General features: G+C 36.7%; 1 protein-coding gene across 1 annotated transcript; it reads right to left on the bottom strand.

Annotated features, from left to right (window-relative positions):
• Positions 1 to 4,718: 4,718 nt before the first annotated feature.
• Positions 4,719 to 22,618, bottom strand: LOC117325672 (amine oxidase [flavin-containing] A-like). Its single transcript, XM_033882085.1, has 12 exons — positions 22,411 to 22,618; positions 20,925 to 21,015; positions 20,312 to 20,441; positions 15,708 to 15,828; positions 14,950 to 15,107; positions 14,171 to 14,260; positions 11,682 to 11,769; positions 10,306 to 10,406; positions 7,227 to 7,427; positions 6,946 to 7,133; positions 6,082 to 6,169; positions 4,719 to 5,222 (listed from the first exon to the last, which is right to left on the bottom strand). The coding sequence occupies exons 1-12, from the start codon at positions 22,526 to 22,528 to the stop codon at positions 4,989 to 4,991; spliced, it is 1,608 nt and encodes a 535-aa protein (XP_033737976.1). The 5' UTR covers positions 22,529 to 22,618; the 3' UTR covers positions 4,719 to 4,988.
• Positions 22,619 to 60,948: the final 38,330 nt, after the last annotated feature.

Raw genomic sequence — 60,948 nt, 5'->3', positions numbered from 1 at the left:
ATCTAAAGAAAGGCCATGGAATATAGTCATTGATTGGGACACACCCTTTGGCCAATCTGTAGAGCTGTAAATCGGTTATATATTATAAACACGAATTTCGATGCAGTTTGATAAGTACAATGTAGTAGTGACAGTACAAGGGACTACGTAGATGCGTCAAATTCATTGATAGAGTCTGGCTTTTTTTTCCCTGTCCAAATAATCAAAAATGTGAAATCATTTAGTACATAAAGATTATTTGCGAATATGAATTTTGTTTGGGATTCCCTAGTTTAAGAAATGATGGGGAATTACGACGTTTTCCTGATAGCGACTAGTATTATTCTAAATTACCTCCAACAGCTGAAATGACAAAGAATGGTTACAGTCAATCCAACGAGTGAAACAGCACATCTAATTTTTGACATGTCCAGCACCCTGTGGTGAACAGTGTGTACCTAAAATATCAATGAACGTAATAAGGAATGAGAACTTGGTGAAAAAGGAATGAAGCAGAGAACCAAAACCATGTAATTTATATCAATAAATGTGTTGGCGAGACGTGCTATTAAGCTAAGTATATATTTTCTCGTACTTAATTTCTGGCGAATTAAACAGATTAATGCAATGATCGATTGGCACCTCCACAGTAATTGTAGTAGAAAACAATATACAGAATCTGTAATTAGTACAATCAAAAAATATACAGAATCTGTAATTAGTACAATCAAAAAATAGTTGAATATGTTTAACATGAAAAACACTTGTCATGTTTCCACTAAAATATGTACGTATGCAGTGTTTGTATGTTAATTGAATGTACATACATTTGTATAGGGACTAATCATAAGGGCAAAGTTTGTTAGATGATCACAGTGACATCTGGTGGAGTTGGCATCAAAGAATACAACCACACAACCTTTTGTGGACCATTTCCCTCCGTCTCTGGAAGTAACGTCCAAACAAAATGTGTATTGCTATTTTCGAATATGTTTCATTTACGTTTGTTATTTTATTAAAAACATTTTTGGAATAACATGCTTCCGCATATATGATTCTCTAATTTAAGGCTTCAAGATGAGTGGGAATTATAAGTTTCAATGCATTACAATATATAGAATTTTTGTTCCTTTAAAACTCAGTAAATAACTATAGTCTTGATTCGATTCCCTCTTGAATCCTTGTACGCAGGGATGCTTCATGATTGTGTATTAATTGAAACTGTGTTTGCGACATGCTATAAATTACTATTGGAAAGCGAGAAAGTATTCTTAGTTAACAATTGTTGATGCAAAACCGGAAACAGGAAGGACTTAAAGTATTCTGTTGGAACTGAATACGAAGCCAACTTTCAGCTGTGTTTATTCGATAACAAAATATGCAAAGATCGATATCGTTTTTTACTTTTTTAACAGCCCATAGCGTAAGTACTGAATGTTTACACTGATCAATGAAAAAAGAAGAAAAGAAGAACAAAATTAAATTTCATCCTTGTTTTGTGAGTTAGTACCCCAGTCGTAAGAGATCGAATGTGGTTTCATTTGATATTTGATATACGAGCAACACAGAGCCTAGACTTGTGACTATCATTTGATCGCATTACTTACGTCATTATGGTCGAAATAAAGTTCCAAGTGAAAGTCCAAGTTAGTCTGGGGACCAGATTCCATTGATATGAATACAATGCCACTTACTAACCTTTGTCCTTCGACACGGATTTTTTAAGAAGTAGAGATTAGTCACAATATTTGTTTATTATGGTATTACTTAAAAAAAATTCATAACAAACTTGTATATACATGCTCCCTTTATGTATTAAATGTCCTTTATGTTTTTTTAGATGTTTTAATACATTTAAATGTAAAGTGATGAATCTTGAAATCGCAAAAATAAATAAATGAACGAAATAAAATAAAAAGATTGATCGATATCATGCTAACGTGTCGGTCTCTTCTACATCAACAGGTCTGACCTTAGACAACGTCGTGTAATAAGTGGCTACGAAGGGGGTCATACTTGTATCTGAAATATCCAAGATATTGATATAGCTTTACTCAGTTCTTGCTAATGTATAAAACATGATTTCGCATTCGATTAAAACATATCTGAAAAAACTGACTGTTCTTTATTATGTGTAAAACATCAAATGTTTGACAATTGGATACACAATTTAGCACTTGTCTTGCCTGCAAATTTCGGTAGTTGGCATTTATTCAAAATACAACAGAGAAAAGAACGTGTAAACACGTGACCATGCCTTAAATATGTGACATAACATATATCTTAAACTCACCATTTGATTGGTTATTATTTCTTTGTGCCATGCAAATGAGGCAGCGGTTTAAGTCTACATTTCATTTGTAGCGGAACTGAGTGGGAAATAAACGGTTTCCGCAGGTGATTTCCTAAATTCTAAAACTGAAACAAATGTAAACAAATGTCGTGTTTCATTTTTTCTGTTATATGAGGCATTTTATGCTTAGGCGTTTCCTCCCTATAACTTATCTCGTAGTTTAATGTTGTTACCAACTGCTCCGTCTAGGACTCAGCACTAAAGAAAAGGTAAAATAAATATCGCTATGCCGACTTCAATCGAATAGTTCAGGTGACATGAGCGGATTAACTAATTTTGTTGGCAAAGAAAGCAAGCAGCGTACATCTGGCAAAGAAATAATGAACGTACACCTGGCAAAGAAAGCAAGCAGCGTACACCTGGCAAAGAAAGCAAGCAGCGTACACCTGGCAAAGAAAGCAAGCAGCGTACATCTGGCAAAGAAATAATGAACGTACACCTGGCAAAGAAAGCAAGCAGCGTACACCTGGCAAAGAAAGCAAGCAGCGTACACCTGGCAAAGAAAGAATGAAGCGTACACCTGGCAAAGAAAGCAAGCAGCGTACATCTGGCAAAGAAATAATGAACGTACACCTGGCAAAGAAAGCAAGCAGCGTACACCTGGCAAAGAAAGCAAGCAGCGTACACCTGGCAAAGAAAGAATGAAGCGTACACCTGGCAAAGAAAGCAAGCAGCGTACACCTGGCAAAGAAAGAATGAAGCGTACACCTGGCAAAGAAAGCAAGCAGCGTACATCTGGCAAAGAAATAATGAACGTACACCTGGCAAAGAAAGCAATCAGCGTACACCTAGCAAAGAAATAATGAAGCGTACACCTGGCAAAGAAAGCAAGCAGCGTACACCTGGCAAAGAAAGCAAGCAGCGTACATCTGGCAAAGAAATAATGAACGTACACCTGGCAAAGAAAGCAAGCAGCGTACACCTGGCAAAGAAAGCAAGCAGCGTACACCTGGCAAAGAAAGAATGAAGCGTACACCTGGCAAAGAAAGCAAGCAGCGTATACCTGGCAAAGAAAGCAAGCAGCGTACACCTGGCAAAGCAAGCATGCAGCGTACACCTGGCAAAGAAAGCAAGCAGCGTACACCTGGCAAAGAAAGCATGCAGCGTACACCTGGCAAAGAAAGCAAGCAGCGTACACCTGGCAAAGAAAGCAAACAGCGTACACCTGGTAAAGAAAGCAGCGTACACCTTCCCGGAATACCTTTTCTGTTATCTACCTTTTGTACATTGTTATAAGTGTGTTCCGAATAAAAAGCAGAACGTGAGCAGTCATTGATGGAGTTTTGTGGTCTATGTATCCTTTCTGAGAATTTGGCTGATATATTACACGTGTGACGAGGATAGTTGAAAACGGACTTCACGTGTTCACAGATGCTTGGTGAATGTTTTGCACTTCCATTTGTTGTGTAGGTATGCTGTGTTAACATCGAACATAGGTATTTATTTTTGCATTTTTTTTTACATGAGAATGGATGAATCAATATTCGTTTCATTGTTATTACTCAGGTGGCAATAAAACAATTTTACGATCATAGGATTTCTTTTATCAATGTACCACTTAAACGTCCCCAGTATTGTATTGTAATCAATGTGGCACTAAAACGTCCCCAGTATTGTATTGTTATCAATGTGCCACTTAAACGTCCCCTGTATTGTATTGTTATCAATGTGGCACTAAAACGTCCCCAGTATTGTATTGTTATCAATGTGGCACTAAACCGTCCCCAGTATTGTATTGTTATCAATGTACCACTTAAACGTCCCCAGTATTGTACTGTTGTTAATGTACCACTAAAACGTCCCCAGTATTGTATTGTTATTAATGTACCACTAAAACGTCCCCAGTATTGTATTGTTATCAATGTGGCACTAAACGTCCCCAGTATTGTATTGTTATTAACGTGTCACTTAAACGTCCCAAGTATTGTATTGTTATCAATGTACCACTTAAACGTCCCAGGCATTGTATTGTTATTAATGTACCACTAAAACGTCCCCGGTGTTGTATTGTTATTAATGTACCACTAAAACGTCCCCAGTATTGTATTGTTATTAATGTGTCACTTAAACGTCCCCAGTATTGTATTGTTATCAATGTACCACTAAAACGTCCCCAGTATTGTATTGTTATCAATGTACCACTTAAACGTCCCCAGTATTGTATTGTTATTAATGTACCACTTAAACGTCCCCAGTTTGTATTGTTATCAATGTACCACTTAAACGTCCCCAGCATTGTATTGTTATTATTGTACCACTTAAACATCCTCAGTATTGTATTGTTATCAATGTGACACTAAAAACCATGTACATTTGCCTACCAATTTTTAACATACAAAAATCGTAATACTCGCGTAAGGTTCAAGACAAAAGAAACATGCATACCGGAGACTCTAACATGTTTATTTTCAATATTTTTGTTTCGTAGATACAAATCTCATGTTTACATCGTACAACAATAGGTAACAATCACATGTTTACATCGTACAACAATAGGAAACAGTTTGGATTGACTAGAATCATGACACAACCATCACCATTTTAAACGACTCTTACATTTATCAGACCAATATGCACCAGTAACAATGTATCACAACACACTGCAAATATCAAATAATGAACTGAAACGCTCAACAATTTGGCATTTGTAGCTTTTCTATAGCCGTATATGACATATATCAGATAACCGTCTGCTTATATCCAATGGGGAATCAAGTTTCTGTCTGGCTAAAAACATTCCCATAGTGCCCACTGTTATACCAATAACACCAAACGTAACACAGACCCAGACACTATATCCGCCGGAACAGGAAGGTATATGCTTCGTAGATAGATTTGCGTGTTCCGGAAAATCAATGTTCATCAGTTCTGGTCTGAGTTGAGACAGCACCTTTTGGAATAAATGAAAACCTTCTACAGTAAACTTAATCAAATACAATACATTTTTACTGCCACAATCTTAAAAACCATCAGATAAAATAGATAATGAATTAAGATAAGAACCTGAGGATTCCAATATCCGTGATTTTAATGCATTAATTTAGGGATTAGAACAATGATATATTTTTCAAGATTTTATTTCATCAAGATTACTTAACATGACCAATGCTTATGTTGAAGTTTCATCTAAATGAAGTAAAAGATACAAATTAGTTCACATTAGATAAAACACAATTTATTTAATTACAAAAGATTACACAGGACTTTGTTGCCCAAATATCTTCATTGATTCTATGTAAGACTGATTTTTTTCTCTATTTTGACCACTGTTCTTCTTCCTTATCGGTCTCAATACTAATCATGTACAGGAAGGGAACACTATGGACCTACAAAGGAGATCTGAGATAGGTACACCAAAACTTTCCGATCAATAGTGATAAAAATCTTCCAACTCCAACGAGGGGAACTGACATATCAAGTTTGAGAAATATGATTCGAGTATTTCTCAAGAAAAAAGTGATACGAATCTTCAACTGTAACGGTTCCAGTGTTCTCAATAAATAGCGATAACAAACTTCAACTGTCAAAATTCCCGATGGCCGCATGTCGGCCATTTTGCTTTCTTAAGCACACTTAAAATGGTTAGGCACAACCAGGGACAAGGAAACCTACAAAATATATAATCAAGATATCTTCCAGTAATTACTAAGAAATAGCGATAACAAGGCTCGTTTACGGGCTGACGACCACGCACGGATGGCGATTTCAATAGCTCGCATTACCATACAGATCTCAATATAGCTGCTCACCTCCGCCCCTGCTCTTAGTCCGGATTGTACCGCTCCATTCATTAGGCCACACCAGACAGTTCCAGTCTCCGTCCCAGCGAAATGTACACTGACAATAAATTCAATCTTTTATTCACAAGTAATCTTGCTTTTAAGCGTTTATTCAATTGAAACATGCCAAAGTATGTGGGCTATATATCTCATAATGTGAACCGCATTAACACCAATATAGTGATGTGTTTGAACGGTCTCAAAAACTTCACCAATGACAATAATTGCATTCATGGTAAAATTCGTATAATGGTTTTGGAAATTGATGAGATATTGGAATTGCAAGCGCTTTGCTACTCTAACAAGACACATATGTGATAAAAGACACATATATGCACTAACAGCATTGCACCTGATAGCGTTAATACATGTTTGACATGCTTACAGTAATATTAGGATTACACTGTTATCATTTTAAAACAAAAACAAATAACAAAAAACAATCGCCATATTTACAAAGTCACTAGAGGAAAACATGAAAATAGACTGCAACGTCTGATGTTTGTTTGACATATGACACTTAAAATTGTCATTCAATGGTACACGGACATTCTCCTCCTTCACGGATAACGACACATGTACTAAAGATGATCAAAGCTCTGGTGTTTTTACATTATATCCTTGATAGTATTTTGAAATAAAAACTCAACATGTAAAAATAAACATATGAATCAAATCAAATGTCTCGACGTAACAATTCAAAAATTTTGGACTGTAACTCTAAATGTCGACCAACTAACAGCAGATTTCGACTTAACAACTCGACATCATGAGAAAGTAAACCATATAGATAACTATAAGAAACAGAAGATGCTATTACTAAGGATGACATACCTTTCAAAAGGTTCTCTAAGCGTTTGACATAGATGTCTTGTAGTTCCAGGAACAATGCTTTTCAAAAAACATCCTCCATTATACTTCTCTGTGCTCCAGTCTACGAACGTGCTGTCAATATATTCATGTACATCTGGACCAATCGCGTCTTCGAGGACAGACAATATCGCCTCGTTCTGGCGACGGCACTGTAAACAAGACATAATTAAGATATCACCAAAAACAAATGATACTCATTAATTTTTTTATGGACATAATTGATATTCAGGCCTAAAGCATACCTCCTGTTCTTGTGTCCACTGATGAGGGAGTTGCATCTCGTGTACGTGAAATGGTCCCTTTGTACTCGACACAAATCCCACGATGGCAGGGTTGTTCCGGGATGAGGTACCATCGTAAGCTATACCCACAGGGCCATCCGCCGGATCTTCTAGAACCACCTGTAAACCATGGCTTTCCGACCCCTTGTTATTCCAGAACCTCTACAACACATACCAATTTCCAATTAAATGATAATTTATCTTTATGCAGATGTTTTTTTTTTATTAGTGATTGACACTGGAATTATATAGTATATATAACAAATACGTGTCGCTTTAAAAGTCCGCAAGAGAGTGTGTCTACGACGCTGACAATCAATACGCTTATTGGACAGCTTTACATTTAAGCATTGATGTCATTTTGTTTTAGTTTCATCGGGGTATGAAACAATTTTGTTTGCAAACTGTATGAATCCGCGTAGCGGATTCTTACAGAAGTTTGCAAACAAAGGGCCTGTTTCCAGTAATGTTAATTCTCCATAGGAGCCTGCCCCCGTATAATTTCTTATCTACCTCAACTACAGTTTTTTTCTTTTCCGAAGAATAATTTTACACCTTTCCGACACCCAGATTTCATAATGTCAGTGAAAATGTATTTTTATAAAGTTGTCATTTTGAGCATCAAAGACATAAGGTCGTAAATAAAAGAAGGTTATCTCGAAATTGTAATTCGCAACATAGTATAAATTTCTTTTGATAAATATTGACAAAACATCGTATTTATTCATAAAACATAAAACAAAAAAATTCTCGGATGAAAATGCACTTGCAGAGACACAATTATGAAGAAAAATGCCATAAAATTGCAATATTCTCCCGTTATATAGTTTTGGATGCAAATTTCCATCACAAAATCGGATAGAGCTTTACTTGTTTCATATGTGTACCAAACATCAGCTAATTCCATGTGGTGGAACGTTCTCATATCGCCGCCTGAATGTGGTTGTAAATTGAAAGAAAAGGGGAAATGAGTAACAACCTTGTCTGAAACACTATTATATAGCTTATTATATACAAAATTTTATATTGAATATCAGAGCGGATATTTTCATGACAGTTTTATGATATCTAACGACTAAATAAACATTATCGATATAAAGATTTACACTGAGGACACCCTCATACATGAATACTGTTCTATCTCAAGTTGACCTCTTTTGAATTTTCTGATCGTGTGGCCTTGTACATTTATCCGTATCTTCTTGTCTTTGTCTATACTTTTACGGAATCATTGACTCGACGCTAGCTATTCTTGTCTCACTTTCCTTGTTCTATTGTCCCATCTCGTTGTGGGTCTGTCAGGGTTGGGACCCTGACTTGTCTCACTTTCTTTGTGCCTGCCGACCACGCCACATCGAATAGATAGATTATCCACATGAAATACTTTATTTTGTTCTAAGTAATCAATCAATTCTGCGCTTCTTGGAGGTATTGAATGTGATTTATTATATTGTCTTGTTATTTTGTGTAATTACATGTTGATGATTTTTCCTCTCATCAATAGCATATTACGTACTGTTTAATAGGATAAAAATTGGTTTGCATCCAACGCCCATAAAAGGGTGTATTCTCTAAAAAAACACAGTTTTTGTGTCTAAAATGTTATCATCGAAAATGGCATTTTTGAGATTGTTTCTTCCATAAAACAGCCAAATGGCGCGATGGAAACATGATTTTTTGTCATGAATGTATTCTTTACGGTGACCATCATTTGATTAGATTTTCATTAATATTTTACATAACATGCACATTTTATCAACACTTAGACAGCTTCTGAAAGGTACAACTTTGAGGAGCCATAAAAAACAAACCAAGTGACCTAAATCTTTATACTTTATAGATTTGTGACCACAACGGCATGGGCAATGCACCACCAACAGGAAATTTGAATCAGAGAAGGGGCCATTTTGGAAACAGGCCCTTTGTTTCATACCCCGATGAAATTAAAAAATAATTGACATCAACGCTTATAATTAATTTTTGAAAATGATTTTCTAATTTAAAACATGTTTTATGTACAATTTTACTGGTTTTAAATGGGATTCTTTTTCTCAAATCAATACGCAACGTCAATTGTCGTATTGTGACGTCACATTTTTCGCGCCATTCTCGGAATTTCTTTCATGGAAGAATGAAAAGCATTTTTCGACCAATCACATTTGAGTATTTACCATGAAAACAAAGAAAAATTAATTATATGTCTGTAATAACTCGCTGTATTATATTATTCGAATAAAATGTTATTCTGTACATTGAAACATTTGAATAATATCACAAACACAAACACATATACATCGTCGTCTTGGATAATACATGTATCTCCTTCAAACTTATATACTTATAACCGTGATTTCACATCAATAAAAGTGAACTGATTATACCACGTAAATGTACACAATGTACAAAGCTGTAGTGCATGGGAAGGGCACGGGAAGTTTTTTTGCATCGAAGATTTCTAAAGGCAACAATTACGTTAGGAATAATCAATAAATATGTTTACAAGATATTATGCTGAAATATAACGATGTTTAGGTTGTGGAAAAGGAATACAATTAATGAATGCCGATTATTTCTATTCCACCATACACCCATCATTAATTATACCGACTAGATCAAACAGTGTTGATGTGTACTACCTCTATGTCGACCACTACGTTCCTATACGCTGATGTGGCAGATCTAATTCAAGTATGTAGATTAGGCTGTTACACGATCAAAGATATTTGGCTGTGAAGTGATACTTGTTTTCTATGTCTTTAATAATACACGCGCTGTCGATGTTATATTTTCTGAATACTATTGGTTAGATACCAGGCATGTCTTTTGAAACTATTATATATGGTACATGCACTCGACATAGAAATCCAGCCCACGACTTCTAGCAAACATTTTATTCTTAAATCTGCATAATTTTGTATGACACGGAAGTCTTTTTGAAGAGTAATTTCAAAGACAAAACGGATGAGTAATTATTAACCAATCAAAAATGGCGTTTCGTCAGCTTGTCATAACAGGAAACTATCAACAGAGAAACTCCTACCTCATCATAGCTGTAGACAAACTTGACGATGTGGGCGAGGGGAATGTTCCGGAGGACATCCATTTTACTGGAAGGTAAAGCTGGCGTAAAGTGGATGTCCGCTGTAATAAAATCACCATATGGAATACTTATCGTGATATTCGTAAATACATGTGATTTGAAGTAATGAGCTGAGAGCATTTTTTTCACACCAAAACCAATGGTTTAGGTTCCAAAATTCATCATGTTACTCTTTTCTATGCATAGAATATCAATAAAACATGTGTGAGTGTTTTTCTGATATAAGTTACATGTTTATTTGTTCGGTAAAATGTCTTCTCTTGAGGTTACATCGTATGTATTCATATTTCCTAGATAGTCAACATTGAGTACGTGTATAATTAACATTGAGTACGTGTATAAATAACATTGAGTACGTGTATAATTGACATTGAGTACGTGTATAATAACATTGAGTACGTGCGTAATTAACATTGAGTACGTGTATAATTGACATTGAGTACGTGTATAATTGACATTGAGTACGTGTATAATTGACATTGAGTACGTGTATAATTGACATTGAGTACGTGTGTGATTAACATTGAGTACGTGTATAATTGACATTGAGTACGTGTATAATTGACATTGAGTACGTGTATAATTGACATTGAGTACGTGTATAATTGACATTGAGTACGTGTATAATTAACATTGAGTACGTGTATAATTCACATTGAGTACGTGTATAATTCACATTGAGTACGTGTATAATTCACATTGAGTACGTGTATAATTCACATTGAGTACGTGTATAATTAACATTGAGTACGTGTATAATTAACATTGAGTACGTGTATAATTGACATTGAGAACGTGTATAATTAACATTGAGTACGTGTTAATTAACATTGAGTACGTGCGTAATTAACATTGAGTACGTGTATAATTAACATTGAGTACGTGTATAATTGACATTGAGTACGTGTATAATTGACATTGAGTACGTGTATAATTAACATTGAGTACGTGTATAATTAACATTGAGTACGTGTATAATTGACATTGAGTACGTGTATAATTGACATTGAGCACGTGTATAATTGACATTGAGTACGTGTATAATTGACATTGAGAACGTGTATAATTGACATTGAGTACGTGTATAATTGACATTGAGTACGTGTATAATTGACATTGAGTACGTGTATAATTGATAGCGTATTTGTTCATGATGCGATCTGCTCAGTGGCAAAACAACCTTTAACGCAATAATTCCTTAAACAACTAAAGAAGACATTGCTAGGAATATGTGTCACTTATTGTCGTTCATATCACGATTTTACTGAAAACTACACATCTCGCATCAATAAAACAATTTGTAGGAAATGACGTACCTAGGAGATGGGGAGGTACAGCAACAATTACCCTGCTGCAGTGGTACTGTGTCTTGTCCAAAGTCAGCACAGATACAATATCGTCTGTCTGTAAAGGATACCACAATCTCTATGTCTGTCATCACTAAATCCCTATGCCATCAAAGTCAGAACGGCAAGATAGTTGAAACATATTTCAAAATTACTACATGTAAAAAAGGAATACGTCACATGTAACTTCCTTTTATCGGCGTTTTAGAGAGACCTATGGTCCCAACACCCCTACTTAATTGCGAATCACAATAATCTTCAGTTTAGCTGGCTCAGACATTTATATCGTCCGACAGCCTATGGAACAAATATATGGTTCCAGAGGATTTAACAAGAACTTCATATATATTATCTAGTAACTGTGCACGCTGTTCACTCATCGAGAAAACCAACTGGCTTCATTTCTGGTATCAACTTAAGAAATCCAACAATTTAACACATTTTATAATGACTTCAGATAATTCTGTAACGCTCAATAACTACATGCACATGCACTAATTCAAACAGTTTTACCATGCTAAAATCCTTAATGAATCCTTAGTGAATCAGGAACACCACCTTAGTGAATCAAGAACACCACCTTAGTGAATCAAGAACACCACCTTAGTGAATCAAGAACCAAATATGTGGATATAGTCAAATTATTTAAGCATGAATTAAGAAGAAAATTTTATTTAAAAAAATACCAAAGGCTGTCTTTGTTACACACTTTTCTATAAAATAAGTTTGTTATCATAACTTTACTGAAAAATGTGTGTAGATATAAAAAGAAATAAAATAATCAAGCACAATGATGAGAACAAAATGAGATGATATCAGCAAAAGCATCACACGAAATCAAGAAAAAAAAAGAAAAAAAACATAGATACTAAACTTTCTACGTAAGTATGTGTAGACATAATTGAATGTATGCGTTAAATGTCAGTGAGTATGTACTCGTGGAGTGACTGCCTGGTGTATTATCTTTGTTTATCTTTGTACTTTTTCTTACATGTCTATCTAAGTATGTCCCTGTCCTTCGTGAGCGTATGTAATTTTTTTTCATCTGCATGTCAGTGAAGTACGCAGTGTTTCTGTTTTTGTATGTGATGATTGTTTTAGCTGTCAGTCTGTGTATATCTAGTTGTTTGTATGATTGTATTGACGAATGTGTGTGTACTTATGAAAGGACATGTATAGTTGTGTGTGTATCCACTTTCCGTATCTGTCTGAATTTTTTCCGTACCATGTGTATGTGTGAGGGAGTGTGAGGATATGCTTTTGAAAGGACGAAGGTGTGTATGTAAGATTGTACGTAAGTATACATTGTACAAGTATGAACAGGTATTTATGAAAATTTATGAAAATATATAATATAGGAACAGATGCCGTGTTGTTGCTGGCTGATAGGTTGCATTGACCGGATCTGAGTGTTACTAGTATTGCAGATGGAAGCCATTTGATTTTATTTAAGAAGGGTTTATCTGAAAATAGTTACTGACGAATTAATGTGACTGGTTAGCTAGATTATCAATAAAGACAATAGTTACCTGTCTGATGTGTGTGGCTAGTTAGGGTATCAATAAAGACAATAGTTACCTGGCTGATATGTTTGACTAGTTAGGGTATCAATAAAGACAATAGTTACCTGTCTGATATGTTTGACTAGTTAGGGTATCAATAAAGACAATAGTTACCTGTCTGATGTGTGTAACTAGCTAGATTATCAATAAAGACAATAGTTACCTGTCTGATGTGTGTGACTAGTTAGGGTATCAATAAAGACAATAGTTACCTGTCTGATGTGTGTGGCTATTTAGGGTATCAATAAAGACAATAGTTACCTGTCTGATGTGTGTGACTAGTTAGGGTATCAATAAAGACAATAGTTACCTGTCTGATATGTTTGACTAGTTAGGGTATCAATAAAGACAATAGTTACCTGTCTGATGTGTGTGGCTAGTTAGGGTATCAATAAAGACAATAGTTACCTGTCTGATGTGTGTAACTAGTTAGGGTATCAATAAAGACAATAGTTACCTGTCTGATATGTTTGACTAGTTAGGGTATCAATAAAGACAATAGTTACCTGTCTGATGTGTGTGACTAGTTAGGGTATCAATAAAGACAATAGTTACCTGGCTGATATGTTTGACTAGTTAGGGTATCAATAAAGACAATAGTTACCTGTGTGATGTGTGTGACTAGTTAGGGTATCAGTAAAGACAATAGTTACCTGTCTGATGTGTGTGACTAGTTAGGGTGTCAATAAAGACAATAGTTACCTGTCTGATGTGTGTAACTAGCTAGATTATCAATAAAGACAATAGTTACCTGTCTGATGTGTGTGACTAGTTAGGGTATCAATAAAGACAATAGTTACCTGGCTGATATGTTTGACTAGTTAGGGTATCAATAAAGACAATAGTTACCTTACTGATGTGTTGACTAGTTAATTTATTCATAAAGACAATAGTTACCTGGCTTATGTGTGTAACTGGTTGATTTTTCGTTACTCCATTCCTACCTATAGCCTGAGCTAAACGGTGACATAGCTGCTGAGCGCCTCCCTGAAATAGAATCGGAAAACAAGTTAGTTCATTCCAAACTTCAAATTAATGAACTTCAAAGGCAAAGCTATTTTCACAATGGTTGATGACGTTAATTGATGTCTGAGAACAACGTACAATATACCAAGTAAAATTATTAAAACATTTTTTTTCTGGCATTGAAATATGGAGCTTCCAGCATCGTGCGAAATGTGTTCGTGTCAATTCTCCTCCAGGAGTCCCCTTACACTACCGGTGTGTCTAATGGATAGTGTTGAACAAGGTCCCGGCCAACAAGAGTCATTGATATAAGTTTACATCATATATTGCAACGGCAAACTTATTACAAGAACAGATTATCCTGATTAAAGTTAAATGTCAAATGAAAATATGAAATCATGTGGCAACTCCACAGTATAAATGTACGATACAAACGGTTTATTTACGCCAAATGTTGGTATCCAATACAAATATGGGAAGTTATATCATTGATAGAAAATACACACGTCAACGCTTCAAACAAGTAATATCAATGCCGATACTGTTTCCATGGTGATTATAAAGGAACAAATATTGTTTCGAAGAACATAAAACGATAAAACGATAGTTCATTTAACATTGTTACTGTATCTTGCAGCGCTGTTTTGTTGCGTTTCGGGTTTTTTCGTTAAGATTATGGGAACAAAGCCATGGTGTGACAGCCATTTTACCTTGATTCTTGCCTCCTGACCGGAACATAGCTCCGGATGTAGGAATGTTTCAAATCCACCCGCAGACGACACATTCATCAGGAAATACAACAGGGACATTTCAGATGGTTTCAGTCCGAACATTGACTTACACGCTGCCTCCACTGTACAACGGGCATCTGACAATTAAAATAGAAAATATTGTTTGTTAGTAGTAAATGTAACCAAAACTACACCGATGGGCCTACACATCGTACTGTATATAATCACCATTGTACACCCTCCTATCACATAGGTAGCTCAAGTTAAACATGTATAAGGACGTCGGTTTCTCCAGTGATTTGGAGACGAGATAAGCACGTTATTGTGGAGGCGCTTCGTGCGTGATGTGTGATGTTTTCTTTCTGGTTGTCAACCCCATCAGGAAATATTTTCCTTTTTTTGTCATCTTTCTTTCCGATGACCTCAGGTGACGTTAGAAGAAACCAAGAAGGACAAAGCGAGCACACGGAAGATAGAGTACTGAAAAACGTGGACGGGGTTACTAAGTGATATTACCATCCGACATCTTTGCCTCGAAAATTGAACTAAAAATATAATCATCGAGAGCAGCTACATATTTTATTAGTGAAGCAGAAAACATACAATTGGTAATTAATGTCGCACACAGGGGCACAGAAAATGCTGGTAACAATATGGGTTTATATTTATATATATAGTTATTCATGTCCAGAAATCTGGTTGTTGTGGTAACAGAAATATCACCGCCATACACATACCTTCTGTCCACAGTCTACTGTTACAGTAGTCTTCAAATATAATCCCGTCACATTCGAGCGCCCGCACTGAGCTCTTCATTTGGCTACCAAGTCTGTCGAAGTACTTCTTTCGTTTGCGTAGCTATGAATTACACAACAAAGCATTAAATTGATAGAAAAGGTACCAGTGGTATAAAGAACATGTATATACCCAGTGAGAGTGTAGGTAACGTGTATGTACCCTGTGAGACTGTAGGTAACGTGTATATACCCAGTGAGAGTGTAGGTAACAGATACGTACCTTGTGAGACTGTAGGTAACAGATACGTACCTTGTGAGACTGTAGGTAACAGATACGTACCTTGTAAGACTGTAGGTAACAGATATGTACCCTGTGAGACTGTAGGTAACAGATACGTATCTCGTTAGAGTGTAGGTAACAGATACGTACCTTGTTAGAGTGTAGGTAACAGATACATACCTCGTTAGAGTGTAGGTAACAGATACGTACCTTGTGAGAGTGTAGGTAACAGATACGTACCCTGTGAGACTGTAGGTAACAGATACGTACCCTGTGAGACTGTAGGTAACAGATACGTACCTTGTGAGAGTGTAGGTAACAGATACGTACCCTGTGAGACTGTAGGTAACAGATACGTACCTCGTTAGAGTGTAGGTAACAGATACGTACCTTGTGAGAGTGTAGGTAACAGATACGTACCTTGTGAGACTGTAGGTAACAGATACGTACCTCGTTAGAGTGTAGGTAACAGATACGTACCTTGTGAGAGTGTAGGTAACAGATACGTACCTCGTTAGAGTGTAGGTAACAGATACGTACCTCGTTAGAGTGTAGGTAACAGATACGTACCTTGTGAGAGTGTAGGTAACAGATACGTACCTTGTGAGAGTGTAGGTAACAGATACGTACCTCGTTAGAGTGTAGGTAACAGATACGTACCTTGTGAGAGTGTAGGTAACAGATACATACCTCTTTAGAGTGTAGGTAACAGATACGTACCTTGTTAGAGTGTAGGTAACAGATACGTACCCTGTGAGACTGTATGTAACAGATACGTACCTTGTGAGAGTGTAGGTAACAGATACGTACCTCGTTAGAGTGTAGGTAACAGATACGTACCTCGTTAGAGTGTGGGTAACATATACGTACCTTGTGAGAGTGTAGGTAACAGATACGTACCCTGTGAGACTGTAGGTAACAGATACGTACCTTGTGAGACTGTAGGTAACAGATACGTACCTTGTGAGAGTGTAGGTAACAGATACGTACCTCGTTAGAGTGTGGGTAACAGATACGTACCTTGTGAGAGTGTAGGTAACAGATACGTACCCTGTGAGACTGTAGGTAACGGATACGTACCCTGTGAGACTGTAGGTAACAGATACGTACCTCGTTAGAGTGTGGGTAACAGATACGTACCTCGTTAGAGTGTGGGTAACAGATACGTACCTTGTGAGACTGTAGGTAACAGATACGTACCTTGTGAGAGTGTAGGTAACAGATATGTACCCTGTGAGACTGTAGGTAACAGATACGTACCTTGTGAGAGTGTAGGTAACAGATACGTACCTTGTGAGAGTGTAGGTAACAGATACGTACCTCGTTAGAGTGTAGGTAACAGATACGTACCTCGTTAGAGTGTAGGTAACAGATACGTACCTCGTTAGAGTGTAGGTAACAGATACGTACCTTGTGAGAGTGTAGGTAACAGATACGTACCTTGTTAGAGTGTAGGTAACAGATACGTACCCTGTGAGACTGTATGTAACAGATACGTACCTTGTGAGACAGTAGGTAACGTGTATGTACCTTGTGAGACTGTAGGTAACAGATACGTACCCTGTGAGACTGTAGGTAACAGGTACGTACCTTGTGAGACTGTAGGTAACAGATACATACCTCGTTAGAGTGTAGGTAACAGATACGTACCCTGTGAGACTGTAGGTAACAGATACGTACCTCGTTAGAGTGTAGGTAACAGATACGTACCTTGTGAGAGTGTAGGTAACAGATACGTACCTCATTAGAGTGTAGGTAACAGATACGTACCTTGTGAGAGTGTAGGTAACAGATACGTACCTCGTTAGAGTGTAGGTAACAGATACCTACCTTGTGAGAGTGTAGGTAACAGATACGTACCTTGTTAGAGTGTAGGTAACAGATACGTACCCTGTGAGACTGTATGTAACAGATACGTACCTTGTAAGAGTGTAGGTAACAGATACGTACCTTGTGAGACTGTAGGTAACAGATACGTACCCTGTGAGACTGTAGGTAACAGATACGTACCTTGTAAGAGTGTAGGTAACAGATACGTACCTTGTGAGAGTGTAGGTAACAGATACGTACCCTGTGAGACTGTAGGTAACAGATACGTACCCTGTGAGAGTGTAGGTAACAGATACGTACCTCGTTAGAGTGTAGGTAACAGATACGTACCTTGTGAGAGTGTAGGTAACAGATACGAACCTTGTTAGAGTGTAGGTAACAGATACGTACCCTGTGAGACTGTATGTAACAGATATGTACCCTGTGAGACTGTAGGTAACAGATACGTACCTTGTAAGAGTGTAGGTAACAGATACGTACCCTGTGAGACTGTAGGTAACAGGTACGTACCTTGTGAGACTGTAGGTAACAGATACGTACCTTGTGAGACTGTAGGTAACAGATACGTACCTTGTGAGAGTGTAGGTAACGTGTATGTACCCTGTGAGACTGTAGGTAACAGATACGTACCTTGTGAGACTGTAGGTAACGTGTATGTACCCTGTGAGACTGTAGGTAACGTGTGTGTACCCTGTGAGAGTGTAGGTAACGTGTATGTACCCTGTGAGACTGTAGGTAACAGATACGTACCTCGTTAGAGTGTAGGTAACAGATACGTACCTTGTGAGAGTGTAGGTAACAGATACGTACCTTGTGAGAGTGTAGGTAACAGATACGTACCCTGTGAGACTGTAGGTAACAGATACGTACCATGTGAGACTGTAGGTAACGTGTATGTACCTTGTGAGACAGTAGGTAACAGATACGTACCCTGTGAAAGTGTAGGTAACAGATACGTACCCTGTGAGACTGAAGGTGACAGATACGTACCTTGTTAGAGTGTAGGTAACAGATACGTACCTTGTGAGACTGTAGGTAACAGATACGTACCTTGTGAGACTGTAGGTAACAGATACGTACCTTGTGAGAGTGTAGGTAACAGATACGTACCTTGTTAGAGTGTAGGTAACAGATACGTACACTGTGAGAGTGTAGGTAACAGATACGTACCCTGTGAGACTGTAGGTAACAGATACGTACCTTGTGAGACTGTAGGTAACAGATACGTACCCTGTGAGACTGTAGGTAACAGATACGTACCTTGTGAGAGTGTAGGTAACAGATACGTACCTCGTTAGAGTGTAGGTAACAGATACGTACCTCGTTAGAGTGTGGGTAACAGATACGTACCTCGTTAGAGTGTGGGTAAGAGATACGTACCTCGTTAGAGTGTAGGTAACAGATACGTACCTCGTTAGAGTGTAGGTAACAGATACGTACCTCGTTAGAGTGTGGGTAACAGATACGTACCTCGTTAGAGTGTAGGTAAGAGATACGTACCTTGTGAGACTGTAGGTAACAGATACGTACCTTGTGAGACTGTAGGTAACAGATACGTACCATTTGAGACTGTAAGTACCAGATACGTACCCTGTGAGACTGTAGGAAACAGATACGTACCTTGTTAGAGTGTAGGTAACAGATACGTACCTTGTGAGAGTGTAGGTAACAGATACGTACCTTGTTAGAGTGTAGGTAACAGATATGTACCCTGTGAGACTGTAGGTAACAGATACGTACCTTGTGAGAGTGTAGGTAACATATGTACCTTGTGAGACTGTAGGTACCAGATACGTACCCTGTGAGACTGTAGGTAACAGATATGTACCCTGTGAGACTGTAGGTACCAGATACGTACCCTGTGAGACTGTAGGTAACAGATACGTACCCTGTGAGAGTGTAGGTAACGTGTATGTACCCTGTGAGAGTGTAGGTAACGTGTATGTACCCTGTGAGACTGTAGGTAACGTGTGTGTACCCTGTGAGAGTGTAGGTAACGTGTATGTACCCTGTGAGACAGTAGGTAACGTGTATGTACCCTGTGAGACTGTAGGTAACAGATACGTACCCTGTGAGACTGTAGGTAACAGATACGTACCTTGTGAGAGTGTAGGTAACAGATACGTACCTCGTTAGAGTGTAGGTAACAGATACGTACCTTGTGAGACTGTAGGTAACAGATACGTACCCTGTGAGACTGTAGGTAACAGATACGTACCTTGTGAGAGTGTAGGTAACAGATACGTACGATGTGAGACTGTAGGTAACAGATACGTACCTTGTGAGACTGTGGGTAACAGATACGTACCCTGTGAGACTGTAGGTAACGGATACGTACCCTGTGAGACTGTAGGTAACAGATACGTACCCTGTGAGACTGTAGGTAACAGATACGTACCTTGTGAGAGTGTAGGTAACAGATACGTACGATGTGAGACTGTAGGTAACAGATACGTACCCTGTGAGACTGTAGGTTCCTATAACAGATACGTACCCGGAGATAGAGTATGTACATATCCCATGACGGTATCAAACGTAGTGGTGCTGCTTTAACCGTCTGTTGACGGAGACTAAATGTGTCTATGTCAAACTTTTCCAGAAGATACTGCAGATGAGGATAGGGTCTAACAAACATAACAAAAGTACTAAAAACGTTATTTAATATCAAGTCAGATATATACAAAACATAGTAATATCAAAATCATTCTCTGAATGATGTTCTTAATGGGATCTACATATGAGATGACAGAAGCAAAGATTGGCAATTTTGAATGCCAGAAACAATTTACTCAGGAAGCCATACACGATGTTTTTGTTGTTAAGTTTCGGAAAACAATGAAGATAACTTACGTTTGCAGCTCATTACGCTGGTAAACAAGAGACACCTTTGTACTATTGTAGTTTCATTAAAACCGGCCACGTTCGTAACTTGATGTGCACAAGACAAAGTAAATTACGGACGGACGGAAGGATTTACATACATTTACTTATATTCTCTGCGGGCGTATAATGTACCTATTTGACAATAACAATAAGTAATAGGTACATGGAGATTCAGCTATGTAAAGGCAAATATATAAAAAGTATAGTATTAATTGATAATTCACCTTCCAACCCATTCTCCGCCGACATCCCAGAAATCAAAATTACCGTCGGACCCCTGTAATTGTTTCGTCAATGTTCTTCCGCCGATACGATCTGTGAAGTGAAAGACAGATATAGTTTTGAATAGGAAAAAAAGTCAAGGCACAATAGCTTATCTCACACAATCTCGCCTAGACTTAGAAACAGAGGAACCTTGATAGCTTTCGGACATGTGTTGCGATTTTTTTTTTGTGTCGCCTTGACGTTTAACCTAAATGTTACGGTTATTGTAACGGCATGATAAATTGTCATTTCATATAAAAAGGGATAAGCTTAAATATTCTAAGTTTTATCTTAGTATTATGATCCCATAGTGAGATTCACTTTGAAACTTTGTAACATTGAAGTATATCAACATGCAGCAGACAACTGTGGGCCCAAAAGTCTCCACCTACAGGAGTAATAGACTTTCCGCGTATACAGCATTGCGTCTCCTTCACCAACAATACTCGACAGAAAATGTGATAAAAAATCGGCCAGGCCGGTCAAAAGAGGAAATATGTAGTTTTCGTCCAACATATCTGTAACATACACATATTTCCCCTCGGGGCCAGACTCGTCGTTTATACAAAATTTGTTTCCCTTCACCCAAGGATGTGTCACACCAAATTTGGATCAAATTCCTCCATGCCTACATAAGAAGAGTTTGAAAGAATTTGCTATACTTCCCCTATCGATCCCCACTTCTCATGCCCCTGGCCATGCAGACCCAACGTTTCCACAAATGATTCAGGCCAATTTTGTCAAAATCCGTTCAGTCGTTTATGACTAGTAGCGATTTTAAAGAAAAGTTGACGGTCGAGAGACGGACGCCACGCTACGGAATAAGCTCATCGGTCCCTATCCTTCGGACCAGGTGAGCTAAATTTTGATACAAATGATGCCGGCAAGTGAACGAAAATAAATGAGTTACAAATATTGAAAACATAAAATAATTCTGAGAACTAATAATGAAAATTAAATTTTTAAAAATGCCAGGAAAAACTGACAGCTAAATGGATAGACTACAAGACAAACATAGAAAGAAAGAAAGAAAGAAAGAAAGAAAGACGATATCAAGAGGTTGTTTAACCGGAGGGCGAAATCTAACATTTGGTTAACTCCCTTTACAAATCGATATATATATATATATACAATTGTGTATATGAATATATAGGAAATTATAACACATTTTTAATATAGAAGCTGCTGCCATTAAGCACGATAAGAAATATTAAGTACGTGAAAACATTAAAATCATAACACAAAAACATGAATTTTTGAAAATAACGTTTATTTCATTTTAACAGTTTCAGAAATAGTTTAATAGAAATTGATATTTTACCTCTTTGTAACACGTTATATGAAGCGTGACACCCCTATACACTATAGATGGAGTGCTTCGGTGCGTACGTGACTACCTAAGCATACCTAATGGCGGTGACACATTCTAAAGTAAAAGCTACCTACCTTTGGCCTCTAAAACCACCACACTTAAAGTACTGTCTTTCTCTAGGAGGAGGTTAGCGGCGGTCAACCCTGACAGTCCTGCACCAACCACCACTACGTCACACCTGACCGACGTCATCCCCGACCCCCGGGCTCAAATGCAGAAAACTGACCGTATTCGAGAGTCTGCAGACACAGCACACACACGTGTATGCGTAGCGATCGATACAGCTTTGTGGTTCTAATAAACCCTTACACAATCTGTACGTGACGGGACTCAGCTACACAGAGGAACGCCAAACTAATTTATTTTAAATCTGCTGACCTCTGCGTTAGGTGACTAAATGTTTTACATTGAGGAAAGCCACTAAGTTTGTTTTACAGAGAAACGTCAACTAATCACCGTTTACATATATACTAAACGTTGTCATCTGGTTCCTCCGTTATATAATTTGACAGGTAATGAAAAGCGCGTTACATTTATACGTATGTTACCTTATCCAGACTCAGGGGGAGTTAACAGGTAAAGATTTACGTGACAACTGACCAGAAGAATATCTACAATCTATTTATATATAATGTATTTGTGTCTCATTCTTAGTTACCCAGCCCGACTCACAGTGAACCCAAAGTAAAGCTACCCGTATTCTATGCTATTAAAGTTATTATCAGATCAGATATAACGATATTGTTTCATTACACAACAGCGAATATGATTTTCTTTTCTCTATTTTGTTCCATTTTTAATTATTATAGCAAAATAATATTTACCAATATTTGGATGTTGAAATTTGACCTAGTATTTTTAAACACTATGAGAATATATCTGAATATCGGGGTAGGTTATGTGTAACACACTCTGGGGTCACTGTGGTCCAATAATCGTTGTAAGAAGACTTGCTCACGACTTCTTTTATAGTATTGTCTTTCACCTACTTAATAATATAAAATAGGTAGAAATTAAAAAAAAAAAATTAAACCGACACAAGTGTTGAATACGACGCATTAAAACTGTCTCATTAATGACGACGTATCTCAAAGGTCTCATTCATGATTTACACAAGACACAACTTTCGAATATTTACTGGAGATACAAGAGTTGAATACGGCGTATTTAAGGTTCCAAGTAATGTTTTACTGGAGATGTAAGTGTTGAATACTGTGTATTTAAGGTTCCACGTAATGTTTTACTGGAGGTGTAAGTGTTGAATACTGCGTATTTAAGGTTCCAAGTAATGTTTTACTGGAGGTGTTAGTGTTGAATACTGCGTATTTAAGGTTCCAAGTAATGTTTTACTGGAGGTGTAAGTGTTGAATAAGGCGTATTTTAGGTTCCAAGTAATGTTTTACTGGAGGTGTAAGTGTTGAATACTGCGTATTTAAGGTTCCAAGTAATGTTTTACTGGAGGTGTTAGTGTTGAATACTGCGTATTTAAGGTTCCAAGTAATGTTTTACTGGAGATGTAAGTGTTGAATACGGCGTATTTAAGGTTCCAAGTAATGTTTTACTGGAGATGTAAGTGTTGAATACGGCGTATTTAAGGTTCCAAGTAATGTTTTACTGGAGATGTAAGTGTTGAATACTGCGTATTTAAGGTTCCAAGTAATGTTTTAATGGAGGTGTAAGTGTTGAATACTGCGTATTTAAGGTTCCAAGTAATGTTTTACTGGAGATGTAAGTGTTGAATACTGCGTATTTAAGGTTCCAAGTAATGTTTTACTGGAGATGTAAGTGTTGAATACTGCGTATTTAAGGTTCCAAGTAATGTTTTACTGGAGGTGTAAGTGTTGAATACTGCGTATTTAAGGTTCCAAGTAATGTTTTAATGGAGGTGTAAGTGTTGAATACTGCGTATTTAAGGTTCCAAGTAATGTTTTACTGGAGGTGTAAGTGTTGAATACTGCGTATTTAAGGTTCCAAGTAATGTTTTACTGGAGGTGTAAGTGTTGAATACTGCGTATTTAAGGTTCCAAGTAATGTTTTACTGGAGATGTAAGTGTTGAATACTGCGTATTTAAGGTTCCAAGTAATGTTTTACTGGAGATGTAAGTGTTGAATACTGCGTATTTAAGGTTCCAAGTAATGTTTTACTGGAGGTGTAAGTGTTGAATACTGCGTATTTAAGGTTCCAAGTAATGTTTTAATGGAGGTGTAAGTGTTGAATACTGCGTATTTAAGGTTCCAAGTAATATTTTACTGGTGGTGTAAGTGTTGAATACTGCGTATTTTAGGTTCCAAGTAATGTTTTACTGGAGGTGTAAGTGTTGAATACTGCGTATTTAAGGTTCCAAGTAATGTTTTACTGGAGATGTAAGTGTTGAATACGGCGTATTTAAGGTTCCAAGTAATGTTTTACTGGAGGTGTAAGTGTTGAATAAGGCGTATTTTAGGTTCCAAGTAATGTTTTACTGGAGATGTAAGTGTTGAATACGGCGTATTTAAGGTTCCAAGTAATGTTTTACTGGAGGTGTAAGTGTTGAATAAGGCGTATTTTAGGTTCCAAGTAATGTTTTACTGGAGATGTAAGTGTTGAATACTGCGTATTTAAGGTTCCAAGTAATGTTTTACTGGAGGTGTAAGTGTTGAATACTGCGTATTTAAGGTTCCAAGTAATGTTTTACTGGAGATGTAATTACTGCGCAATTAATGGTCTCGGAATAATGATTTACTGGAGAATTTCATATATTATAGTATATAGACTAACCCGCTAAATTAGACCGACAACGGACGACAATAACATCTTTTGAACTACACATTTTGATTTGTCATCTTAACTGAAACCACCGACAAAGGAAACTGAAATAAATGTCGATACATGTGGATACTATTTTTTGTGTTTGTTGTGTCAAAGGTGTCATATATGAAATCTAGTATACATTAAATAACTACATGTACCAGTCAATATATCACTAGTGTTACTCCTTATGTTATAATGTCATCACGACAGCCTCGTTCTGATTAATAAATAGTGGTTGTCCTCAATCATATTGTTGAATTGTCCAATATGACATGGTGTCAGAATTGAGGATTTAGGATGCCTATGGAGGAAACAAGAAAATATACATTACCCGGGCACTCTCAGGAGGAGACAAGGATATCTACAGTACCCGGACACTCTCAGGAGGAGACAAGGATATCTACAGTACCCGGGCACTCTCAGGAGGAGACAAGGAAATCTACAGTACCCGGGCACTCTCAGGAGGAGACAAGGATATCTACAGTACCCGGGCACTCTCAGGAGGAGACAAGGAAATCTACAGTACCCGGGCACTCTCAGGAGGAGACAAGGATATCTACAGTACCCGGACACTCTCAGGAGGAGACAAGGAAATCTACAGTACCCGGACACTCTCAGGAGGAGACAAGGAAATATACAGTACCCGGACACTCTCAGGAGGAGACAAGGAAGTATACAGTACCCGGACACTCTCAGGAGGAGACAAGGATATCTACAGTACCCGGACACTCTCAGGAGGAGACAAGGAAATCTGCAGTACCCGGACACTCTCAGGAGGAGACAAGAATTCTACAGTACCCAAACACTCTCAGGAGGAGACAAGGAAATATACAGTACCCGAACACTCTCAGGAGGAGACAAGAATTCTACAGTACCCGGACACTCTGAGGAGGAGACAAGGAATTCTACAGTACCCGGAAACTCTCAGGAGGAGACAAGGAAATCTACAGTACCCTGACACTCTCAGGAGGAGACAAGGAAATCTACAGTACCCAGATACTCTCAGGAGGTTACAAGGAAATCTACAGTACCCTGACACTCTCAGGAGGAGACAAGGAAATCTACAGTACCCGGACACTCTCAGGAGGAGACAAGGAAATCTACAGTACCCGGACACTCTCAGGAGGAGACAAGGAAATCTACAATATCCGGACACTCTCAGGAGGAGACAAGAAATCTACAGTACCCAGACACTCTCAGGAGGAGACACGGAAATCTACAATATCCGGACACTCTCAGGAGGAGACAAGAAATCTACAGTACCCGGACACTCTCAGGAGGAGACAAGGAAATCTACAGTACCCGGACACTCTCAGGAGGAGACAAGAATTCTACAGTACCCGGACACTCTCAGGAGGAGACAAGAATTCTACAGTACCCGGACACTCTCAGGAGGAGACAAGAATTCTACAGTACCCGGACACTCTCAGGAGGAGACAAGGAAATATACATTACCCGGACACTCTAAGGAGGAGACAAGGAATTCTACAGTACCCGGACACTCTCAGGAGGAGACAAGGAAATCTACAGTACCCGGACACTCTCAGGAGGAGACAAGGAAATCTACAGTACCCGGACAGGAGGAGACAAGGAAATCTACAGTACCCGGACACTCTCAGGAGGAGACAAGGAAATCTACAATATCCGGACACTCTCAGGAGGAGACAAGAAATCTACAGTACCCGGACTCTCAGGAGGAGACAAGAAATCTACAGTACCCGGACACTCTCAGGAGGAGACAAGGAAATCTACAGTACCCGGACACTCTCAGGAAGAGACAAGGAAATCTACAGTACCTGGACACTCTCAAGATTCTACAGTACCCGAACACTCTCAGAAGGAGACAAGAATTCTACAGTACCCGAACACTCTCAGGAGGAGACAAGAATTCTACAGTACCCGGACACTCTCAGGAGGAGACAAGGAAATCTACAGTACCCGAACACTCTCAGGCGGAGACAAGGAAATCTACAGTACCCGAACACTCTCAGGAGGAGACAAGAATTCTGCAGTACCCGGACACTCTCAGGAGGAGACAAGGAAATCTACAGTACCCGGACACTCTCAGGAGGAGACAAGAATTCTACAGTACCCGGACACTCTCAGGCGGAGACAAGGAAATCTACAGTACCCGGACACGCTCAGGAGGAAACAAGGAAATCTACAGTACCCGAGCACCCTCAGGAGAAGACAAGGAAATATACAGTACCCGGACACTCTCAGGAGAAGACAATGACATCTACAGTACCCGAACACTCTCAGGAGGAGACAAGGAAATCTACAATACCCGGACACTCTCAGGAGGAGACAAGGAAATCTACAATATCCGGACACTCTCAGGAGGAGACAAGGAAATCTACAGTACCCGGACACTCTCAGGAGGAGACAAGAATTCTACAGTACCCGAACACTCTCAGGAGGAGACCAGGAAATCTACAGAACCTGGACACTCTCAGGAGGCGACAATGAAATCTACAGTACCCGTACTCTGACAAGAATTCTACAGTACCCGGGCACTCTCAGGAGGAGACAAGAAAATATACAGTACCCGGATACTCTCAGGAGGAGACAAGGAAATCTACAGTAACCTGACACTCTCAGGAGGAGACAAGAAAATATACAGTACCCGGATACTCTCAGGAGGAGACAAGGAAATCTACAGTACCCTGACACTCTCAGGAGGAGACAAAGAAATCTACAGTTCCCGGACACTCTCAGGAGGAGACAAGAAAATATACAGGACCCGGACACTCTCAGGAGGAGACAAGGAAATCTACAGTACCCTGACACTCTCAGGAGGAGACAAGAAATCTACAGTACCCGGACACTCTCAGGAGGAGACAAGGAAATTTACAGTACCCGGACACTCTCAGGGGGAGACAAGGAAATATACAGTACCCGGACACTCTCAGGAGGAGACAAGGAAATATACAGTACCCGGACACTCTCAGGAGGAGACAAGGAAATATACAGTACCCGGACACTCTCAGGAGGAGACAAGGAAATATACAGTACCCGGACACTCTAAGGAGGAGACAAGGAAATATACAGTACCTGGACACTCTCAGGAGGAGACAAGGAAATATACAGTACCCGGACACTCTCAGGAGGAGACAAGGAAATATACAGTACCCGGACACTCTCAGGAGGAGACAAGGGAAATCTACAGTACCCGAACACTCTCAGGAGGAGACAAGGAAATATACAGTACCCGGACACTCTCAGGAGGAGACAAGGAAATATACAGTACCCGGACACTCTCAGGAGGAGACAAGGAAATCTACAGTACCCGGACACTCTAAGGAGGAGACAAGGAAATATACAGTACCTGGACAATCTCAGGAGGAGACAAGGAAATATACAGTACCCGGACACTCTCAGGAGGAGACAAGGAAATATACAGTACCCGGACACTCTCAGGAGGAGACAAGGGAAATCTACAGTATCTGGGCACGTTTAGAAGGAGACAGAAAGAAACTTACGGTGTTGTTCGAGAAATTCAAATCGTATCTGGAGCCTAAATCGAAGAAAGTATTCGTCCGCTACAACAATGTCGAATTAAGACGGGATCAAAGACCACCAACAGTTTGTCACAGCACCGAAGATGCTTGACTGTTATGAAGGAGTCAATGACCTAACGAGGGATCGTATTGTCTTTGAAGCGAGGCATGATAAGGTGAGAGGAAAAGTGATTTATCAAGGTCCTGGTCTTACACTTGAAATGACATTAGAAATTGCGCGATTACATTAAATATCACTAGCCAAATTTTATGTCAGAAGAAGACTCTCTAGTCTACACTTCAAAGGCACATTATGTCTCGAGGTAACGATAGAAAAATCCGACCTCACATGGGAATTAAAAGTCACGTGTTCAATCCAAAGACTAGGCTGCACACGCCAGAATTATTAGATATTGTTCTCGATGTGTAAATCACGATGAACGTGACAATTATCCAGCTATAGGTCACTACAAAACAGCTCTCAGTAAAGTAGACTGTCCGTTAAGATCATACTTAGGAATTGAATCAAACCCGTAGGAATGACCAGTCTACCTTGTCATTATATTGAAGTGAACTCTAGCTTGATATCGCATTACCGAATGTACTGGGAGGTGAAGCAAATAAACACATGGACTTGGTGAGGGGAGTCAACATGATTGAATCTCCAGTGGCACCAGATATGTAAATCAAGTATGCGGATCTGTTTTAAGAAATTGGATATCCACTAAATAAACATATGATCAAGATTGATCCATCAGTTACTCGTATAGTATACGCCAAGAAATATACCACTTTTTCTGCTTGACAAGGTCAAGGAGGAATTGAAGCTTATGGAGGAAATCGGTGTTATTGTCAAGGAAACCGAACTTACAGAATGGGTGAAAATATGGTTGTTGTGACTAAACAAACAGAAAAGTTGTAACTGCATGGACACATGGATACACATCTTGATGCCATACCAAGTCAATATTTACCATTGAAGACTATAAAGGAAGTAGTTGTGGACATGCTCGATGCAGAATTTTCTCAAAACTGTACGCGACATCTGGGATTCGGCAGGTGATGTAAAATGAATAGAGCTCATTCAATACTCCTTTGGGGAGGTGTAGATTCACACTATTAACACGTAAAATCGGCGCCGGAGGTGTCCCAAGAGAGTATGACACAGATGTATGTGGACATTGATAGAGCTGAAGTCAAAATGGATGACAATTAGGTTTTGGGTACAGACCAGAAAGAGCATGACCATATCCTAAACCTTTGTCTGGAAAAGTGCGAATTTCAGAAAGAGGAAGTTAGCTATGTCGGACACGTACAAAGACGGTCTAAAACTGCTCCCCGAAAAGATGCGTGCAGTCAAAGCGATGGAACAGCCTCAGGACAAGCCGCCATTACTAACATTTCTAGGATTCATTCTGCATTTGGCCAAATTTCTGTCTAACGTGTCGGATATAAGAGCACCATTATGGAAGTAAATACAAAAAGATGTTCAATGTAAATAGTCTAAGGAACAAGAAGAGAACTTTCAGAAACGTTAGCTCATGACTACCAAATCATCGATTTTCAGATTCTTTGATCAGAAGTTACTGTTAATACTATAGGTAGATGCTGGCTCTAAGGGGCTAGGCGCAGTAATCTTTCCAGAGGAAAAGTCAATAGTATACGCGTTATGATCTCTTACGCCGTCTCAACAAAACTATGCACATATAGAAAAGGAAGCTTTAGCAGTCGTATATACATGTAACAAATTTCCAGTATGTTTATAGCCGTTAAATCAGTGTTGAAAGCGGCAATAAACCATTGCAAGCTATCTTCGTAAAGCGGCTTCATCAAGCACCATTGCTATTACTTAGGCTGTTACCTACCAATCAGAAGTATGGTTAAGATTTCCACTACAAACGTTGAAAACGTCTGACCATCTACTCTGATTGAAGGCAAACCGTGAGAACGGGAACTTCAGAGATGAAATCGAATGAATTGATAATGTGTTTTTAAAAGAACAAAAACTCATTTACCCAAAACACTAAGACTAGCGACGACGGATATCATTCATGATTCACACTCATATCAAGTGCAATGACAGAGCCCGAGAAGTCTTATGTTGGGCAGGAATGTCCTACACAGAACGTGAAAAAAGGTATTAAGTTGTTCAGTGTGTGCTGATGTTCAACTAAACAAATCAAACAAATCAATGTTACATGTAGATCTACATGAACTATTAAGTATAAAAATGGCAGGAGACATTGTTGAGCTCAACTCAAAACATTATCTACTACCTGTAGATCACTACTCAAAACATTATCTACTACCTGTAGATCACTACTACTCAAAACATTATCTACTACCTGTAGATCACTACTACTCAAAACATTATCTACTACCTGTAGATCACTACTACTCAAAACATTATCTACTACCTGTAGATCACTACCCAAAATATTATCTACTACCTGTAGATCACTACCCAAAATACTATCTACTACCTGTAGATCACTACTCAAAACATTATCTACTACCTGTAGATCACTACTCAAAACATTATCTACTACCTGTAGATCACTACTCAAAACATTATCTACTACCTGTAGATCACTACTAAAAACATTATCTACTACCTGTAGATCACTACTCAAAACATTATCTACTACCTGTAGATCACTACTACTCAAAACATTATCTACTACCTGTAGATCACTACTCAAAACAGTATCTACTACCTGTAGATCACTACCCAAAACATTATCTACTACCTGTAGATCACTACTACTCAAAATACTATCTACTACCTGTAGATCACTACTCAAATCATTATCTACTACCTGTAGATCACTACTACTCAAAATAGTATCTACTACCTGTAGATCACTACTACTCAAAACATTATCTACTACCTGTAGATCACTACCCAAAATACTATCTACTACCTGTAGATCACTACTCAAAACATTATCTGCTACCTGTAGATCACTACCCAAAATATTATCTACTACCTGTAGATCACTACTACTCAAAACATTATCTACTACCTGTAGATCACTATTACTCAAAACATTATCTACTACCTGTAGATCACTACTCAAAACATTATCTACTACCTGTAGATCACTACTAAAAACATTATCTACTACCTGTAGATCACTACTCAAAACATTATCTACTACCTGTAGATCACTACTACTCAAAACATTATCTACTACCTGTAGATCACTACTCAAAACAGTATCTACTACCTGTAGATCACTACCCAAAACATTATCTACTACCTGTAGATCACTACTACTCAAAATACTATCTACTACCTGTAGATCACTACTCAAATCATTATCTACTACCTGTAGATCACTACTACTCAAAACATTATCTACTACCTGTAGATCACTACTCAAAACAGTATCTACTACCTGTAGATCACTACTCAAATCATTATCTACTACCTGTAGATCACTACTACTCAAAACATTATCTACTACCTGTAGATCACTAATACTCAAATCATTACCTACTACCTGTAGATCACTACTCAAAACATTATCTACTACCTGTAGATCACTACTCAAAACATTATCCACTACCTGTAGATCACTACTCAAAACATTATCTACTACCTGTAGATCACTACTCAAAACATCTACTACCTGTAGATCACTACTCAAAACATTATCTACTACCTGTAGATCACTACTACTCAAAACATTATCTACTACCTGTAGATCACTACTACTCAAAACATTATCTACTACCTGTAGATCACTACCCAAAATACTATCTACTACCTGTAGATCATAGCCCAAAACATTATCTACTACCTGTAGATCACTACTACTCAAATCATTATCTACTACCTGTAGATCACTACTACTCAAATCATTATCTACTACCTGTAGATCACTACTACTCAAAACATTATCTACTACCTGTAGATCACTACTCAAATCATTATCTACTACCTGTAGATCACTACTCAAAACATTATCTACTACCTGTAGATCACTACCCAAAATATTATCTACTACCTGTAGATCACTACCCAAAATATTATCTACTACCTGTAGATCACTACTACTCAAAACATTATCTACTACCTGTAGATCACTACTACTCAAAATACTATCTACTACCTGTAGATCACAGCCCAAAATACTATCTACTACCTGTAGATCACTACTACTCAAAACATTATCTACTACCTGTAGATCACTACTACTCAAAACATTATCTACTACCTGTAGATCACTACCCAAAATACTATCTACTACCTGTAGATCACTACCCAAAATATTATCTACTACCTGTAGATCACTACTACTCAAAACATTATCTACTACCTGTAGATCACTACTACTCAAAACATTATCTACTACCTGTAGATCACTACTCAAAACATTATCTACTACCTGTAGATCACTACTAAAAACATTATCTACAACCTGTAGATCACTACTCAAAACATCATCTACTACCTGTAGATCACTACTACTCAAAACATTATCTACTACCTGTAGATCACTACTCAAAACAGTATCTACTACCTGTAGATCACTACCCAAAACATTATCTACTACCTGTAGATCACTACTACTCAAAATACTATCTACTACCTGTAGATCACTACTCAAATCATTATCTACTACCTGTAGATCACTACTACTCAAAACATTATCTACTACCTGTAGATCACTACTCAAAACAGTATCTACTACCTGTAGATCACTACTCCAATCATTATCTACTACCTGTAGATCACTACTACTCAAAACATTATCTACTACCTGTAGATCACTACTCAAAACATTATCTACTACCTGTAGATCACTACTCAAAACATTATCTACTACCTGTAGATCACTACTCAAAACAGTATCTACTACCTGTAGATCACTACCCAAAACATTATCTACTACCTGTAGATCACTACTACTCAAAATACTATCTACTACCTGTAGATCACTACTCAAATCATTATCTACTACCTGTAGATCACTACTACTCAAAACATTATCTACTACCTGTAGATCACTACTCAAAACAGTATCTACTACCTGTAGATCACTACTCAAATTATTATCTACTACCTGTAGATCACTACTACTCAAAACATTATCTACTACCTGTAGATCACTACTCAAAACATTATCTACTACCTGTAGATCACTACTCAAAACATTATCTACTACCTGTAGATCACTACTCAAAACATTATCTACTACCTGTAGATCACTACTACTCAAAACATTATCTACTACCTGTAGATCACTACTACTCAAAACATTATCTACTACCTGTAGATCACTACCCAAAATACTATCTACTACCTGTAGATCATAGCCCAAAACATTATCTACTACCTGTAGATCACTACTACTCAAATCATTATCTACTACCTGTAGATCACTACTACTCAAATCATTATCTACTACCTGTAGATCACTACTACTCAAAACATTATCTACTACCTGTAGATCACTACTACTCAAAACATTATCTACTACCTGTAGATCACTACTCAAAACATTATCTACTACCTGTAGATCACTACTACTCAAAACATTATCTACTACCTGTAGATCACTACCCAAAATATTATCTACTACCTGTAGATCACTACCCAAAATATTATCTACTACCTGTAGATCACTACTACTCAAAACATTATCTACTACCTGTAGATCACTACTACTCAAAATACTATCTACTACCTGTAGATCACAGCCCAAATTACTATCTACTACCTGTAGATCACTACTACTCAAAATACTATCTACTACCTGTAGATCACAGCCCAAAATACTATCTACTACCTGTAGATCACTACTACTCAAAACATTATCTACTACCTGTAGATCACTACTACTCAAAACATTATCTACTACCTGTAGATCACTACCCAAAATACTATCTACTACCTGTAGATCACTACCCAAAATATTATCTACTACCTGTAGATCACTACTACTCAAAACATTATCTACTACCTGTAGATCACTACTACTCAAAACATTATCTACTACCTGTAGATCACTACTCAAAACATTATCTACTACCTGTAGATCACTACTAAAAACATTATCTACAACCTGTAGATCACTACTCAAAACATCATCTACTACCTGTAGATCACTACTACTCAAAACATTATCTACTACCTGTAGATCACTACTCAAAACAGTATCTACTACCTGTAGATCACTACCCAAAACATTATCTACTACCTGTAGATCACTACTACTCAAAATACTATCTACTACCTGTAGATCACTACTCAAATCATTATCTACTACCTGTAGATCACTACTACTCAAAACATTATCTACTACCTGTAGATCACTACTCAAAACAGTATCTACTACCTGTAGATCACTACTCCAATCATTATCTACTACCTGTAGATCACTACTACTCAAAACATTATCTACTACCTGTAGATCACTACTCAAAACATTATCTACTACCTGTAGATCACTACTCAAAACATTATCTACTACCTGTAGATCACTACTCAAAACAGTATCTACTACCTGTAGATCACTACCCAAAACATTATCTACTACCTGTAGATCACTACTACTCAAAATACTATCTACTACCTGTAGATCACTACTCAAATCATTATCTACTACCTGTAGATCACTACTACTCAAAACATTATCTACTACCTGTAGATCACTACTCAAAACAGTATCTACTACCTGTAGATCACTACTCAAATCATTATCTACTACCTGTAGATCACTACTACTCAAAACATTATCTACTACCTGTAGATCACTACTCAAAACATTATCTACTACCTGTAGATCACTACTCAAAACATTATCTACTACCTGTAGATCACTACTCAAAACATTATCTACTACCTGTAGATCACTACTACTCAAAACATTATCTACTACCTGTAGATCACTACTACTCAAAACATTATCTACTACCTGTAGATCACTACCCAAAATACTATCTACTACCTGTAGATCATAGCCCAAAACATTATCTACTACCTGTAGATCACTACTACTCAAATCATTATCTACTACCTGTAGATCACTACTACTCAAATCATTATCTACTACCTGTAGATCACTACTACTCAAAACATTATCTACTACCTGTAGATCACTACTACTCAAAACATTATCTACTACCTGTAGATCACTACTCAAAACATTATCTACTACCTGTAGATCACTACTAATCAAAACATTATCTACTACCTGTAGATCACTACCCAAAATATTATCTACTACCTGTAGATCACTACCCAAAATATTATCTACTACCTGTAGATCACTACTACTCAAAACATTATCTACTACCTGTAGATCACTACTACTCAAAATACTATCTACTACCTGTAGATCACAGCCCAAATTACTATCTACTACCTGTAGATCACTACTACTCAAAACATTATCTACTACCTGTAGATCACTACTACTCAAAACATTATCTACTACCTGTAGATCACTACCCAAAATACTATCTACTACCTGTAGATCACTACTCAAAACATTATCTACTACCTGTAGAACACTACTACTCAAAACATTATCTACTACCTGTAGATCACTACTCAAAACATTATCTATTACCTGTAGATCAATACTCAAAACATTATCTACTACCTGTAGATCACTACCCAAAATATTATCTACTACCTGTAGATCACTGCTACTCAAAACATTATCTACTACCTGTAGATCACTACTACTCAAAATACTATCTACTACCTGTAGATCACAGCCCCCACCCACACCTAAAACAAAGCCTAGTCAAGAACAAGACAACTTCCAAAAAGACATGTATAAAAACTTTGAGATTATCCTAAAAAAACTTGATAGACTTGAAATGATTGAACAAAAAATTGACAAAATGGAATCGAGGATGGCAGAAAGTGAAAGAAAAGCAAAAGATCTTGAATGGTCAGTTAAATTTGTCTCGGATAAGATCGACGAGTTTGAGAAGAATAACACAAATACCCAGAATGTCCTACGTAATTTCACAAAGGAACAAGGGAGACAATCAGAAAACATCAGCGAGTGCAAGGGGACCATCGTTAAATTGACTGAAAACATAACCAATATTACAAAGGAAAACAAGGAACTGAAAGAAAGTGTGACTGAGCTAAAGTGGAGGTCAATGAAAAATAACTTAGTGTTCAGCGGCCTTGCTGAAAACCCGAGCGAAAATACAGAACTGTTACTACGAAAGTTCATCCAAATAGAACTTGGCATAGATTACCATATCGAATTTGGAAATGTTCATCGCTTCGGCAGAGTCGTTGAGGGGAAGAAAAGACCAGTAGTAGCCCGATTTCTTTTCAATAAAGACCGTGAAAATGTGCTAGGGTGTGCGCGAAGGTTAAAGGGAACAGCATTCTACATCAACGAGCAATTTCCGTCGGAAATACATCAACGTAGGAGAAAACTCGGACCAACCATCAAAGAGCTCCGCAGCAAAGGCAAAATTGTGAGGTTAGTGAGAGAAAAACTTATAGTTGACGGTAGACTTTATGATGGACCTGTCATCATCCAGAACAATGGTAGTAGGTCTCCTGCACCAACTATGCCGCAATCTACAAATAGTCCCTCTTTCAGTGCAGTGACACGCGAGAGAGCACCAACCGCACCACACAATGCCTCATCGAACATCAACTCGCGAAACGGTAATCATTCCCAAAGAGAAACCGGAAGGAACTCTCAAGGACATCATACTCGCGACCAATCGCGCAACGCCGCTCCATCCGGTTACCGTTACTAGGGACGCGCACCAAGAGGTCGCAATATAAGTCACCATGACAACCCCGGTGTTGCGAGTACTGACCTGAAAATAACATGTCTCAATGTTTGTGGTATCAAAAGCAAACTGCTTTTACCTGAATTTAGTGATCTTATTATATGCCATGATATACTTATTTTTGTTGAATCCAAAACAGATGATATCGATATACTTGATATACCAAAAGATTACTCTGATCATGTGAAAAATAGATCAAAAGTTAAGAAAAAATCCGGGGGCATTGTAATCATATACAGAACCAAGCTTAGTCAATTTCTAAAATTTTGTACAACAGACTCTGAATATGTCCAGTGGGTTATACTGTCTGCACATTTAATAAATAACGCAGGTGATTTGTTATTAGGGTACACGTATGTGCCTCCCGAAAACTCTAAATATTCTTCTTCTGAGGCGTTTACTGAAATTGAGAATGAACTAATTAACCTTCAAAAGAGTAGTTATAATGTAATGTTAATTGGTGATTTCAACGCCAAAACAGCACAGTGTGTAGATTACAATGTACCCGATGATAACCTAACAAATACTGTTGATTTTAATAATAATGATGCGTTATATAATTATTTGTATGACTTTGAAATGTTACCGGTATTTAATGTCCCATTACTAAGATGTAGCCAATGCAAATCTCGACCTAATAATTACGGGTCTAAGCTTCTTGACGTTTGTAAAAATAACAATTTATATATAGCCAATGGCAGAGTTGGTAAGGACAAACTTCTGGGCAAGACAACATGTGGCGGAATTAGTGTGGTTGACTATTTAATTGTATCATCAGGAATATTTCCTTGTTTACATGACTTTGAAATTATTGATTTCGATGGAACCTTCTCCGACATGCATTGTAGAATCGTCTTTACCCTTCAAGGTTGGTTGAAAAATATTGAAGACGTATGTCTAACATGTTCAGACCAAGGTCAAGGTCAATATATCAGATGGAAGAACGGGAAGAAAAACGAATTTATTCATAAAGTACACAATTGTTCTCCTGATCAACTAAATTCTATAAATGATAAACTCAATGTTTTGTCGGAAAAGGTTTCTGTAAGTAAATCTGAAGTGAATGACCAAATATCTAATCTATTTAAAACGGCAGCTACAGACATTTTTGGATACAAAAAGAATCACATCGGTAAACAAAATATAAATAATGCCTCTAATAACAAACCATGGTTTACAGCTGAGTGTCTCACCAAAAGGCGGGCCTTCCATGATGCGAAAAATATATACACAACTCACAAAACTGATATCAATAGACGAAATATGAATAAAAACTCTAGGGAATATAAAAAAATCATAAGGAACTGTTATAACGTATATAAATTTAACACTGAAAATCAAATACGTAATATGTCAAAATCTAATCCCAAAGAAATTTGGGACATCTTAGATTCATTCAATAAAAGTAATAATAGAAATGGCGATGTCGATATATCTTTGGATGAGCTCCATGAATATTTCAAAAACTTAAACAGCTCTGAGGATGAAGAGGATGAAGTTATCATTCCAGATACAACTGAAAATGAATTTGATTTTATACTAAATAGTGAAATAACTGAACATGAAATCAGACAGGTTATTGTTAACCTCCCTAGTAATAAGGCACCTGGTTATGATAATATAATTAATGAGTACATAAAACATACAGAGTCCACATTTCTACCTATATATGTTAAACTTTTTAATATTATTTTAAACTCAGGATGTGTACCAGAAGCGTGGACTATTGGAGTCGTTAAACCTATATACAAAAAGAAGGGTGACCCTAAAAATCTCGATAACTATAGAGGAATTACTCTAGTCTCTTGTCTCGGTAAAGTATTTACTGCTATTTTGAATTCAAGATTAAACAAATTTTCGGAAGAAATCGATCTAATTTCAAATGTCCAAGCTGGCTTTAGAAAAGGTTACTCTACAACTGAAAACATATTTATCCTGCACGCTTTGATATCTATATACCCTTCCAAAAATAAAAAAAAAACTATTTTGCTCATTTATTGATTTTAGAAAAGCGTTCGATACTGTTTGGAGGGTAGGATTATGGAAGAAATTGTTAAAAAGCAATATCACGGGGAAAATTTTTAAGGTTATAATTAGTCTCTATGATAACACTAAATCTTGTGTAAAAACTAGCAATGGTATGACCGATTTCTTCACATGTCATGTCGGGGTAAAACAAGGGGAAAATCTCTCCCCATTTTTTTATGCATAATAATGTTGACCAACTTCACTATATCGATACTCTCTTCCAAGAACGCATTGGCATATTCGTTAAATTATTTATTCTGCTATATGCAGATGACACAGTTGTCATTTCTGAAACAGCAGAAGGTCTTCAAAAAGCTTTTCAAGAATTCGAAATATATTGTAACATTTGGAAACTTAAGGTTAATCTTAATAAAACAAAAGTTGTAATTTTTGAAAAAAGAAAAAGCAATGTACAAAATGTTCGTTTTACCCTTTTTGGTGAAGTACTAGATACCCAGGACAGTTATTCTTTTCTAGGACTGCTGTTTAATTGTAATGGCAGTTTCTGTAAGGCTAGGAAAAAACTGGTCGAGCAGGCTCAAAAGGCAACATATGCATTATACAGAAAAATTAGAAATATTATATTGCCAATAGATCTTCAGTTGAAATTGTTTGATGCTTTAATCTCCCCCATACTTTTATACTCGTCAGAGATTTGGGGGTTTGAAAATGCTAAGGTGTGTGAGAAGTTGCATGTACAATTCTGTAAAAAAGTTTTAAATGTTCGTAGTTCCATAGAAAATATAATGGTATATGGTGAAACGGGTAGATATCCCTTAAATGTTGAAATTAAGTCTAGATTGATAATGTTCTGGTATAAATTAATTACAGGTGGAAATAAATTATCAAGTTTAATGTACAAGCTTATGCTGAATTTACATGTAAATGTTTTTTTTTGGTTTCAAATGGATTTCTTATATCAAGGATATACTTAATAGTACAGGGCTAAGGTACGTTTGTTTACATCAAAATAGCTGCACTATGAATAAAAATTACCTCAAATTACGGTTAAAAACTATCCTGCACGATCAATTTATACAACAGTGGTATACTGATATTGATAAATCTTCCCGTGGTAAAACATATGCAGTATTTAAAAATCAGTTCCAGATTGAAAAATATTTAACCGTGCTTAAACAAAAAGATAGAACAACAGTATGTAAATTCAGAACTAGTAATATATTTCTTCCGGTAGAGACAGGGCGATGGACCGGAACGTCTCGTCAAAATAGGATATGTCCGCTATGTTTTACTGGGGTTGGATGCGGGTACCATTACTTATTTTTATGTTCTAGTATATATGTAAATCAAATTCGTAGAAAGTACATACCTAATTATTATACATGTAACCCATCTATTCATAAAATGAAAGGATTATTATCATTATGCAATATTAGAGTATTATCAAATCTATCTATGTTCATCCAATTACTAGAAAAACGTCTAAAAAATAATATATGAATTTTCAACATCAAATTCTAAAATTTATATAGTGTATGAAGTATTGTAAAAATATTGAAATGATATTTTTAAAACATAATGTTATATAATAAGTACTACTGTATGGTTAAATATACCATCCTGTATTGAACGAACGTTTCATGCAGTGTACACTACAAACTTTGTCTCAATGTATGTTTCACTACTCTGTACAGAATATTATATTTTGTATTATGATGTTGTAATTGTTGTTGACCTCTTGTCGCACACAATAGTGTGCCTGAGTGCTAATAAAAGATCTCTCTCTATCTCTCTCCCAAAATATTATCTACTACCTGTAGATCACTACTCAAAATACTATCTACTACCTGTAGATCACTACTCAAAATAGTCAGAGGTGCAGATAATGGAAAATCTCTCGGCCAAGAATGCGATCACACTGTTGCATTGTCTGATCTCATGATATAGAGTTCCAGACGAATGGACCAAATTTGCATGTGCAGAATTCAAGGACTTAGCCAGAATATACGGATTTGTTGGCACAACCAGTAGAGATCAGCAGACATTCCAAAAAACGACAGGGAAATGTTACTCATATTTTGATCAGAAAGCTCGTACAAAAAGCCTTCAATGCTTCACTCCAGGTGACACAGTTATGATGCAAGAGAACAATCGAGTCTTAACATAAAATTCCGCGATCTTATGGACTCACACAATTAAAAAAGCCAATCAGCTACTGTTTTACATTAACCAAGTCCCTGAAGGATATGTATTTCTTCGGTTTGCAGCTGTTTTTCTACGTAAATGATATCAGAAATGAGTATTTTCTTTATGAGTAAATAAAGATCAGGGTCTTGAAATTTTGAAAATCAAAAATATATACTCTTACTTATAATAAAATGTAGGATTCCAGGGTATAAAAAGAATACCCCAGGTTGGGGTTCCCCTGTGCAATGTTAATGTCAGGGTTACTGTCTTTCGACTAGCCGTGTGCTCCTATTTACCATCAAACCTATCAATTGTTTTTATAACGATTAAAATATGACATTTACCATTTTGAGAATTTGATCTGTCCGATGGTGAAAAAATCTGTAAAATTATGGCAAACTATGAACGATTTTGTGGGTAACCCCCACCTGGGGAATTCCCGCCTTTTTCCACCTGTAGTCCTACGCCATTCTCTTTTTAGTAGGGATGTATATGTTTGTTCTTCAAACCTTATAACACTATTCTCTATTCTCGCTTATAGGAAGTACCTACTCCATATGTTTACCAACCAGACCAATCCCTGCATACCTCAGAAACACACTTTCCTTAGGGACTTGGTTCACAAGAAACTGCAGTTGATTGGCTACAGCTGATTGGCTGAATAAGTTGTGTGATCACATGTTGTCTGTTTGTGACGAGTCGTCCTGATACAGCCACCCAGTTATCGTTACCCAAATGGAATATTTCGACCACCATTCTGTTTGATTTTTAATGTTCAAATTATGCATTTCTACATAAATACATTTATATTATTTAGATATGTATTCAATGTACGTTAAACACAAACTAATATTAGTCAGTAATATGGGATTTGCCACCCGAAATTGTCACTGATACCCGCTGCTTCGGCCGAGATTTGCGGGACGAAATGAACCTACTGCGTAGAAAAACAAAAACATTCACTAAATAGCACGCGCTGCCATCACATCGAATTAACTCGTGGTGTTATTTTGTTAAACCTTTTAGTGATATCATTTATTCATTTATTTAATTTTACCATCTGTATACCACCTAAACTGTTTTCTTATTGATTATAATAGTTCCTCGGCGAATTAATTATCGACCGAGGGGACGTTTTTACAACATAACTACATAACGATATTTTTCGTTGTTTATACTCACTATATTTGTGTAAGTGTTTCATGTTCTATGTCGTTATGGGATCGTTTGTAATTTTCTTGTGTCTTGATAAAGGGGCAGATTGCCTCGAAAATTCGACAATTTACTTGTCTGTTCTGTCGTTATTACATCTTGACAAATTATATATATATATATTATGACATAAACAACAAAGCAATATCTTTTTCATTAAATCACACTAACTTTCTAGTTTGCTAGTTTCAATATTAAACTGAATATTTACCGAATGGCCTATCTGTGTCAGCCATTCTTTGTCGTCTGCGTCCAGCACAACAATGACGTCAAAATATGCTAAGTTGCTACAGACCCGTGTACGTTCGCTGTTCCGTCTTAAACGCAAACGCTACGGAAGTGCTACGGAAATGGTACGGTAATGCTACGGGAGTGCTACGGAAATGGTACGGTAATGCTACGGTAATGGTACGGAAATGGTACGGTAATGCTACGGAAGTGCTACGGTAATGCTACGGTAATGCTACGGAAATGCTACGGTAGACGCTCACAAATAATCGACCGTTTCTGAATAAATTATCTGGTTCTTATAAAAAGCGGATCCTAGACGAAGCGAACACGTAGAAACGACAGTGCAATGGTGTTTGATGGAGTGAATGTTGTATCGGAAAGTGGAAGAACGTTTTATCAAATTGTACTACACTGTACAATTTTTAGAAACCGGAAATATTAAGGTCATATAAGGATCTTTCAAATTTAGGAAAATTTATTATTCTCGGCAACAAAAGACGATAGCATTTAATTTTAAAATAAAATCACTCTCTACACTAGCGCTGCGGTCACGTATGCGTTGTCTCTGTGTGTCCGAACTTTATTGTTGTGTTTTTATGTATTTATCTATATTTTCACTGCATTTGTACTGATAAACCGTAAGGTTTAAGAAATCAACTAATTGAATTGAAAAACTTGTATCAAAGTGTTAATTTAGGTACAGGTAAACAGATCAAGATTTCTGAACACAGATTGACCAGGCTATGAATAGACCCCCTATAGGGCTAATTGTAAAAAGGAGAAACTGACCAGGTGTGGTTATGACTTACACACCTGAGCCCGATGACTCCTAATCAAGTGTATATCCATGGCCATCAGGTGAAGTTGATGGTGGTGGGGAGGGGGATTAGTACCCATGGCAACAAGTTAGGGGGACAATTAAGTCAAGTACATGTACATGTCTGGCAAGTCTATATATAACAATCACTGGTACATATTACTGGTGTGTAAGCATTGACGATTTGTTTAAAAGTCTGATGTCGGATCAGAGGAAGCTCTGGCTGGGGAGGGATAAAAACTAAAAAACAAAACAAGACATCAATAATTATATACTTAAGAATATACAATGTACGTGTGCAATCAGATACGTGTATATCACACGTCTGCAATGGAGCGGACTCTGGGTGTTTACGTGATAATGGATAACACTCTGAAAATCTTTTTAATGGACTTGTGTTGTGATCTAACCTTCAGTTGAGTGACAATCAGTTAACCTTTGCACCCAAGGAGAAGTGAGGAGTGCACGATAATTAGTTCACAGCTGTTTTTTTTTTTTTTTTTTAACTTATTGTCACAAAGGACATAACCAGGGAATACATTGTTTCAATATATAAAGACTTCAGTGTAGAGTGAAGAATCTACCTTTGAAATTAATTTTGATGTTGTTTGCGATCATTTTAATCATTTACATGCTTCTATTACAACACATCTGTTTGTGTCAGAGGCCTAATAATGGCTGACTCAGTTGTACATGTGCTTCATGTAAATATTTTGTCGGACAAAATATTAATATTTTAAATTTTTATTGAATGTTAATTCAATAAAGTTTTGGCTTTTACATTGTTATTCGAAACTTGAAAGTGTCTTTTACAGTACATGTCATCTATCTGATTTATACATTGTACAACAAAAATGTATGTTCTGTCGACAGATCTTAAGACATGTACAAATAAATGTACATGTCCAGACTACATGTACATTACATTGAAGCCAAACATCTAGGAAAGGCCTGTTGCCAATGGCCAACTGGGCGCAATATGCAACCCTACAGCCTTGAGGACATGCATCCTATCACACCTTACCTGTAAGATGCTGATCAGTCTAGCTCTTTGGTGTCTGGCACATGGTATACCTGGCCAGGTGACCTGTCCCCAATTAACCCCCCGGGGTCCAATTATGGCTCATTCTCACTGAGCAAACATATGGAAATTTACCTGTATTATCAGGCCAACATGTCAAATTTTACACCTGAGTGAGTTTAAACTATAGCAGTAGCCTGTTCTTACTTTCATGAGAGAAAATAAGATAATGTCAAGTTGAATATGACTTATAAAATGATGACTCAAATGATTCACCCTCTCTTTTACATTTTTTTTTCAAAACTTTCCTTTTTGCCGATGATGGTAAATTTTGTAAAGCAGCACGTGATATTTAAGACTCCTATCCGATATTGACAGAGTCTACGACTAGTGTTAAACTTTAAAATGTACGTTTTATATAAAAAAAATATTATATAACGTTTAGCAACAAAAGATATACAACTGAGTATCCCGACAGCTTGGATGAGGAATCTCTAAAGAAAGAAACACATGCTAAAGACTGGGGTGTATGGGTCACTCCGAATCTTAACTTTTTAATTCATGTTAGATAAGTGGTTGGTAAGGTCATGCCAATCTACATATTTGGATTTTCAAAATGTTATTCGCTCTCTGTACATTAGTGCAGTCAGTTAGATTACTGCTCTGAAATATGGTCACCATATCAAGAAACACTCGTACACCAGATTGAAGTTGTACAGGTTCTTTTTTATTTTATTATTTTTTTATTTCTATGTTTTAAATCAAAATTAAACGATAATAGTCTATATTACATGTAAATTTGTACACAATTCAACTTATCTAGTCTGGTATGAAGGCATTAATACATATACTTTTATTCAAATCTGTACATAGCCTGCTTGATCGAACTTTTACAGGATAATTTAACTTTTTAGCTCCACATCTTTTTTTGACTAGGTCGAGTAGCTCAACCTTGCTTTATCCCTGTAAATGCTGGATTATTGTAAGAAATTGTAATGTTCTTAAAAGAGTCCTAATTAATTTTAACTACTTTCGTCATGTTTCCGACAGTTTTTTAACGTTTCACTTGAAAGATTTATGTCGGAAGAAGATTTTGTTTTCAGAATTAGGTCTATTTTTTACTGTTCATAACAAGACTTACTTGATTGTCTGGATGATTTCTATTTAGGACATCAGTTCTATTTCACATGTGTATGCACTTTATATACCGTATTTGCTCTTACTATGTAATTAATTTACTCTTGTTATACTTTATCAGAGACATATATATATATATCACGCATGTAATACATAATACGTCTCTGATTTTATCAATTTGTTATCAATTCTATGATTAGACCTTTGGGTTTTAAAATTGAAATAAATAATGAAGAACTCCATAGATCACGATGGCATTCTCATTAAAGTTGGACGTTTTATGAATCAGTCTATAGCCTTACCTGTAGGCTTAATTATCTCTTATTGTTCTACCTTTCACACCTATATCACTTGGTCCACAAAATACCTTACCTTTAGTTTACCTGTATACCACATGCTGTGTTGTTTGTATCATTGCTGACAATTAAGTCTAACTACCCTAGTTTACCTGTGTGATACTGTCTGGACCATTTGTACCCTATACATGTAGCCTGACCAGTGCATATGATATGTAACTGTTTTAAAGGTTAGACCATAGCACAGTAAAGGTAATATTGTTTATTTAACACGATCTTCATCTTGGGTTCCATCGTAATGCGTCGACTACTACTAGGATCCGCCATTTTTTATTACACTAAGATCGATGGACCATGTGACTTGACTTGTTTTTTGTTATTTTTTCTATACAAAGATACAGACAGATTTATAGCCGTATCTATGTAATTCTCACCTCCTTATAAAATTATTTGCTGTCGCTACATTTCTTTTTTGACGTTCGGTAAGTATATTTAACTAAATTTCGTTTCGATAAAAAATACATTCCGCAAAATTCTCTACCGAACGGTTATGAGACGGTCTGTGAGTGAAAATAGGTAAACGCAAATGCTACGGTAATGCTACGGTGAGTGGACGAAACGGTACGGAAATGGTACGGAAATGGTACGTTAATGCTACGGAAGTGCTACGGAAATGGTACGGTTATGCTACGGTAATGCTACGGAAATCCTACGGTAATGCTACGGAAACGCTACGCTTAAATCGGAACTGCGAACGTACACGGGTCTGTAAATTTGAAAGTGCCCGCCCCGAAGTACCCCAGTGTGTTGTTTATTCTGTCATGTGATATATTATGAAACAGCACTGTATTTTAGGTACGGTTCTGAGGATTCCGGATGGTTAATCTCCGGAAGGCCTCGTACGTTTATATTACCCATGTTATCGGTTATTCCAGTCGTTGGTGTTGTCTGATAATAAGGTCATACAGAAACGATAACTCACTCCTGTAATACTTTACAACTCAATTTCAAAACAAATATACTTAAATGTGATTCTGCAGGTAGATATTATAATTATCTATAAATAGTGAGTACAACGCATGAAATGCCAATTAATTTTTAATTTGATAAAAGTTATAAAATTCGCACTGTAATTTTTTTGTTTGTTGCTATTAAATGGACTTAAAATTGTCGAAGTAAGTCTTTCTTGGTACTGTATTTCGGTATAATTACAATGCAGTCTCATGTTCGTAGGGAGAAATGACAATTTGTTTACAATTAGTCTGAAATTTTCCTTCGCCCTCGGGAAATATGACTTGCCTTTGGTAAATAACTCCATACAAGTAGGGTATAAATATTAATGATGCGATACGTAACACGTGTTGTAAATAACGAATAAACATGCAATGCTACTAATGATAAAGTCAGTCGTTCCCTGGAGGTAAACACATTATATATTAGCAACATGAGACTACTGTGTAGCATTCTTATAAACAAGTTTTGTTTTGGTGATCAAGGTTCCATTGATTAATTGGTAGCATATTATTTTCAATTCCAACAAATGATATATGCAAATATTGATGAAATGTTTTATTTCTGGCCCAGGTGAGTGCCTGTACGCAGCTTAAATCAGCATGCTAGAATGACTTGTAATAACGATAAATCTACTCCGCCACTGCGGCATTAAAGTTGACATTAGAATAACTACATCATCCAGTGTGTATGTGTGTGCGCGCGCTCCATTATATACATCACAACGTCTTCACTAATCCCATGGGGTAATTCTTACAGTGGATTTGGAGGTTTATAATCCAACGAAATATGGTATACAGATGATCACCAATGCTTGATATTTAACATTTGGCACTTCAATAGTCTTTACTAATGAACGATGACCGGTGTTCTCAAAGCAGTATGAGGACGTGTTCACGTTTGCTGGGTCATCGCCCCGTGATCAGCCAGTGTCATTTTGAAGCTGCGTTTCTTTTTACCTCACTGAACAACATACGAGAGGCCCAGAGCAATGAGGGTAAAGTGTCTTGCCCGAGGACACAACCACGACAGCACTGACCGGTCCCCGTTTCTCAGTTTCCCGAAAAACATAAAACGGGTAGGAGAGTCGAACGTCGCGCCCCGGATCTCCATTCACCCTCTCCCGTAGCGTGGAGAGAGTGGTTTGTGACGAAACCTTGGAAGTCGTCACAGGCGTTTCACTGCTTCTTGAAGTGTGAACTCAAATCGGTGTATACTGACACCAAAACATACCCAAAGGGATATTTTCTTGGGTCCAGATAAAATCTATCGGGTTTGTAGTTGTTAGGTCTGAAAATAAAATAAAAATCATTTTAGCAGATAGTGTATAACAGTATCGATTTATACGTAATCAGGTTATATGTATGGGTACACCAGTCTCAATTTGGATAATATTCACAATAAAATATTTGAATGAGGATGAGGTAGAGATAGTTTTACACTCTCCTGGCTCGAACTAATTCTGTGTTTTACAAAACTGTGGCCAAAATCGTGTAAACCAATCAAAAAATATACAAATGTGTGGCCGAAATCGAGTAAACAAGCAAAAATGTTTCCGAAAGTATGGTCAAAATCGTGTAATTAAGTCAAACCGTTTACAAAATAGTGGCCAAAATCGAGTAAACAAATCAAAATATTCAAATAGCTTTCTGATGTCCTTAGCTATAAAAATGATAAAACACATGTAGATGGGTTAGGATGTAAATAAGTATATCAAGTACGATGGGATCGATCGGCAGTAGAAGCACTAGTTCTTCTAGCACTTCAAGGGCCATTATTCTAGTGTAAAATCAATATTCATTAAGAGTTTACTACGCAAACATGTAACTTATGTTCCATGACGACAACATATTCAGAAAGCAAGCCTTAGTAACTAAGAAGTCGTACCTAAATAACTTATATTGTGTCATAGATTCACCTAGCCATTTCAAATCGATAGCCACATGACGTAGTATACCAAACGGTTCAACGCCATGCGGCAAGTGGCTATTTCAGAAATTAATAAAACAACAAGAAAATCCCCACGGATACAAAACCTTTCTTAACAGTAAAATATTTATCAGTAACCACATATGTTAGAGAATCTCTTCTCATAAAAATGTTGATTCAAAACAGTCAACGGCATCTTCCTCTAAAAGCACATATGTAATATATTGATAGGAAATAAAAACACGTACTAGCTAATATGCCTAATGCACGTGTTCAAGAAACACTTCTTACGTCCCCAATTTATATTGCTTGATTTAACTTGGAATAGTTTATTTTGAGTGTAGCTGCCCATAGAGATTGCTGTAGATTTATGAACCCAACTTAATGTGACTGACATATATATAGTCTGCAGTCTAAAATGTGGTCGCCATAAGTACGATGCTTCATCAATGGTGTATAGTAGTCGCATTGAGTAATGTTATTGACAGAATGTATACCGTTTACTAAAGAGTAGCTTGACGGTCGACGTCAAATCCTTGATTTAATCTAAAATATATTAAATGGCCCTCTACACAGAATGGCATTACGCACATGCTCATTGATAAAATGTCTTTATTAATATGGCATCTTTAACCATTCCAATGACTTTAAAATGTTAAATCATGTTCTACAATTTATAAATTGTATGTATAAATGAAATAATGATCGAACATATTTTTTTTATAACAAACTTTTTTCGCTGGCATCATTATATTTATGTATGAAACAGCAATAAATATCTCAAGTGATAGACAAGTTGACTTACTGTTAATTCAGTGTTTGATCTTCAAAATATGCTGTTTTGATAAAAAAACGAATTTTTATCAAATGTTCCCCATTATTAATCTGAGACGTAATTGTGGATTGTGAATCAATTAAAAACGTAAAAGGTATCAAACAAAGATACTTAGTTGTTTCTTTTCATTTTGTTAACAATACTGGTTTAACTATATTATCTTAGCAACCACGGCTGCCATAGTTACCAACGTCGCAACACATCACGACTTTTATTTTCTTCGTACTGTATTTAAACGATTTGTTTGATGTAAATAATCTTATAATGAGTGTACCCCATTTTGACTGCGTATACGGTAGTATGCCCGCAATTGGCGACGAGCATATCCTAAAAAAAAAAAAGTGCGGGAATTCATAGCGTCATCTCTTTGTGACGTTACTTCACGTCAACTTGACGGCGCCATTTTGAAATGACTGAACAACGCAATGAAAGATGCTACACCTCCAACAGAGTGTAATAAATTGTTATTATTTTGACATAAATGACATAAAGTCCATATATGTATGCCTATTTATGACATACAAATAAAAAGAATAATTTGATAACGACAAAAAAAGTCGTAATGAAGCCAAGAACTTTTGAATATCTCTGCCTTTGAAAGAGACCAACATTATAATCTACTTTACATATATGTGACCTTGATCGCAGTGCATTCTAGGAGATATTTACATACAGAAGAAAACAAATATGGTGTACTTATTTTTTTAGATTCGGCTGGGGCAACTATATATTGCCTGATGCCTATCATAACTACAAACTTTAAATGCCGAGGTTTAATGCAAACAGAAAATATAACTCAATAAACATTTCAATTCAATTAGCCGTTGCGAAAAATCACGATCCTCTGCATGTTGCCAACCACGAACCGAAACACTTTTTTAGCGTTACCCACTTCGGCCCCATTTCGCTGGATTGATTTATCAACAGGTTTAAGCTGGTGAACTATAAAAAGCGAATATGCAATCAATACATATACATATATAAGAAATCTTAACCATTGATTCATTAACGTCTTATAAAAGTATTGTGTAATGTTAACAATACTGTAAAAGTATCATTCTCAAATGTTATTTGATCTTTGTTGCTGATAGACCAATATTGTAAAAGTATAATTCTCAAATATTATTATATCTTTTTTTGCTGTCGGACCAATATTGTAAAAGTATAATTCTCAAATAATAGTATATCCTTTTTTGCTGTCGGACCAATATTGTAAAAGTATAATTCTCAAATATTATTATATCTTTTTTTGCTGTCGGACCAATATTGTAAAAGTATAATTCTCAAATATTATTATATCTTTTTTTGCTGTCAGACCAATATTGTAAAAGTATAATTCTCAAATATTATTTTATCTTTTGTTGCTGTCAGAGTATTTGTTTTTTCTTGCTACAATAGCGGCTATTTCAATATAACATATATCGCTGTCCCTAATGAATTATTTATTCTTCCTACAACGCCATTTTTCATCCACCATAGATTGATGAAATAAACAATTGATTTAACGTCATAACAAAAGCATTGTTTTTCACGACATTACAACTACCGTATGCCATATCGTGAGCATCTCCCAACCACAAATAATTGCTAGATATTGACAACCCATTGACGTTGACATAGATGACTTCTGTTGAAATGGTTGGTGTTTTAATTAGTTATAATTGTCGGTCACAATATCAATGGGTAATTAAATGTTGGTTGTGAAATAAAGGTTTCGTGATGGTTATAGATCGACAGAGACGTTAATATAGTGATGTAACTTTTCTTCAGTGCGATAATAATCATTATTTTAATGAAACGTTTATCTGTGATGTAAAGTTTATCAATGTTGTAAAGTTTATCAATGTTGTAAAGTTAATCAATGCTGTAAAGTTTTTCAATGTTGTAAAGTTAATCAATGTTGTAAAGTTAATCAATGCTGTAAAGTTTATCAATGCTGTAAAGTTTTTCAATGCTGTAAAGTTTATCAATGCTGTAAAGTTTTTCAATGCTGTAAAGTTAATCAATGTTGTAAAGTTTATCGGTGATGTTACGTTTATCAATTCTGTAAAGTTTATTAATGCTGTAAAGTTTATCAATGCTGTAAAGTTTATCGGTGATGTAACGTTTGTCAGTGATTTATACGTAATTTAATATTTATACGTGATGTAAATGTATTAGATGTAATGTAAAGTTTGTTTGTGATGTTACGTTTATCTGTGATGTAAAGTTTATCAATGATGTAAAATCTATAAGTGATATAACGTTTATAAGTGATGTAATTGTATCAGGGATGTAAAATTTACCAATGATATAAGTTTATCAGTGATGTAACGTTTCTTCAGAGCGGTGACGTAAAACAATAGTAAAACGTTTTTCTGTGATGTAAAGTTAATAACTGATGTAAAGTTAATCTGTGATGTAACGTGGATATGTGATGTAAAGTTAATAACTGATGTAAAGTTTTTCAGTGATGTAACGTTTATTATTAATGTTACGTTTATCAGTGATGCAACATTTATCGGTGATGAAACGTTTATTAGTGATGTAACGTTTATTGGTGATGAAACGTTTATTGGTGATGTAACGTTTATTAGTGATGTAACGTTTATTAGTAATGTTACGTTTATCAATGATGTTACGTTTATTGGTGATGTAACGTTTCTTCAGAGCGGTGACGTAAAACAATAGTAAAACGTTTTTCTGTGATGTAAAGTTAATAACTGATGTAAAGTTAATCTGTGATGTAACGTGGATATGTGATGTAAAGTTAATAACTGATGTAAAGTTTTTCAGTGATGTAACGTTTATTATTAATGTTACGTTTATCAGTGATGCAACATTTATCGGTGATGAAACGTTTATTAGTGATGTAACGTTTATTGGTGATGAAACGTTTATTGGTGATGTAACGTTTATTAGTGATGTAACGTTTATTAGTAATGTTACGTTTATCAATGATGTTACGTTTATTGGTGATGTAACGTTTATTGGTGATGTAACGTTTATTAGTGATGTAACGTTTATTGGTGATGAAACGTTTAATGGTGACGCTACGATTATCAGTAATGTAACGTTTATTAGTGATGAAACGTTTATCAGTGGTGTAACGTTTATAAGTGGTGTAACGTTCATAAGAGATGTAACGTTAATAAAATATGTAACGTTTATTAGTGATGAAACGTTTATCAGTGGTGTAACGTTTATAAGTGATGTAACGTTTCTTCAGTGCGGTAATGTTCATGATGAAATGTTATCAGTGGTGAAACGAGTATGAAGCGTCTATCAGTGATGTAAAGTTTATCAGTGATTTTACGTTCATCAGTGAAGTACAAAATGTATCGCTTATTGTTAATGTAACGTTTATGAGTAATGTAACGAATATCATTAATGTAAGGTTTGAGTGATGTAACGTTTTTTTTATTTTTGTAACGTTTATCACTAATATAACGTTTATCACACACGCTTTATTCTATTTTGTTGCATTTTGCGAATATATAAATTTTATAAAATATGATGCAAATGTGAATTGTAAAATTTCTCGCAGATATACAAAATAAAGATGTTTTGTGGAACTATATTCTACTTGCTTCGTATGTGACAACCTTTCCGCCAAAATAGGATATACAACACTTTCCGCACTGTCCTGTCAGTGTGTGTGACGTCGAATAAATGACGATTAATATTTTTTTTAAAGTAGCGTAGATTCTAAAAATGAATAAATAAATGAAAAAAATAAATAAATAAACAAGAATTGCAAAATGTAAATTCAAGAAATGCTTCAAGTTTTTGTTGTTTACTGGTGTGTAAACTGCATTTTTAATAGAAATTTCAACGTGACGTTCTGAGGTGGGTCTGATTGTTACTTTTTTTCCATTATGCGACATCGTTTGTTACGTTTTTGTGACCACATTTGTTACACTTTTTAGTACTATGACATCAATCGTTTCGTTTTTCAGTTTAGTGGTATTATCGAAAAAAACTAATGAAACCGCATAAAGTGATGACGCTTATGTAACAGAAAGGGATGACGTGGTTAGCATAAAAATGTGCGCGACGTTTCGTTATCTGGGTATTTATATTATTTGTAGATAAAAAACATTTGTTTTGTGTTTTCATAATGTACTGTAGCAGTGAATCCAATGATATCAATAAAACTGCTTATAGAGAAATTCTTGTGTTTAAGTAAAAAAAAAAATTTAAATTGATATACAAAATGTATTAGCTTTGGCATTTTAAAATGCAGAAAATGCGAACAGATATGCACTCAAACTGTTTTCTGATGAAATCATATGTCATGCATACCACCGTGAAATGAATTTTCATCCTTTCGCATTCGGGATGCTAATATATAGGCAAAATCGATTTTCTCTGTGTTACATTATGTGCCATGCTGTCTGTGAAAACAACCAAAGGTACTGGTGTCGCACAATTACCTAGACATGAAAACGAAGCGAACGGTGTAACATGAATGACATGTAGGTTGTGTCCTACAGAAATCATTGGTAATTCACTTTACAGCGAAATGTTTCTACTTTAAAGAGACATGGTGGATGTCTAATTAGACAAACATTTTTAGAGATCGATATATTTCACCAGGCTAAGTTTTAGCGATAGACATACATAAAATATTGATAAGATATTCCTAGTTTGGAAGTTCTAGTGACAAACGCTGTGTGGCGTGACGGAGGGACGGAGCTGTCACATTACATTTCAAAATGGTGAATGTTGACAGGAGCTAAAGCAATTCTACCACCATGTGTAGCTTTCTCCGGCTGTCGATCTTTCTGTTGTCGGGTAAGTCCATTCTTCTAAAGATCTGTATATTGAACATCATCAGATATACAATGTACCATGGTTTATATATATATATGTACTCAGCCACCAATATCACTTGAACCAATCTAAAGATATTTAGATTTAAAACCTGGGAACTGCCTTCCCAGGAATTGTCTATTAAACATGGAGGACATTCTGAGTATCTTTTTGCATGCTCACTCCCCCATGGGTATCGTTATTTGTATTATATTTACGTATTTTTGTATGCTCACTCCCCCATGAGTATCGTTAATTGTATCATATTTACGTATTTTTGTATGCTCACTCCCCTATGGGTATCGTTAATTGTATTATATTTACGTATTTTTGTATGCTCACTCCCCAATGGGTATCGTTAATTGTATTATATTTACGTATTTTTGTATGCTGACTCCCCCATGGGTATCGTTATTTGTATCATATTTACGTATTTTTGTATGCTCACTCCCCAATGGGTATCGTTATTTGTATTATATTTACGTATTTTTGTATGCTCACTCCCCCATGGGTATCGTTATTTGTATCATATTTACGTATTTTTGTATGCTCACTCCCCCATGGGTATCGTTATTTGTATTATATTTACGTATTTTTGTATGCTGTCTCATCCATTCATATAGAGTGATTGAATTGATAAAACCTTTAATTTTCGCTCACATTAAAACAAGCAAGAAAACGAGACAGGTTTCCCAACCCTGATCAACATTTACTTATAAGTATCTGATTAGTCTGTTAAATGTTCATACCATTACCTCTTATTATTGGTTATGGTATGATCAACATATTTTATTATATATCCGTTCGCTACCAAATGTCCTGTTTTGCATTTATTTTTGGCTTATCCTCGAGTAATATTCCCCATGCAAACCGACCATCAATTAATATGTGAAGCTAGGTTCTTTTGACACTTTTAAGTTGAATTTTTTTTTTACCAAACATCTGTTAAATTGCATTTAGTTTCAACTTATCTGCGTATATTATATTATTATTTGCACGCCTATTGGTATATAACTGAACCAGTCAGATCAGTCAGGCTCATATCGCACCTTTCCCGTATGATTATTGACATAATCGTATTTCTGTGTGGTTCCAAACTGTATGTAAGTGTTGTATACTACAAAAGACGGGGCGCCAAATACAGGTTTATATGACGGGCGGGTTGATACTAAAAATCAATACTTATGTTAGGTTGTCCGTCCTCTAATAATAGTATGACAAACTTTCTAGAACAAATCAATGTCATGTAAATATATATATAAAAGAGAATATTCAAAACCTTCAAATCAAATACAACAAAAGCTTGATGGTGTGAATTGTTTGAAGTATTTTATTTTCCGACGATATGCACTTTAGTTGAATATTGTAAACACGCATATTTTATCAATAACATATTTGAATAAAAAAATCTCAAATGAGTTTCTTCTTTAAAAAGCATTGTTGAGTACGTTTCATAAGAATTGTTATGGAAATGAGTTTGAGATCGTCTTTTTTAAAATCTATTTTAAGTATCAAACTTATTTCATTCATTTGTTTCACAGCGTACAGCGAAAATGATCGAAATGTTTTCAATGAGAAAAAAAAATGAGCTAAGAGCTTATGTCGATTCTTAAAATCAATTACAATAATGATTTACACCTGACTTTATTGGTATTAACTGGTTTATAGCGTCCGCTATAACGGCCTTTCAGTGGACAAGCGACTCCAGACCAATTGAGCTCGACTGTACTTTAGTGAAAAGTCTAGTAATAGACTTTTTCTCAAACGTATATATTTATGTGCAGAGCATCATTTGAAATTCACGTCATTTTATCTATATATATATTTCACTCAAGTTCATTGTTAAAGTCTCAACCACGTGATAGCTGATCCCTGTTGTAGCATTTAGGGTTTTGTCGTGATTATGATGAAATCCAATTGTTACAACCCGTGATATTTAAACGGTTGCGGAATACAAGTTATACTTCTGGGCATTGGCGGAGTCCACAAGTGTAATGTCTCTCTTTATGTCTACAATGATCGCAGGTTGATACCCTCCTGGCACAACGTCTGTGTTCTCGTCAGACTATCATCTGGACCCTCCCAACTCACCCTTCATCCAGAATGTGTTTAGGTGTTTCTATATCGGGGTTTGTTATAACGATCGTTTGATGATATTAGTATGTATATATTATGGTGTTTCGTTAGGGCCAAATTTCCAATATCACTCCTTCGCTCCTTCGACATAAACGCGAAGGATCGAAAACACAATGGCGAAGGAGCGAAGAAGCGAAGAAGCGAAGGAGCAAAGGAGCGAAGTGTTTTCGCTCCTTCGCTTGCTCGACCTAAACGCAAAGGAGCGAAAACACTTATATATGATATTGGAAATTTGGCCCTAACGGAACACCAAGTGTCCTCTATATTTAAAGGCCACACTTTTACTTATAAAAATGCAATCTAAAATGTAAACCCTTAAATAGGTTTAAATAAACATTGGGCTTTCCAAGAGACGAGCCATATTTCGTCAATACCTTTTTGTTTCATTGTCTCAGAGTAGGTTTAAGAGTTATCTGTAGAAATGCAGTGCTATTGTTCTACCTTCTCATCTCATCTCCGCAATCACAAATGACCAGGTCAATGTTCAAGTGTCATGGTGGTCATCTACTAAATGTGCTATGATGGTGTTTTCCATGGGAATTCTTTAGGGGAGCTAACGTAGAAACTACGAGATAAAATCGGAAGAACAATCTTACTGATGCATAGCAATCAACACATTAGGGGACACCGCAGCAAGTTAAGTAATAACACAACTAACAGTAACAACTGGAGTTGTATACAACAAAATATCAATAGCTGCATGCTCAACGGCAGGCAGCGAGGCAACATACTTAAACGATACGACAACACAATGTACGATAATTTGTAACTTCACAATGAACAGTTTGTAAATACTGTACAACTCAGTGGGTTATATATCACTACATCCCAGTGGGTTATGTGTCACTACAACCCAGTGGGTTATATATCACTACATCCCAGTGGGTTATATATCACTACAACCCAGTGGGTTATTTATCACTACAACCCAGTGGGTTATGTATCACTACAACCCAGTGGGTTATGTATCACTACAACCCAGTGGGTTATATATCACTACAACCCAGTGGGTTATATATCACTACAACCCAGTGGGTTATATGTCACTACAACCCAGTGGGTCATGTGTTACTACAACCCAGTGGGTTATGTATCACTACAATCCAGTGGGTTATGTATCACTACAACCCAGTGGGTTATGTATCACTACAACCCAGTGGGTTATGTATCACTACAATCCAGTGGGTTATGTGTCACTACAACCCAGTGGGTTATGTGTCACTACAACCCAGTGGGTTATGTGTCACTACAACCCAGTGGGTTATGTGTCACTACAACCCAGTGGGTTATATATCACTACAACCCAGTGGGTTATATACCACTACAACCCAGTGGGTTATGTGTCACTACAACCCAGTGGGTCATGTGTTACTACAACCCAGTGGGTCATGTGTTACTACAACCCAGTGGGTCATGTGTTACTACAACCCAGTGGGTTATGTGTCACTACATCCCAGTGGGTTATATATCACTACAACCCAGTGGGTTATATATCACTACAACCCAGTGGGTTATATATCACTACATCCCAGTGGGTTATATATCACTACATCCCAGTGGGTTATATATCACTACAACCCAGTGGGTTATATATCACTACATCCCAGTGGGTTATATATCACTACAACCCAGTGGGTTATATATCACTACAACCCAGTGGGTTATATATCACTACAACCCAGTGGGTTATTTATCACTACAACCCAGTGGGTTATATATCACTACATCCCAGTGGTTATATATCACTACATCCCAGTGGGTTATATATCACTACATCCCAGTGGGTCATGTATCACTACAACCCAGTGGGTTATATATCACTACAACCCTGTGGGTTATATATCACTACAACCCAGTGGGTTATGTGTCACAACAACCCAGTGGGTTATATATCACTACAACCCAGTGGGGTATGTATCACTACAACCCAGTGGGTCATGTGTCACTACATCCCAGGGGGTTATATATCACTACAACCCAGTGGTTATATATCACTACAATCCAGTGGGTTATGTATCACTACATCCCAGTGGGTTATGTGTCACTACATCCCAGTGGGTTATATATCACTACAACCCAGTGGGTTATATATCACTACAACCCAGTAGGTTATATATCACTACAACCCAGTGGGTTATTTATCACTACAACCCAGTGGGTTATATATCACTACAACCCAGTGGGTTATATATCACTACAACCCAGTGGGTTATATATCACTACAACCCAGTGGGTTATGTGTCACTACATCCCAGTGGGTTATATATCACTACAACCCAGTGGGTTATATATCACTACATCCCAGTGGGTTATGTATCACTACATCCCAGTGGGTTATATATCACTACAACCCAGTGGGTTATGTATCACTACATCCCAGTGGGTTATATATCACTACATCCCAGTGGGTTATATATCACTACAACCCAGTGGGTTATGTATCACTACATCCCAGTGGGTTATGTGTCACTACATCCCAGTGGGTCATGTGTAACTACAACCCAGTGGGTTATATATCACTACATCCCAGTGGGTTATATATCACTACATCCCAGTAGGTTATATATCACTACATCCCAGTGGGTTATATATCACTACATCCCAGTGGGTCATATATCACTACAACCCAGTGGGTTATATATCACTACAACCCAGTGGGTTATATATCACTACAACCCAGTGGGTTATATATCACTACAACCCAGTGGGTTATGTGTCACTACAACCCAGTGGGTTATATATCACTACATCCCAGTGGTTATATATCACTACAACCCAGTGGGTTATATATCACCACAACCCAGTGGGTTATGTATCACTACAACCCAGTGGGTTATGTGTCACTACATCCCAGTGGGTTATATATCACTACAACCCAGTGGGTTATATATCACTACATCCCAGTGGTTATATATCACTACATCCCAGTGGGTTATATATCACTACATCCCAGTGGGTCATGTATCACTACATCCCAGTGGGTCATGTGTACTACAACCCAGTGGGTTATATATCACTACATCCCAGTGGGTTATATATCACTACATCACAGTGGGTTATACATCACTACAACCCAGTGGGTTATACATCACTACAACCCAGTGGGTTATGTGTAACTACAACCCAGTGGGTTATGTGTCACTACAACCCGGTGGGTTATGTGTCACTACAACCCAGTGGGTTATTTATCACTACAACCCAGTGGGTTATTTATCACTACAACCCAGTGGGTTATATATCACTACAACCCAGTAGGTTATGTGTGACTACAACCCAGTGGGTTATATATCACTACATCCCAGTGGGTTATGTATCACTACATCCGAGTAGGTTATGAGTCACAATATCAAAATAGTTCAGAATATAAATAAAGACATTTTAATTACAGTAAGAACATTGAACTCCCATTTTGTAATGTTTAATATTGTCCGCGGCTTTATGTTACAGTGGCTGTGATATATTTATTCGGAACTCCTTTCATTGTAGCCACCATTCATTTGGACGGGTATATACATCGACGTTTTAAAATCACCTTCCTATTAATCGGCTTACAGCGCAGGGAATTAGAAAACACGGAAAAGCCATTGATAGGTTCTCATAGTGATATCGATGTTCGCCCATACCTGTGGACTCGTATTAAAGCACTATTGTACACTACATACACGTAACATATTTTCAAATTCCACTGAAATAGATTAATCGGCACAGTCGTTGTAATAGTTTATGGAAACAGTAATTCGTTTTTGTTTTGTTTTTTTTGTTTTTTGTTTTTATCATTTTTGCTTTATTCATTTAGATCCCATAAAATACATATAATGAGATAGGAAAACAATCTTACGTTCGTTTCCTATTTCATATAATATTGATGAATAGAGTCTAAGAATGTTTCATCTTGCTGATCCTCGGGCGAGATAAAAAAAAGTCTTCAACTCTTTAACA

The sequence above is a fragment of the Pecten maximus genome, chromosome 1 (assembly GCF_902652985.1).
Source record: "Pecten maximus chromosome 1, xPecMax1.1, whole genome shotgun sequence".
Lineage (NCBI taxonomy): Eukaryota > Metazoa > Mollusca > Bivalvia > Pectinida > Pectinidae > Pecten > Pecten maximus.
The sequence above is the reverse complement of the archived record's forward strand: the minus strand, read 5'-3'. Positions and strand labels throughout refer to the sequence as shown.

Bases quoted from the DNA above. Each gene is read 5' to 3' on its own strand.
- LOC117325672 (XM_033882085.1), bottom strand. From the start codon at position 22,528: ATGACGTCGGTCAGGTGTGACGTAGTGGTGGTTGGTGCAGGACTGTCA. The intron at 15,829-20,311 runs GTACGTATCTGT...TGTAATTCATAG, and splicing joins TGTACATACTCTATCTCCGG to CTACGCAAACGAAAGAAGTA. The intron at 11,770-14,170 runs GTAACTATTGTC...TATCCTTTACAG, and splicing joins CAGTTACACACATAAGCCAG to ACAGACGATATTGTATCTGT.